This window comes from Setaria italica, chromosome III, assembly GCF_000263155.2.
Source record: "Setaria italica strain Yugu1 chromosome III, Setaria_italica_v2.0, whole genome shotgun sequence".
NCBI classification, from domain to species: domain Eukaryota; kingdom Viridiplantae; phylum Streptophyta; class Magnoliopsida; order Poales; family Poaceae; genus Setaria; species Setaria italica.
Window position 1 is genome coordinate 23,379,859 of NC_028452.1, and position 69,915 is coordinate 23,449,773.

Genomic DNA, 69,915 nt, shown 5'->3' on the forward strand with positions numbered 1-69,915 from the left:
CAGGTTATGATGAAGGTGTTTCGTCGCCACTTTGGTGTCCGTTGGGGAGGACGGCGGATGCCACCGTCCTGATGATGGCTTCTGGAGAGAGGGCGTCACATCCCCGCTGCCGGGCGCGCAGGACCCGAGGGCGCGCGGGGCCCGAGGATGGGCGAGTCTTCCCTCTGCTCCGGTCGGCGCAGGCCATGAGTACCCTACGGCGAATGGAAGGGAGCCGCCAGCACTGTAGCTTGTACAGTGTGGTCGTGCATGGGTACTTGCAGCGGGTTGCGTGAGGAGCGCGGTCATCCTTCTTCCTGCCAGGCCTGCGGCGCATTTATGATGAGGCCGACAAGGGGGACCCACGGGATCGCTACCTTGTCCATCCGGTCCGCACCCGAGGGGGACGTCCGTCCGGGGGGCCCCAGCGAGTCCGACCCCTGTGTTCGGGGTCGGACGAGGTGGAATCTTGTGGCGAGGGGTTGGGCGCCCCCGACCCCGGGGTCGCGGTCGGACGAGGCGAAGCCTTGCGGCGGGGGGTCGGACGCTCCCGACCTCGGGACCGCGGTTGGGCGAGGCGGAGCCTAGTGGCGGGAGGTCGGACGCTCCCGACCCCGGGACCGCGGTCGGGCGAGGCGGGGTTTTGATTATGCTGGGTGGAACTGGGCCTTCGTGTTTGTTCTTTTAAGCGGTATTTAGGAGATCGTTAATATTTCCCCCCAACAGTAGCCCCGGAGCCTGTGGTGGAGCAGGAGTGCTCATCCAGAGGCTTCTTTCGTTGTTTCGCCGCAGATCTTGTTAGGGTGCGTTTGTTTTAGCCCAGCTTGGCCGGGGAACCTGCGAATCGCGACCACACGCGTGGTCTTTGGTTGCGATGCTAGCCCCCGAGCCCCCACGCGTTGCAGGAGACCGGTCGGGAGGCCAGGTCGACTTTTGATCATTGCCCCTCAAGCGTCCATTCGCTAGGACGAAGGGGTTGAGCCGTGCCACGTTATCCTCGTTGGACAAACTGTGGTGCTCGTTTGAGCTGCGAACGGGTAGGTTCGAGTGGAGCCCTGGTCCCCGTTCGGGGGGGTCCGGCTCGGGCCAAGCTGGTGGCGTACTCCAATCTCCCGCCAGCCAGTTCATATAGTTCCCGGGTCCGTTCGGCCGGATCCGGGGGCTCGTTGCCTTTCCCTGTGGAAAAACCATGAACTTTATGCCGGCCAGGACTCGAACGTGAGGTCGGGACGCCCTTGGCTTTCGCTCGCCTGGGTGTTGGCTGCTAGCGGACCCGTCCCTTCTCACCCCTCGCTCGGGGGGTGTCTTGAGGCAGCTGTCGAACCCGTGGCGGGCCAGCCTTCGAACCTCTGGACCGTAATTGGCTGTAGGGACATTTTTCAGCCCCGTATCCCTTTCTTACCTTTCGGTGGGCCTTGGGCTGCAACGGAGCGGTCGTTGCGTTTGGGCCGAACATGGGGGACGTCGTGGGCGTGCCTTTCGGGAGACGGAGTTATGGGGAGCGTCGTCCCGCGGATCAAGGAGGATTGGATGTTTTCGCGGCCGATCGCGTGCGCAGTTTCCGAAAAGGAAGTGGGCGTGGTGGGGGTGTACCTAGCGCCGCATTTATGGCGGCAGGGGCGTCGATTTGGCTTCCCCCACGCCTTTCCTATAAAAACGGAAGTCCGCCTCGCTGGTTCCGCCCGCCTTCTGCATTTGAGCCCTTTCGTCCTTCAGCCTCGCGCTTAGCTTACCTGCGTCCGCTTCGCCTTCCTCCGCTCCAAGCCGCGCCCTTTCTTCCCACCTCCGTCGAGCTTCCTCCTCCTCCGGCGATGGGTTCTTGGGGGATCTCCCATTTCAACTCCTCGCGCGCCGAGGGCCTAGTGCGGAAAGGCTCCTCTGTGAGAGGATGGCGGCAGGCGAGTGGGAACTACCGGTGACGGAGCAAGTGTCGACGCCTCCCCCCGGCTACGTCGTCTCCTTCGCTCACTTCCATGAGCGGGGGTTCGCTTCTCCCCCGAGCCGCTTCTTCCGGGGGCTCCTCCACTACTACGGGCTCGAGCTCCAGCACCTTAATCCCAATGGGATCCAGCATATTGCGGCGTTCGTCGCACTGTGCGAGGGGTTCCTGGGCATCGAGCTCAACTTCTCGCTGTGGAAGTACTTTTTCACAGTGAGTTTGTACCAGAAGACGGAGAAGAGGGGGAGCCAGCAGCGGTCGCCTCCGGTGCCGATTGGGTGCGCCGGGATCCACCTCTGCCATACTCGCTCCAAGGAGTATATGGCGATGAAGACCTCGGCGTCCCACAAGGGGTGGCACAACTAGTGGTTCTATGTGAAGAACTACTCGGACTCCCCCCTGCCGGGGTTCACCGGCCGCACCATCGACGTGGCGCCGGAGGTGTGGGCGTACGGGCCGGTGGATAAGGAGAAGAAATGGATCTCCGACCTACTGCAGGCCATCGAGCGGCTGAAGAGGAGCAGGCTTAGCGGCGCCAGGGTCATTGGAGCGTACCATGCCCGGTGAGTGGCGCCGCTGATGCTCCGGGTCCGCCCGCTTGCCGCCATGACTCCCGACGCGCCGACCGAGGGCACCGCCTTGGCGGCGGGTGTGCTTGACGCTTCCGAGATCCGGCAATGGATTCGGGAGGCGCTGGAGGACAAGGACGCCGAGTACCCGATTCCCGGGCACCCGCCGATGCGCCCGGACGCGGGCTTCATAGACCTGGTAAGGGGTTGGGGTGAAAACCTTCTTTCTTTGCGTCTTGCGATTGTCATTCTGACGTGGGGCCATTTTGCGTTCGTAGGGCGTGCTGACCCGGGTCGTGGACTCACTCCCGCCGGTGCTGGAGGACGCTGAACGGCGGACGCGCAATCGTCTCCTTGCCGAGGCGCACAAGCGCCGTAAGGACAAGGAGACGGCGAAGAAGAGGAAGAAGGCCGCCAAGGAGTTCCAACGGCGGCGGAGGGGGCCGGTCATGTCAGACGACGATGACGACGACGACGATGATGATGAAGAGGATGAAGATGAGGAAGATGATGAAGAGGAGGAGCTAATTTCCTCCCTTCGATCGGGCGCACTTGTAATCCGGGAGGTGCGCTCGCGGACGGCCGCGGGGGGTGAAGCGGAGGAGGCGTCCGCCCGGGCCTTGGCTACGCAAGGCCCTGGGGCTGCGCCCCAGGGGTCGACACGGAGCACCCCCCAGGAGTTGATGCGGGACGCCCACCAGGGGCCGGTGCGGGGCGTCTCCCAGGAGCCAGCGCGGGACGCTCCCCAGGGGTCGGCGAGGGGTGCCCCCCAGGGGTCGACACGGGGCTCCTTCCTGGAGCCGGCGCGGAGCGCCCCTCGGGGGTCTTCGGAGCCTGCCCCCGCCGCTGCTCTGGAGCCGGCACGGGGCACCCCCCAGGAGTCCACCCAGGGCGTTCCCCGGGGGTCCGCGGAGACCGCCTCCACCGTCGCGCCCGAGACTGGAGGGCAGCGAAGCGGCGACAAGCAGCCGCTGCCGGATGCCCCGGGGTTGGCGTCGGGCTCCGAGGCGAAGCGCGCGCGCCGTCCTTGCGCTTCAGGAACGTAAGTTGGCCTTCCTTGCGTCTTGTTCCTCTCCCCTTCTCGCGTTCGTTCCTGCTGACATTTGCTCGTTGATGTGCAGCGCCGCTCCTCGTGGCCTCGTCCTGCAGCTGGCGCCTAAGAAGGCATTGCGAGCATCATCCTCCTCCGGGGGGTGGACCGTGGTCCCACCCACGGCGAGCGGTGGGGTCCTTGGTGAGGCCGCAGACCCCTCCGCGGGGGTGGTCCCGGTGATGGCGGCTAGCGGAGCGGCGGCGGCGCTGGCCGCGGGAGGGGGAGCGGACCCTATTCCATCTTCGGTTCCCCCGGTCGCCCCTACGGCGCAGGGCATCATCCCCCCGGGTCCTCAGACCGGGGAGGTGATTGATCTTGACGCCGACGAGGCGAAGGGGACGACGGCGATGGGAGGTGGGACGGATGCCCCCGCAGCCGTGGCGGGATCGGCGGCGGAAGGGCCGCCTGCCCCTGAGACTGCGGCGGAGGAGGCAACAGCGACGGTGGCGGGGACCTCCGCCCCGATCATCCCCGTGGAAGTGGCTCCGGCGGCAGAGGCAGAGGGGCCCGCTGGGGGGACTCCGGCAGGAGTGGAGGAGCCTCCCCTGGTGGTTGCGGCGGAGGGCGAGGTAGCCGCGGGGATACCTATCTTGCCGCTTGCGTCGGAGGCAGCGCCGCCATTGGGCGACCCTGCGGCGGCCTCGGTGGCGACGAGTGTGCAGGTGCCGGGGCCGTCGGTGAACCCGGCGGCTTCCGGTGTGATGGTGCCGACCTCGACGGTAGCGTCAGGATCGGCTCCCACCTCGGCCTCGGCTCCCCCCATTCCCAGGGCGTGGAGAGGGTCCGTCCTTCGCTGGGCATCCCGTGAGGACCCGCCTAGACACCTCTTCACCATGGACGACGCCGCGGAGTGGCACAAGTGGCAGGCGGTGCAGGGTGGCCTCGCCCACGCCCACGCGGCTCTGTCCTCGGTGTTGGGGGTTCTGGACAACACCGTTCTCCCCGGTAACCAGGTATGTTGCTTTTCCTATTGGTGATTATCATCTCCCATTGCTTTATCCCTGATGGCACATTGCTTTGCAGGCCCTCCAAGAGTGCAGTCGGGGGAAATCTGATTTCCTCCGACTGGAGCGGGGGCTCTGGGAGCGCTTCAACACGGAGAGGGAGCGCACCAGGGAGCTGTCTATGCAGGTCGCTGCTGCCCAGGGGGTCATCGGCGACCTGCAAAGGCGTGAGGGGGCGGCGCTGGAGGAGGCGCGGCGATCGGAGGCCAAGCTCCAAGCCATCATCGACAAGGCCCGTCTTGACCACGAGGAGTTCCAGGCTGCCGCTGAGAGGGCCCGCCGTGACGCTGAGGAGCTTGCACGGCTGAGGGGGGAGCCTGAAGCCCTCCAGAAGACCGTCGAGCGCATCCGGCGCGAGCGGCACCAGGCTTTGCAGGACCGGGACGCCGAGAAGGCCAAGAAGGAGGAGGCCGAGAAGGTAGCGGCTGACCTTGGCGCGGAGGCCGGTCACCTCCGCTCGCAAGTGCAGGGACTCCAGACCGCCGTGTCTCAAGGAGCCGACCGGGAGCGCGAGCTGAAGGCCTGGGCTGACGGTGAGACTCCTTTCCGTTCCCGCGTTCCCGTGGTGTTGTGGTTTGTTCTTGACTTGGTGGGATTTTCTGGATGATTCCTGCAGGCGAACTCGCCAAGCTGAAGAGCTTGCTCGACGCGAAGCGCAGTGAGCACGGCGCCCTGCGGGATGCGGTCCGCGTCGTCTGCGACGGCTTTGGCGTGGTTCCGGAGGAGGGGTCAAGCTCTCTGCCGGCTCATGTCCTCGGGGTGCACCGCCGGGGTAGCGAGATCGCTGTGGATGCGCTTCACACCGGCGTGCGGTGAGCCTTCGGGGTCTTCGGCTCCCACTATTCTGGCATCAACTTTGCTAGGATGAGCGGAGGGTACGCCGCCGGTTACTCCGAGGCCGAGCTGGACGAGATCGACGCGGCGGTGTTCACCCTGGCTGAGGCCCTCGCGAAGCTCCTGGAGGATGAGGCCTTCCCTCCTGCAGACCCCCCCGACAAGTTAGCTGTACTGGGCTTGCGCCCAAATTGTAACTATGTCATTTTTGAACTTGTTTCGTGATGGCCATACGGGCCTTTTTATAACTTTGCCGTGCGACAGTTTCCGATCCCCTTTACTGTTCCTTTGGGCTTGAAAGTTTAGAATACGTTGTCGGGTGTGTCAGTAAGCTTTGATGAGCGAAGGTGCCGTAGCCGCTGGGGCGTAGGTTTTTTCGCAGTCCGATCAATCTTGCCTGAGCACCGTTCGCGCATTCTTCTATTTTTGTGTCCAAAAGTCGAGAAAGGGAGGCTCGGTTTGAAAGAAAAAACATTTCTTTTAGATGGTGCCAAGTGGCTGGGGACGGAGCCCCTGATAGCCCCCGAGGGGTATGCGGCCCTGGAACGAGGCCAGGGTCGGATACCCCTGAGCTTGACGGAAAAAGCCTGAACCGAGACGGCTTGGGGTTTCTTTTTCCGCAAAAGAAAAAATTATCGAAATTGCAGACAAGTTTGTGCAGAACTTGGAAATAAGAGCTATGGGTAAAAGCGCCTTAGCTGTTCTATGTTCCAGGCGTTGTTGAAGATCTGCCCGTCGGGAGTCACCAGCTTGTAGGTGCCTGGCCGTAGTACTTGCGCGACGATGAAAGGGCCTTCCCACGGGGGAGTTAACTTGTGCCGACCTCTGTTGTCCTGGACGAGGCGGAGCACCAAGTCGCCGATGTTGAAGGCTCGGCCTTGCACCTTACGGCTGTGGTAACGCCGTAGGGCCTACTGATACTTAGCCGAGTGCAGTAGGGCTACGTCTCGTGCCTCATCGAGTTGATCTTGTGCGTCCTCGAGTGATGCCTGGTTTCCTTGTTCGTCGTATGCCTTGACCCTCGGTGATCCGTACTCTAGATCGGTGGGCAAAATGGCCTCGGACCCGTAAATCATGAAGAACGGGGTGAAGTGCGTCGCCCGGCTGGGGGTCGTCCTTAGGCTCCAAAGGACTGCGGGGAGCTCAGCAACCCACCGTCCGCCAAACTTTTTAAGGCGGTCAAAGATCTATGGCTTGAGCCCCTGGAGTATCATGCCGTTGGCTCGCTCGACTTGCCCGTCCGTGCAGGGGTGTGCCACGGCAGCCCAGTCCAATCGGATGTGGTGGTCGTCGCAGAACTGGAGGAATCTCTTCCCGGTGAACTGCGTGCCGTTGTCGGTGATGATGGAATTTGGGATCTCGAAGCGGTGGATGATGTCGGTGAAGAACTGTACCGCCTGCTCGGACCTGATTTGCGCCACCGGTTTTGCCTCGATCCATTTGGAGAACTTGTCGACGGCGACAAGTAGGTGGGTGAAGCCCCCGGGCGCCTTCTTGAAGGGTCCGACGAGATCCAGCCCCCAGACCGCGAACGGCCACGTGATGGGGATGGTCTGTAGCGCCTGCGCGGGCAGGTGAGTTTGGCGCGCAAAGAACTGGCAATCCTCACAGGTGCGGACTACCTGGGTAGCGTCAGCGACCGCGGTCGGCCAGTAGAAACCTTGTCGGAAGGCGTTGCCAACGAGGGTCCTTGGCGCGGCGTGGTGACCGCAGGCTCCGGCGTGGATATCCTGGATCAGCGTCTTTCCCTGTTCGATCGGGATGCAGCGCTGGAGGATCCCAGCGTGGCTTCTCTTGTAGAGCTCCTGGTCGATGATGACGAAGGATTTGGTGCGGTGCGCGATCCTACGGGCCTCCGTCTTGTCTGCCGGGAGCGTGTCGCGGATGAGGTAGTTGAGGTATGGTGCTCTCCAGTCGGTCGGGGAGTCAGCCCCCACCATGGGGTCTGCCGTGATTTCCATGACCATGGGGTCGGACGGGTCGGCTCCCGAGGCCGAGTTGGGCAAAGCGGTGTCGATCCCCTCGGGACTAGCGCTCGGGCCTGGGATAGGTGGCGTGCTGCCGACCCCCCCCCCTGAGTCGGGGCCCGACCCCAGGGCCGGGGGTGCTTCGCTGACCCTTGCCAGTTCTGGGTAACGGATTGAAGGCTTCAACTGGTCGCTAACGAAGACGCCGTCGGGGACGGGCATTCGGCCGGATGCCGCCTTTGCCAGCTCGTCGGCGGCTTCGTTGAAGCACCTTGCGACGTGGTTGAGCTCTAGCCCATCGAACTTGTCTTCGAGCTTACGGACCTTGTTGCAGTAGGCTGCCATCTTGGGGTCATGGCAGCTCCACTCCTTCATGACTTGTTCGACGACTAGCTAGGAGTCGCCCCGGATGTCCAGCCGACGGATGCCCAGCTCGATGGCGATGCGGAGCCCGTTGAGGAGGGCTTCGTACTCGGCGACATTATTGGATGCAGGAAAGTGGAGGCGGATCATGTACCTGATGCGCACGCCCAGAGGCGAGACGAAGACGAGACCCGCTCCGGCGCGAGCCCTCATCAGTGACCCGTCGAAGTACATTGTCCAGTACTCCTGCTTCTCCGACGCCGATGGCGTTTGAATCTCCGTCCACTCTGCCACGAAGTCGGCGAGTACCTGGGACTTGATGGCGGTGCGGGGGGCGTAGGTGATACCCTGGTCCATGAGCTCAAGCGCCCAATTCGCGATCCTCCCCGTGGTGTTCTGGTTCCGGATTACTTCGCCTAGTGGGAATGACGAAACAACCGTTACCGGGTGGGAGGTGAAGTAGTGGCGCAGCTTCCTCTTCGTGATAAGGATGGCGTAGATGAGCTTCTGGATCTATGGGTAACGTGTCTTGGACTCGGACAAGACCTCGCTGATGAAATACACCAGGCGTTGTACGTTGAGAGCGTGTCCCTCCTCTTCTCGCTCCGCCACCAGGGCCGCGCTAACCACCTGGGTGGTCGCCGCGATGTAGAGCAGGAGGGGCTCGCCATCGGTAGGTGGGACTAGGACCGGGGCCTTCGTCAGGAGGTCCTTGAGTCGGTCAAGTGCCTCCTGGGCCTCGCTGGTCCATTCGAAGCGGTCAGTCTTTTTCAGGAGTCGATAGAGAGGAAGCCCTCGCTCACCGAGACGCGAGATGAAGTGGCTTAGAGCCGCCAAGCATCCCGTGATGCGCTGGACTCCCTTTATATTCCGGATTGGCCCCATGTCGCTGATGGCCGCTATCTTCTCCGGGTTCGCTTCGATGCCGCGTACGGAGACGATGAAGCTTAATAGCATGCCCCTTGGGACTCCGAACACACATTTTTCGGGATTGAGCTTAATACACTTATCCCTCAGCCTTTCGAAGGCTAGTTCAAGGTCGAGGACGAGCTGATCGCCCCTCTTGGATTTGACTACGATGTCATCAACGTAAGCCTCAACGGTCCGCCCGATGAGGTCCCCGAAGCACTTTAGCATGCATCGCTGGAAAGTAGCCCCCGCGTTTTTGAGGCCGAAAGGCATCTTGACGTAGCAGTAGGGGCCAAAGAGGGTGATGAAGGAGGTGGCGAGTTGGTCGGTCTCTTTCATCGCGATCTGATGGTAGCCGGAATATGCGTCGAGGAAGCTGAGGGTTTCGCACCCGGCGGTTGAGTCGACTATTTGATCTATGCGTGGCAAAGGGAACAGGTCCTTTGGACATGCTTTGTTGAGACCGGTATAATCGACACACATCCTCCATTTCCCGTTCTTTTTTGGTACAAGGACAGGATTAGCCAGCCACTCGGGGTGGTGCACTTCCTTGATGAACCCGGCCGTCAGAAGCTTCTGGAGCTCTTCGCCGATGGCCTTGCGCCTTTCCTCGTCGAAACGGCGCAATCCTTGCTTCACTGGCTTGGAGCCGGCCTTGATGTTCAAGGAGTGCTCGGCGACTTCTCTCGGAATGCCAGGCATGTCCGAGGGCTTCCACGCGAAGACGTCGCTGTTCGCGCGGAGGAAGTCGATGAGCGCGCTTTCCTATTTGGGGGACAAGGCCGCGCTGATCCGCACGACTCCTCCGTTGGAATAGCTGGGATCGAGGGGGACCTCCTTGATGCCTTCGGTGGGCTCGAAGGAGGTGTTCGGCTGCTTGGAGTCGGGCCGGCCTTCGGTGGCCTCCGCGAGCTGGACCGCCAAGTCGCTCGTGACGGTGATGGCCGCGGCGTACTCGCAGCACTCTACGTCGCACTCATACGCCTTCTGAAAGGTTGTACCGACGGTGATGACCCCGTTGGGCCCCGGCAGCTTGAGCTTGAGGTAGGTGTAGTTGGGGATAGCCATGAACTTTGCATAGCATGGCCGTCCCAAGATGGCGTGGTAGGTTCCGCGGAACCCTACCACCTCGAAGGTGAGGACCTCCTTCCTGTAGTTGGAAGGGGTCCTGAAAGTAACGGGCAAGTCGATTTCCCCGAGAGGCATTGCCTGCTTCCCTGGCACGACGCCATGGAAAGGCGCCTTGCTGGGACAGATGCGGGAATGGTCGATCCCCATAGCGTCGAGGGTCTCGGCGTAGAGGATGTTGAGGCCGCTGCCCCCATCCATGAGCACCTTGGTGAGGCGCGTCGTACCGACGATGGGGTCGACGACGAGAGGGTAGCGTCCCGGATGCCGGACGCATCCAGGGTGGTCGGACCGGTCGAAGGTGATGGCCGGTCCCGACCAGTCCAGGAAGGCCGGAGTCGCTAGCTCGGCCGCGTAGACCTCCCGGCGCTCCAGCTTCTGCTGGCGCTTGGTGTCGTACGCCGCGGAGCCGCCAAAGATCATGAAGCAGTCGTCCACCTTGGGAAAGCCGTCTTCCTTCTCTTCGTCGTCCTTCTTTTCCTCATCGGGCCTCCGCTTCCGGTTGTCTTTCACCGGATTGCCCACGAAGTACCTCTTCATGAGGTTGCAATCTTTGTAGGCATGCTTCGCGGGGAACTCGTGGTTCGGGCACGGTCCCTCGAGCAGTTTGTCGAAGAAGCCGGGAGTGCCCTCGGGGGGCTGCTGCCCTCGCTTGCGCTCGACGGCGGCCACGAGGGGGGCCTCGCGTCGCTGTTTGCCCTTCTTCTTCTGCTGGCGGTTGGAGGTGCCTTCGTCAGCATCCTCCTCCCGCTTCACCTTGCCCTTGGAGCGGTCGAAGATCGCTCCAACAGCCTCTTCGCCCGAGGCGTAGCTGGTGGCGATGTTGAGGAGCTCCTCCGTGGTTCGCGGGCCTCGGCACTCCAGCTCTTGGACGAGGGGCCGGCAGGAGGTTCCCGCTAGGAAGGCCCCTATGACGTCGGTGTCCGCGATGTTGGAGAGCTCGGTGCGCTTCCTGGAGAAGCGCCGGATATAATCCCGGAGGGACTCGTCCGCCCCCTGGCGACAACTCTGAAGGTCCCAGGAATTGCCGGGGCGCGTGTACGTGCCTTGGAAGTTCCCTATGAAAACCTCCTTCAGGTCGTTCCAGCTGCGAACTCGTCCCGAAGGGATATGTTCCAGCCAAGCTCGCGTTGAGTCGGCTAGCAAGAGGGGTAGGTTGCGGATGATAAACAGGTCATCATCCGCCCCGCCGGTTTGACATGCAAGCCGGTAATCGTTGAGCCATACCCCAGGATTTGTCTCCCATGAGTATTTGGCTATATTTGTGGGTTGCCTGAAGCGCGGCAGAAAAGGCGCGTTCAGGATGCGCGCAGAGAAGGCCCGGGGCCCAGCCGGGACGGGGCTCGGGTTGCGGTCTTCCCCGCTGTCGTAGCACCCGCCACGGTGGACGTGGTAGCCTCGATCTACCCCGTCCTCCCTGTCCACGCGGGAGCGCCTCCGCACGTTCAGGGTGTCGCGGGCGTCGCGGATGGGGCCGACGCGCTGGTGGACGGATCGAGCCTCGCCTCCCGCGGGTGGTGGCGTCCGTCGGGCGGACGCGGCCTGATTTGCCCTAGGAGGGGGTTGATGGATAGACTCCCCCCGCCTTTCCGGGGGCGCGTCGAGCGTCGCCCTGCTGGCGTTCTGCCCACGTCGCCGGGATGCGGAACTTTCCGCCTGCTGGACGGCGGTGCATTCGAGCAGGTTGCGCATCTCTTGGCGTGCCGGTCGCTCCTCGGGCGTCGCCAGTTCGGGGAGTTGCCGGAGCAAAACCGCCACGGCTGCGACGTTTTGGCTGGCGCGGGCGAAGAGCTGTGGACGCTCTTCGTCCGCGCAAATGCACTGCTGGACGTCGCGCGCCCGTTGTCGTGCTCCGCCCTCGTGGTGGGGATGCTCGACTTCTTGGCGGGCGTCTGCGCGCGCCTCCGGCTGCTGAGAGCATGACCGGTGCCCTTGGTAAGGCTCCGGTCATGGCCGCGGCGCGCGAGGGGGAGTTCTTTGTCTCCCCTCGGTGCCGTTGCTGTTGGACCCCTCGAAGTGCGCGTCGGCCATGAGACACTCACGCGAGGGGTGGGGGCTCCCGCTGCTGGAGCCAGTGTCGGAGATCGTCCTCACCGCGCCTGCGAGCTCGTTGCTCGCGGGTGACGCGGTCATGGACCGCGCTAGGAGGTGTCCATAAGCCCCCGTGGCATTGCGTAGCCCAAAGGGCCGTCCTCGTGGTGAGGGCCTTCTGGTATGCGACCGGCCGCTCGCCGCTGTCCTGGCGGCGGGGCCGAGGGCAGCAGGACGAGCGGGCAAGACGAGGATAGGGATCAGCTCGATCCCTTCCCCGGTGGCGAGGAAGTCTAGGCTCCCGAAACGGATCAGGGAGCCCGGAGCGAAGCTGCTATCGTAATTGGCCATCTGAGGCTGGAAATGTACGCGCAAAGGTCCCCTACCTGGCGCGCCAACTGTCGTTGTCAAGACTGGCGGATCAAGACTTAGACTAGTAAATTTCTTTTATGCGCGTAAGGCTTCAGATGGTGATGTGGAAGACACGGGTTTAGACTGGTTCGGGCAAGGGAAGCCCTACATCCAGTATCAAGGATGCTCGTATTGCCCACGCGGGGTTCTGTAGTAGGGGTTACAGATCGACGAGAGAGGGACTGGTCCCAAGTCTCTCTGTGCTTGTGCTCTCTGGGAGCGTAGTAGTGTGCTGTGGCTTGTGGGAGAAGAAGCCGATCCCTTTCTCTGGCCCTTGGTGCCCCCTTTTATATCGTAAGGGGGGCGGCCGGAGTTACAGCTAGGACCGGGCAAGGAGGACAGTAAGAGTGTAAACGTAGTACGGTAAGAATACGGCAAGAAGGGAGGAACAAGTTCCTAGATGCCCGGCGCCTTTGCCGGCCCCTGACGAGCGCCGGCGTGCATGCTGGAGGAGGGGGGCGGCCGTGTGCCAACTGTCGTCGCGCCCTACAGATAGCCCCTTCGGTGTTCGTAGGCGTCGGGTTATGATGAAGGCGTTTCGTCGCCACTTTGGTGTCCGTTGGGGAGGACGGCGGATGCCACCGTCCTGATGATGGCTTCTGGAGAGAGGGCGTCACATCCCCGCTGCTGGGCGCGCAGGACCCGAGGGCGCGCGGGGCCCGAGGATGGGCGAGTCTCCCTCTTCTCCGGTCGGCGCAGGCCATGAGTACCTGCGGTGAATGGAAGGGAGCCGCCAGCACTGTAGCTTGTACAGTGTGGTCGTGCATGGGTACTTGCACCGGCTTGCGTGAGGAGCGCGGTCATCTTTCTTCCTGCCAGGCTGCGGCGCATTTATGATGAGGCCGACAAGGGGGACCCACGGGATCGCTACCTTGTCCATCCGGTCCGCACCCGAGGGGGACGTCCGTCCGGGGGGGCCCAGCGAGTCCGACCCCTGTGCTCGGGGTCGGACGAGGCGGAATCTTGTAGCGAGGGGTCGGGCGCCCCCGACCCTGGGGTCGCGGTCGGACGAGGCGGAGCCTCGCGGCGGGGGGTCGGACGCTCCCGACCCCGGGACCGCGATCGGGCGAGGCGGAGCCTAGTGGCGGGAGGTCGGATGCTCCCGACCCCGGGACCGCGGTCGGGCGAGGCGGGGTTTTGATTATGCTGGGTGGACCTGGGCCTTTGTGTTTGTTCTTTTAAGCGGTATTTAGGAGATCGTTAATATTTCCCCCCAACACCTGTAAACCAAACTTCCGTAAAAAGGAGCGCTCCGTTGCAAAATTCAAGTCATAACTACAAGCGAAACAATGATCAGTGCTTCTGAAGTCTGAACCCTGTAGATATTTTGCAAATCCGGACTAACAAGCCTAATGGTTTTTCTAACTGAACTCTAATTAGAAATTCCCTAAGGTCCCGTTTGGATCATTGGAATTGAATTCCATTCTAATAATCATAATTTAGACACAAATTAATTAAGCTAATATAATTGTATGTGGAATATAGTTGTATATTATAGTTGGTGATATGGGAGAGATACTTATATGCTACACTTCTACTATAGATAAGCGAGTCCAAGAGCGTGCTATAAGAATTGAATTCCATTCTAATAACTATAATCTATAGAATCAATTTCCATCTCCCACCTCATGAATTTAAGATAGGCTTATATCTAAACTTTGGAAAGTTGTGGAATGCCACATTCCAATATAAATTAGCCTACTTCATTAAGTAGATTCCAATTCCATCAAAATGAAGGGATCCAAACGGGGCCTAATGTTGCCTATCAAGAAATGGTGTCATCTCAAGTGACCTTATGCAATCAACCACCTAGGATAACTGCAATGATAACCACCCAAGTAAAATCCATAAAGGGAGTTAACCGAAGAAGCATCATGACATGCACAAAAGGTACCAGGAACTTGCTGATCGATCAACATAAGTGAAATTCTCAAATCTTGAAAGAATGATTATACTAATTTAAGTCCTAACAGAAAAGCAGACCTATACCTCCACTGTAGGTTATCCTGTTTGGCAAGAATGATTATCCAATCCTTTTGGTTTGATATAAAATAAAAAATGACAAAATTACGTCACAAAGAACATCACCTGTGCTCATATATTGTTTCTAGATCACCCTAAGCCATGCGCATCTAAAATAAAGTAACAAAGACGAAATTAGCTTTCAGAACTATTCTACCTCACTGCCAGGATGGTTCTCTTAAAAAGAAACAGTCTAAAATCCTCCTAAATCAATCCATTATTGTGTAATATTGATTATAGAAGAACAACATTGAGGAACTGGTATGTCAATCGATAATTTTCTTCCACACATAATCTTTTCAAGAAACTATTCTATCTCAATGCAGAAGAATTTCTGGCCAAATCAACAAAGATAGTGTAAAGTGATAAAAGAAAAAACAATTAGTTATAGCTACTTAAAAAATTAGTTACCTGAAGCTGGTGGTAGTTAAGAAAGAACAAACACAATGTCTAAAGCCTGTAGTCTATATCCTGTTGGAATATTTGGGCTAGGCCCAATTAATTCAACAATCTCAAGGTGCTAGGTGGTTAAAATGGTTAATCCCAAATGGGTAGTTAAGGAGTATCTTAACCAACTTAAATTGGTGGACCCTGCGAAGAGAGAGGGTGCCACATGCGCGTGCTCGCTTGCTCACCGAGCCGTGCCGCAGTGATGGGTTTTGCCGTTTTTAATCACGAGTTGATGACTAGTAACTAACATGGATTAAATGCTGACAACAATGACTATGGAGATTACTGGTAACTTATACTATTAATGGCTATCAATTACCTGACCCGGAACATGGTCCAGATTCGTTGAACCTCCTCTCTCCCGCGCCTATAAGAAAGGTGCTTGTCCTCTGCTTAATACTGCTACACAAAACCAATTCCTCTTCCTTTTGTTACTGCTAGCTGCTACCTTCACATAGCTTGCCGCAGTGATGGGTTTTGCCGTTTTTAATCACGAGTTGATGACTAGTAACTAACATGGATTAAATGCTGACAACAATGACTATGGAGATTACTGGTAACTTATACTATTAATGGCTATCAATTACCTGACCCGGAACATGGTCCAGATTCGTTGAACCTCCTCTCTCCCGCGCCTATAAGAAAGGTGCTTGTCCTCTGCTTAATACTGCTACACAAAACCAATTCCTCTTCCTTTTGTTACTGCTAGCTGCTACCTTCACATAGCTTGCGAGAGCAGGCCTCCGAAACTTCGTCCTGCCGCGACACTTGCACGAGTAGGCGAGCGATCAAGTTTTTGGGGAGCGCACCTTCTGCGCGACTGCTCGCTGCGTCCTACTACTTCCTGAAGGCCGTTCTGCGTCCTACTTCCTGAAGGTCATTCAAGGGACCGCTCTGCATCAACTCGTCATGGCATCAACTCTGATCGACTACATCGAACAGCCTGAACCGACGTGTCAGGCACAATGTCTGATATGTCCAATTCTAGGAATGACGCGCCCATTGCCGCCGGCAATGGTTCCGCCCTTGGGTACTTTCTGAACCTTCTACTTTCTGAACCTTCTCTGGTTCTTCTTTTCATTTCTGTTTATGTTCAAGCGTGCTTTAAACAGAAACACTTGCACATGCCATGTGTCACTCACAATGATCATGATTTACTTAATAATATTCGGAATTAAAATATACCATAAAATGCCTAAATTTGTAACAATCCAAAAACTTTGATATTTGTGTTAGGCTTACGGTCACTGGTTTTGCTGCTGCTGTTAAACCAAATGTTTTTGATGGCTCAAATTACAAACGTTGGCGTGATAGGATGATCCTTTGGTTAACTGCTATGAACATTATTCATGTCAAAGGGGAAGCCACAATAATTTACTCCAGAGGATGAGCAAGTTTTCTTGGCAGCCAATAACCTTTTTCGAGATGCGTGATTAGTGTTCTTGCGGAAAACTTAGTGGATGTCTATCTCCTGTTGCGTTTGCAAAGGAACTGTGGGATGCACTTGAGATAAAGTTTGGGGTCTCTAACGGGAGTGAGCTGTATATTATGGAACAGTTTGTGGTAGGGGGCATTATTGCTAAACTGCCACCCTCTTGGATGGATTTCGTTACTTCTTTGAAACATAAGAGATAATAGTTCAGCGTTGTTGATTTGATTGGATCTTTGGATGTTGAAGAGAAGGCGAGGGCGAAAGACACTCGCGGGAAAGGGGTTGTTGGGTCTTTTAGTGCCAATCTGGTGCAAAAGAATAATCCCAATGGCTTCCACAATAATAATAATAATAATAATAATAATAAGAACAAGCAAGATAACAATGCAAATACTAAGCAGACAACCACTTTTAAGAAGAAGAAGGACAAGGATAATTGCTACGTTTGCGATGAACCTTATCATTTTGCCAGTGAGTGTGAGAACCGCAAGTGGAAAGGCAACAACAAGTTAGCAAACATGGTTATTGGCGAAACTGCAGGAACGCCGAGTATGGTAATTCATTACCTACAGTTCTTTCAGTTTGTCATTCACCGGAGTGGTGGATTGATACTGGGGCTAATATTCATGTGTGTGCTGATATTTCCTTGTTTTTATCTTATCAGGTCAGGGGGACTTGCTCCTTGTTGATGGGGAACAGATCATATGCGCGTGTTCTTGGTGTTGGTACGGTCGATCTGAATCTTACTTCGGGAAATACCTTGCGATTGAAGAACGTGCAGCATGTCCCCACCATCAAGGAGAACCTTGTCACCAGCTTTCTACTGTGTAGATATGGTTTTAAATTAGTTTTTGAATCTAATAAATGTGTACTATCTAAGTATGGGACATTTGTTGGTAAATGTTATGAATGCAGAGGCTTGTTCCATTTATCTTTGTCAGATGAATGTAATAGAGTTGTGAACAATGTGGTTAATGTTGATGAGTCTAATATTTGGCATTCATGACTCTGTCATATTAATTTTCTTTGTATGGCACGGCTAGCAAATTTGAATATAATTTCGAAATTCACCTTAGTCAAAGGTTCTAAGTGTCATGTATGTGTGGAATCAAAACAACCTCGCAAGCCTCATAAAGCTGCCGAGGCAAGGGATTTAACATCACTTGAACTAATTCATTCTGATTTATGTGAGATGAATGGCGAGTTGACAAAAGGTGGTAAAAAGTATTTCATGACCTTAATATATGATTATACTAGATATTGCTGTATTTATCTGTTGAAGTCAAAGGATGAAGCTTTACACTATTTTATGATCTATAAAGCTGAAGTAGAAAACCAACTTGAAAGGAAAATCAAACGTGTAAGGTCTGATCGTGGTGGAGAATATTTTTCAAATATGTTCACCTTGTTCTGCGAGGAACATGGCATAATTCATGAGAGGACGCCTCCCTATTCACCTCAATCAAATGGGATTGCTGAAAGAAAGAATCGCACTCTAACTGATTTGGTTAATGCCATGTTAGATACAGCGGGACTTTCCAAGGAATGGTGGGGTGAGGCTATATTGACAGCGTGTCATGTCCTAAATCGTGTTCCTATAAAGAATAAAGAGATCACTCCTTCGAGGAATGGGAGAAGAAAAGATTAAATCTTTCATATTTGCTTACTTGGGGGGTGTTTGGCCAAAGTAAATGTGCCAATCCCTAAAAAACGCAAGCTTGGACCTAAAACAGTTGATTGTGTATTTCTTGGTTATGCTATTCACAGTATTGGTTATAGATTTTTAATAGTAAAATATGGAGTGGCTGACAGTATGTTGGCACAATTATGGAGTCCAGAGATGATACATTCTTTGAAAATATTTTTCCTATGCGAGAGGACTATAGCAATACTAGTCAAGAATTTATTACAAATGATGATCCAACTGATGTGATCGAACACAATGAACAAAATCTTGTGAGTAATCCAAAGGAGGATGACAATGAAGTTCCTAAAAGGAGCAAGAGATGAAGGACTGCAAAGTCTTTTGGTGATGATTTTATTGATTACCTTGTGGATGATACTCCTAGAACCATTGAAGAGGCATATTCCTCTCCTGACGCTGACTATTGGAAGGAAGCTATCAGGAGTGAGATGGATTCTATTATGTCTAATGGAACTTGGGAGGTTATTGATCGTCCTTATGGGTGTAAACCTGTAGGATGCAAGTGGGTGTTTAAGAAAAACCTTAGGCCTGATGGTACTATTGAAAAGTACAAGGCAAAGCTTGTGGCTAAGGGCTATATTCAGAAAGAAGGAGAAGACTTCTTTGACACTTATTCACCTGTTGCTCGATTGACCACAATTCGAGTGTTACTTTCCCTAGCAACCTCTTATGGTCTTCTTATTCATCAAATGGATGTTAAGATAGCTTTCCTAAATGGAGAGTTGGAAGAGGAGATCTATATGGATCAGCCAGATGGGTTTGTAGCGAAAAGTCAAGAAGGAATGGTGTGTAAGTTGTTAAAATTTTTGTATGGCCTCAAGCAAGCACCTAAGCATTAGCATGAAAAGTTTAGTAAAACTCTTATGTTCGCTGGCTTTGTTGTGAACGAAGCTGACAAGTGTGTGTATTATTGTTTTGGTGGAGGTGAAGGAGTGATATTGTGCTTGTATGTTGATGACATACTGATTTTTGGGATAATCCTTAATGTGATTAAGGAAGTCAAGGAATTTTTGTCTCAAAACTTTGAGATGAAAGATTTGGGAGAGGCTGATGTTATCCTTAATATAAAACTAGTAAGAGAAGGTGATGGTGGGGTTACACTTTTGCAATCCCACTATGTGGAAAAGGTTTTAAGTCGCTTTGGTTATAGTGACAGTAAACCTATTTCAACACCTTTTGATGCTAGTGTGATTTTAAGGAAAAACAAAAGGATAATGAGAGATCAGCTGAGATACTCTCAAATTATTGGTTCGCTTATGTACTTGGCTAGCGCTGCGAGGCCTGACATCTTGTTTGTTGTGACCAAACTAAGCCAGTTTGTTTCAAATCCAGGAGATGATCACTGGCGTGCTCTAGAGAGAGTGATGCGCTATGTAAAAGGCACTGCGGACTTCGGGATTCACTATACTAGTCACCCAAGGGTACTAGAGGGTTATAGTGATTCAAATTGGACTTCTGATGCTGATGAGATAAAAGCCACGAGCGGATGTGTTCACGATTAGAGGTGGAGCTGTTTCTTGGAAGTGTTACAAGCAGACCATGTTAACAGGTCAACTATGGAAGCAAAACTTACAGCATTAGAAACTGCCACTGCAGAGGCTGAGTGGCTTCGTGAACTCCTAATGGATTGACCGGTGGTTGAAAAACCAATACCGGGTATCCTAATGAACTGTGATAATCAGACGGTGATTGTCAAAGTGAACAGTTCAAAGGACAACATGAAGTCATCTAGCCATGTAAAGAGGCATTTTAAATCTGTCAGGAAATTGAGAAGCTCCAGAGTGATAGCTTTGGATTATATCCAAACCGCTAAAAATCTGGCAGATCAATTCACAAAGGGTCTTTCACAAAATGTGATAGACAATGCATCTAGGGAATTGGGCTTGAGACCCAGTATGTGAGTCATGCTCTAGTGGTAACCTTTCCTATGTGGTCAGAGATCCCGTGAATTAGGATGGTGAAACAAGCCATTGTTTGACTGAGAGAAGAGAACCTTTGAATAAGGCTCATTACGGTGTAAGTGCATTTCTCTTCAAACTGTAAGGCAGGTTGGCTATTGCCTTAATGTGATCTGAGTGACTTATTTAAGCAAAGTTGTTGTTAATGGCTCTAGCTCGACCTCCTAGAGCATAGAGCCAACTCAGAGAGGTTGATGCACTTAGCGATGGTGTTGCTGATGCGATCTAGCCCCGCGATTAGATCAGAGGGTGCCGGTGGGCGGGTTGTCGCGAGGATGTGTGGGACCCTCTCCGTGAGAGAAAGGTCACCGACCTGCTGGACGATCGGTGCGATGATCCTTGGGTGGAGACCTTGTGTTGCTGATGCGGATTCGACGGAGGCCGAGCTGGCGACGGATGTCGAGTCAGCGATGGAGTCGGAGTCCAACAGCATGCTCTTGAAGCGGAGCTGGATCGGATTTGCAAGGAAGTCCTTCATGCTCCCAAGGAAGATGACTTCGGGGCGGGATGCCATCAAGCTCGTTGGGAAGGATCTCACGATCACCCCTACCTGGCACGCCAACTATCGGATTTAGTGACCGGCAGTCCACCACGGGGTTACCCAAGTGGTAGATTTGTAGATTAGTGATCGGCAGACCAAGAACTTGAATGGTAATATAGGGACGCAAGGTTTAGACAGGTTCAAGTCTCCGGGAAGTAATACCCTATGTCCTATGTTCTGATGGATTGTATTGCTAATTGCAGGTGCGAAGGGTTAACATGCCCTCGAGGGCCGCCCCTGGTCGCCTTATATAGGTTGACGACTTAGGGTTACAGTCAGGTAGTATATAATCCTAGTCGGTTATTACAAGAAAATCAATCTGAGTCGGTTTACAACAAGTATCTCGTGATATCTGGGCTGGATTGGTTCGCTCGACCTCCAAGCTTGTGCTCCACGCGTCTTTATGCCTTTCCCCGCACACTATGGTCAGGCGGGGCCTGCTTGTCAACCCGGCCAGTATCCTGGTCCATGGGGACCTGTGTGTACCCTATCCCTCAGTAAGTTCATTATCAAGTTCATCATCTTGTGATACCTTTGTGTCATCTATTGCCAAAAGACAAAAGGGCGTAGAGAAGAGTGATGGAGCTTTCTTGATGCGATGCCGGCAATTCCTTTTGAAGGCTTCTCATCATCATCATCATCATCCGAGTCGGAGCTTGCATCGGAATCCCATTCAACATAGTAGGCTTGACCATTTCTCTTCTTGTAAAACTTCCTCTTTTTCTGGTCATCACCTTTCATGTTTTTCTTCTTGTTTGGACAATTCATGGCAATGTGACCAATTTCATCACATTCAAAGCACGTCTTATCTTCAAATGGATTCTTCTTTGATGATTGGCCTTTCTTATCATAATTCTTATTCTTCATGATTCTTTTGAGCCTTCTAACAAAAAGAGCCATTTCTTCATCGGAATCATCATCATTGCCATTTTCATCATTGTTGTTCTCTTTTGATGATTGAGCCTTGAATGCAATACTTTTATTTCCATCATCATTTGCTAGGCCATGAGCTTCCCTTTGTGATTGCTTGAAAATGTCATGAGTGAACACTTCACCTAGCACTTGTGTAGGTGTCATTGTCTTCAAGTTTGATCTCACAAGCAAGGTAACAATTGTTTCATATTTCTCCGAGAGGCACCTAAGAAACTTGTGAGAAAAATCTTCATCCGGAACATTGAAATCAAGACCCTTTAGCTCATTCACAATATCATTCAACCGGTTGAACATAACAAACACACCTTCATCTTTCTTTACAGCAAATTCACTAAACTTTCCCTTGTATACACATAATTTTGCTTCTTTCACAGTGGATGTTCCCTCATAAATTTCCATAAGCTTTTTCAAAATTCCATTAGCAGTTGTGAGATTCTTCACCCAGTTGAATTCACTAATATCAAGAGCACCATAAAGCACATTCATGTCTTGATCATTGAGTAACTCATTTTCATCATTGGTTTCGGTTTTATTCTTCTCATCTAGAATAACATATCCATCATTCATAATTCTCCAAATCTTTTTGCCCATAGCCTTAAGATGAACCATCATTCTACTTTTCCAATAATTATAATTGTTCCAATCAAAGAACAGTGGCTTCTTCACATGAACATTGTTGTCACTAGCCATTTATCCTACTCTGGGATAGTAAATCCTTAAAATACGAAGACTACAGCTCTGATACCACTTGTAGGATCTAGGATACCGACTAGAGGAGGGTGAATAGACGGTTTCAACTAAAATCACAAGACAATAAATTTAATTAGTAACATAAGAGAAATTTTATTTATATTCGTTCTATAACTAGGTGAGGGTTTGCAACCTAGGGTGGCAAGATACAATTCAATATCTGGTAATGTAATTGCTCAAAGTAAATTGCAATAAATGAAATTGAGCAAAGAAATAACTGAAAAGAAGAGACGAATTTTTTCGGTGGTGTCGATGACTTGCCGGTCACCCCTAATCCATGTGAGGTGGATTCAATGTTCCAACCACTCCTCTATCAACCGCTTGATTTTGAGCCGGCTTGAATCAAAGAACCTCTTCAAACCTCGATTCCACTAGAGTTGCTCTTCACCGCTCTAGCGAGGTGAGCATAAGAACCTCTCACAAGAATAGCCGAGGCTCCTTCACAATCTTCTTGAAGGGCTCAATGACTCCACAGCCTCCAAGCCATCTAGGAGGCGGCAACCTCCAAGAGTAACAAGCCAATAATGCTTGCTTGAAGACTCCCTAGTGCCACAAAGCTCAAACTCTTGATGCAATGCACTAGGATGCTCTCAATCTCATAAGAATGCAACCTCTAAGAAAAGTGAGTGAGAGAGAGGAGGAAGAAGGCCCAAGTATGTCAAGAAAGTTTTCCAAAGTGCTAAGAGAACTCTCCCACACCTGAGCATGAGATATTTATAGAGCCTTCCCCCAAAGCTAGCCGTTATGTTCAAAACACGTAGAAACGGGGGGATTCAAGGACCGTCCGCCTTTATAAGCATGGACCGTCCGCCATTGATCACAACAGCTAGAACAACAATAAATGCGTGTCAGAAATGACCGTTGCATCACAGGTAGACCGTCCGCCCTTATAGGCGCGGACCGTCCGCGGTTCAAAAACTCAAACACGCAGGGAGCTATTAGACACGTCTAGGACATGTCAACTTTTAAAGTTAGTGAGGCGGACTGTCCGTCCAAAACTAGCGGACCATCTACACTAGCGGACCATCTACCGTTCATTTTCCCCCGATCAACTAGAACCAAACTGGTTCTGTCGAAAACTTAGAACATGTGGCCGACCGTCCGCCCTTAAGATTTTGCGCACCACCAGAACGAAACTTGTTTTGTCTAACTTTTCGAATTAGCTGGCAGACCGTCCATCCCTAGGGGCCAGACCATCCGCAGTTCATGCTAAAGCTCCACTCAGAACCAGGAATGGTTCTGTCCAAAAATTAGATCATGTGGTGGACCGTCCGCCAACTAGGGCTGGACTGTCTACCTCTATATCTTTGTGCCCCACTAGAGCAGGAACTAGATCTGTCTAAAAACCAAACCAAGTGGCGGACTGTCCACCTCTCAGTGTCGGACCGTCCGCCGTTTTATTTTTCAGCGCAACAGAACATCTTCGAAGAAATGGCTAAGTCAAATAACAGTCCGCCTTCACAAGGGAGACCGTCCGCCATTCACACCAAGTTAGCCATTTTCGAAACATATTTTTACCATCGTTTTTCCCACTTTTCAAACAAGATAGACTTATATGCATGTGATGCAATTATTTGAGCAAAGTAGCACTATTGAACCGTCAAGCAAATGAAATTGACCCCTCTTGATAGTACGGCGATCTAGCCTATTAATCCGGTCAATTATCATCCACTAAGCACCTCTTGATCGGTAAAATAGAAAAGCCCTATCATATACCTTTGCCGTGAGCTTTCCAAAGTGAATTCACCCAAGCTATCACCATAGCATCCTTTGAAGCTGAATTCATCTCTAGGACTAACCTATACTCATAACTTCAATGAAATTGTTAGTCCTCAAAGGTTGTCATTAATTAACAAAACACAAATTAGGGGCCTAGGTGCTTTCAAACTCTAGTGGAATCGAGGTTTAGAGAGGTTCTTTGATTCAAGCCGGCTCAAGATCAAGCGGAGTCTTGATAGGGGAGTAGTTGAAACATTGAATCCACCTCAACGTGGATTAGGGTTGACCGGCAAGTCATGGACACCACGGGATAAAATTCGTCTTTTGTCTTCGGTTATTTCTTTGCTCAATTTCCATATTGCAATTGACTTTGAGTAATTACATTCATAGAGATTGAATTATATCTTGTCACCCTAGGTTGCTGTTGACGGCTCTTAAGTACCATATCTAGGCCGTCAACTCCTGCATAAACACATAAAAGAGGAGCATCAATAGTAGTGGTAGGAGTTATTACTAATGAATTCCACAAGTGTTGTTGAATATTTGTATGCAGGTCCATTAAAGGAGAAAAGACACCTCAAGAGCAAGGAAATACACTCTCAACCAATCAGGAGCAATCACATGGATTGAAGGGCCCACAAATGGGAGTAAATCGACAAGGTTCACCGTAAAACACCTCGTACCCACATGGGGACCCACATGGCAGTCACCCAGCCAAAGGCGGTTCCCCAGGGTCGGCCAAACCCCTAGTGGCCCCATTCGCCTCTAGCCGCCACATGTCGCCAGTTACCGACCTTGCAATGGCGGTTAAGGAAGATTCCCCAGATATTCCCCTCGGGAACCGACCCCAAGTGCCTATAAATAGCAAGGGAGAGGTCTCATTTCAAGACACACCCAGCACCAACACCAACACCTTCCTCACCTCCACTTGGAGGAGTGCCTCCACTTCTATCTAGAGAAGAGCTCTATGGCAAAACCTTGCTTAGGCTAGTGCTTAGGATAGGGAGAGAGAGAGGGAGTAGCTCGGAGGAGTGCTGAGGAACTCAGCACTCTACTCCGACCATGTACCTCTACGGATGTTGTCTTCCTTTTGAGTTAAGTGAGTATTCGTGATTCCTTATCCGGTTTAGTGCTTATTTATAAGTGAGATTAGTTCTCTTACTCGCGGGTTAGTTGCTCCGTATTTATACAAGTGTTGTATATCTGCTACGGGTCGACAGACGTAGTTAGATTGTAGTAGTAATCAGTGGTGTAGACGTGGTGTCTAGGCTAAGGGTTATCCTTCGTTTGCCTTATATCCCACGGGTTGCTAGAGGTAAGTGGCAAGTGGTGACAGCCATGTCCATCCTTCGTAATCCTCCACGTTCGGATATAGCATAGAGTCGTTGGCCAAAGGCACCTGACTAATTCAGGTAAGCCGGTACCCGAAGTGAGTTTCCTTAACCCAAGAGATCGACCTTTTAACTTATCTAGTGCTATCCATAGGAATGCTCTCTACCCTTCGCCTATTATTGGTTGGTTGTCCTTGATACTAGAGTCGTAGATATACACACACATTCCTCTGGATTCGATATCCTTGGAATACTCTGAGGTGAAAGCTACAACAATATCCGTACGCTTGTGGATTCATTCGCATTCGTTAATTATACCAACAGAGCTTTAGAAAGAGTAGAAATAGAATTTCTCTTGTGTTACTAATTAAATTTATTTAGTGCTGTGATTTTAGTTAAAACCACCTACTCACCCCCTTATTCGGTATTTTAGATCCTACACCTCCGTTCTTCAATATATGACATCATTGACTTTTTTTCTCAAACTTTTATCAATAATATCTATTTAATGGATTAGTCAAAAAAAGTAAAAATAAGTACTATTGCATCGATTATCTAAAGTACTTGAGATTTATTATTTCCATAAATATCTGTAAAACTGAATGGTCAAATTAATAAAAAAAACTCAATGGTGTCATACTCCCTCCACACCCCTTTGATATAGTTTAACGAAAAAGAAATCTACGTATGATCGGCGCATGGGAGTAAATTGTTCCTCGGTCTTGGTGAAAAAACTCATGTGTCCATCAAAAGGGGATGCAGGGAGTATTTAAGAGGAGCTAGTAGTTTATTTAATCAAAATTATTAACTTGACTAAATGTTTGTCAAACTTAGCCAAGATTTCCCTCAGAATTCATAGTTCATACCAGCCATGCATACATCATCAATTTCTATAATACGGTACTCTAGCAATTCTCCACTTCCTCCCAATATAAATAATGTAAAATTCCTATTCATGTAGTTGCAAGCAAGTATTAAACACATTGGTTTTTTTTTAAGAAAAATAATGGCTTCTTAGTCGCAAAAACTTGCATAAATTTTTAATGGTTTTAGAAACACATGTAGAAGTTCTATAGATATCATACTAACTCTTCCCACATATTGGGTCCTACAAAATTCGAAAACCTCGCAAAGTGCACGAGCCCGCTAGCTGGAGTCCTGGACAACATGAAACAATCACCCTTCAGTATTTTAAAACTCGTACGAACCAAAATGAGCACTAAAATTCGTACGTAATCGTCCCACAAATGCCAACAATAATTGACCATATACGTTACTGACAAATCAGATGACAATGCTACCACAGATTGAGTGAACATTCTCTGCTTGCCGAACCAGCAAATGCTCATCGAAACAGTTAAGACTACAATGACAACTAACGAACTATGGCAGAATTTATGAAAGCGGGACCATCAGATATGCATGGTGTTGACTTTTGAACCTCCGAAGCCAATTCAATCAGCAGATGAAACAAAACTTAATGACACCCAGGCACTTGCATTGAACAATCGCAGGAGCACATCAATCTCAGGTAATTTAAGTTTTGCCAAATCCAAATATAAAAACTGTATGTAAACATCAAACAGACCGAGGACACATTGCCAGCTGAGATTAATAGTTCACGAGATAACAGCAATGGCCATAGACAAAACTTAAGTGATATTATAGCATCTAGGCATGCCAAAAGCAGAAGTGGAATCAACCACCAGACACATCATTTCTTCTTGGCTGCAGCCTTAGTCACCTTGGCGCCCGTTGGGTCCTTCTTCTCCACGCTCTTGATGACTCCAACAGCAACCGTTTGCCTCATGTCACGGACAGCAAAACGACCAAGAGGAGGGTACTCAGAGAAGGTCTCCACCACCATGGGCTTGGTGGGAATCATCTTCACCATACCAGCATCACCATTCTTCAGGAACTTGGGCTCCTTCTCAAGCTCCTTACCGGATCGTCTGTCGATCTTGGTAATGAGCTCAGCAAACTTGACAGCAATGTGGGAGGTGTGGCAGTCCAGCACTGGGGCGTAGCCATTGCCGATCTGCCCAGGGTGGTTCATGATGATGACCTGGGAGGTGAAGCTGGCAGCCTCCTTGGCAGGGTCATCCTTGGAGTTGGAGGCCACAAACCCACGCTTGAGATCCTTCACAGCAACGTTCTTCACGTTGAACCCAACGTTGTCACCAGGAAGGGCCTCCTGGAGAGCCTCGTGGTGCATCTCAACTGACTTCACCTCAGTAGTCAGGCCAGTGGGACCAAAGGTGACAAGCATACCAGGCTTGATGATACCGGTCTCAACACGGCCAACAGGGACGGTTCCAATACCACCAATCTTGTACACATCCTGAAGGGGAAGACGGAGGGGCTTGTCCGAAGGCCTCTTGGGCTCGTTGATCTGGTCAAGAGCCTCAAGCAGGGTTGGGCCCTTGTACCAGTCAAGGTTGGTGGACCTCTCAATCATGTTGTCACCCTCAAAACCAGAGATTGGGACGAAGGCAATCTTGTCAGGGTTGTAACCCACCTTCTTCAGGTAGGAGGAGACTTCCTTAACAATCTCATCATAGCGGGCCTTGGAGTACTTGGGAGTGGTGGCATCCATCTACGAACAGAAAAGCAACATAAGATCATTATTAGCTCATAATGGAATAGATGCATGAACAGGAAGCATACACCATATAGGCAAGATCTGAATCAAAATTAACTACTACACTGCACTTCTTTAGGGAACAAACTTGTCAAAAGTGGCATCACAACAGGAACAAGCAAATATAGATAGCTAGATCATCATCATTATTAGCTAGTGCAGGCTATAAACAATAGCCAAACAACATCATTATTAGTTTATCTTCAGATGGCACATGCATATCCATCTGTAGGGAATATCAAAAGAACATTGTTATTTGCTTAACTGAAGACATCCCATGAACAGCAGACAAACTGTACATACAAGAGAACAGTACTTCAATCAAATATTAAATGGTACACACTTCTTTAGGGAATAAAGTTGTTTATGGTATTGCTATGCATCTTATTACTAAATTTTCACAAAGCACTGTGAACAATACCAATCATAGGAAGAAAGTTAAATAAGACAAACACTAGTGTTTGCAATCTGCATGCATTATATGTATTCCAATAACTTCCGAACATTACTCCAACAGTTGAACGAGAAACTGAACAGAGAAAAATATTCCCACACATATATCAGAAAATGCAATTCAATGAAGCTGAACAGCTACTATCAAACATAAATATGTAGGAAACAGATCATTCAGGAAGGCACTTAATGCACTGCCAAATTCAGTGCCGAGCGTACATAAAACATTAGTAGCGATGTTATGGAATGAGAGGAATACGACCAAGTGCAAACGAATAAAGATGGACTACTGACAAGTGTATTTCTTAAGGGCATTTCAGATCATGAACCAGAATGAGTTAGGGATTTCTGGAATTATACCTTGTTGCAGCAGCAGATCATCTGCTTCACTCCAAGCGTGAAAGCAAGGAGAGCATGCTCACGGGTCTGGCCATCCTTGGAGATACCAGCCTCAAAACCACCAGTAGTGGAGTCAATGATAAGGACAGCACAGTCTGCCTGGGAGGTACCAGTAATCATGTTCTTGATGAAGTCACGGTGTCCAGGGGCATCAATGACTGTGCAGTAGTACTTGGTGGTCTCGAACTTCCACAGGGCAATATCAATGGTGATACCCCTCTCACGCTCAGCCTTGAGCTTGTCAAGCACCCACGCGTACTTGAAGGACCGCTTGTTCATCTCAGCGGCCTCTTTCTCGAACCTCTCGATCACACGCTTGTCGATACCTCCAAGCTTGTAGATCAGGTGACCGGTGGTGGTCGACTTGCCAGAGTCGACATGGCCAATGACCACGATGTTGATGTGGGACTTCTCCTTACCCATGGTTGCAGGTGAAGCTTAAACCGCTGCATCAGATGAGTCAATTGTTAGAAACACAAAACAGAGCAACCAAGCAAGTATCAGCACTGAAATCGGAAGCCAGTATTATAAAAACTTTTACAAGGCAGTAACAAAACAATTTACAGACCAGATCAGGAACTAGATCAAACAAGGATGTTGCAACTATATAAACATAAACTATACAACCGGATACACAGAAGCAGCCTCTAAAAGAAAATAAATGAATCAATTGTGACAAACACTAAACAGAGCAAACGAGCAAATATCTAAGCAGAATTTAAAATCCAGAAGTACATAAACACTTAGAAAGGCAGGAACAAAACAATTTTACAGTTCAGATCGGAAGCTAGATCAAACAATACTATTACTATATGCATCGACTATAAAGCAGCAGCCACCTCTAAGCATTCGATCTACAAGGACAATGAACAAATCAACCTACAGAATCTAAGAAATTATCCGGATCTAGATGAGACCATGCATGAGACTCGAATCCTCGAAGCAAGCTAGCACGCAAAACCCAAAAATCCTACGGAATCGGAGATGCGAGTATCAACAAACAAATCAAACTACCAGAAAGGTCAAATTGCTACTAGCACGAGGAGGCACAAACCCGCGGAAGCGAAGGAGGCGGCGTGGGGGGAGGAAGCGGCTACTAGTCGGGGTGGCTGCCTCTGGTGGTGAGGGCGCTCGCCGCTAGGGTTCGGGGCTTTATATATCAAGTGCGGCGGCGAGGAGTGGAGTCGGTGCGTGGCAGGCCGGGCCAGGCCAAGGAATGGACTGCCGGAACGTGGCTGAGGGCCCATACATGAAACAAGGCCCATAGAGAAGTCGACCATCACTGTTGCCGGTGCTGAGCGAGTGGAGTCTCAGCTGAACCCCTCGCCGCCGTCCACCCACGGCCGACCTCCTCGCCACCGCGGCCTCGGCCGCCACCCCTCGTCGTCGACCCACACCCTACGTCTGTGTGCCCTCCATTTCTGCTACTTCTTCGTTCAGCTGCCTCTGGTTCGCTGGTAAATTCATGAATATTTTTTTTGCTTCGGAGACCTTCATTTCGTGCCTAGATGTACTTGCTGGAGCAGAAGTCCAGTCCTCTCGTTTCTTCTTGAAATGACTCCAAAGTTTGCAGTTCAGACTCAAAACAGTTTTTGCAGTTCAAGTTCGTTTCCATTCACCCAGTCCTGCAGTCCACCCAACCAGCCAGCTTGTACTCGGTTGTTTGCAATTGGGTGTTGACAGTATCTGAAAAGGTCCAATTTGTGTGCTCCATTCATGTTGAATCTTGTCACTGTGCACCTTTGACGAGTTGTCAGAACTCAACATGATGGTGTAGTACACAGCTGCATTTAGCTTGTGCTGACTATTGACACTTGACAGTGCATTACTTGTTCCTGCAACCATGGAATGGTGTTTGGTATAAGCTGTTTTCCCCCTCACAATTAATTTTTTGCAGCTCGCTAATGTGGTGAGAACGTGCAGATGATCCTTGACATTATCGGTATCAGAACAACAGCAATCTGGGTGAACGGGGACAATGATCTATTTTTTGAGGAAATGCACAATGATCTATAAGAATGGCAATGAGTTTCAGTAGTTGATATGGGATGGAAATGCTGATTTTAACTTGATATCCTGGCGATTATGGTCTGTTAGCAATCAGTAGTTGCATTGTAATAGTAATAGGTCATGCCTTCATTCATTTCTACGGTCACTTGTATTAGAGGGAAATGTTAGGACATTGCTGATGTAATATATGTCAGTTGATGTTGTGATAATGTTGAGACTTGAGAGCATTCTCCATTCTTAGGCATAGATCTTTTCAAATACAATGAGCATTTAACTGTTTTAGATCTTCAGTTTTGTACTAATGGACTCCGGAGCATATGGTGTAAATTAAACTTCATTTTTTTTCTTGAACAATGTTAAAATATGCCCTCTTTCTTTTCTGTTTTACCATGTCTCGAACAACCTGATTTTTAATATGTGTTGTATATACTTTTGTGGTGCAATAGGTCCATAATTCGTACAATCCAATTGATTAGTATAGTCGATATGTGGAGAGCCACTTCTCAATGTACTAATCCCTAAATTTAAACCTTTTTTTAGTATCAGTTTTTAGTTATTTGTTATGATAGTTTAATTGTGGTAAAATCCAGTAGCCCAAACTGAAGTACAATTAGTCTGCATTTGTCCATTAGTTAAAATTGATTCCTTATTTTACAGGGAAGTGTGGAATGGGAGCACAAGAGCAAAGTTACTGGAAAGATGCATGGATGTGGCCATTATGCAAATTTTGCTATGTTGTTAGGATCTGCCAAGATTCTTCAGGAGCATCATGATGAGTTGAAGGTTGGCTAAAATATTTTTCTAGTTATAAAGCAATGAGAATTTCTTATTGTGTAATGAAAAGTTCTGAAATAGTTGATGTTTTCCCATCAAACTTTGAGTAAGGTATCTGAATTTTGAAATTGCAGATGGATAAACAGTAAATGGTTTAGCAACAGTTGGATATTCAATCCTTGGTTCCAGTGAACATGGATGATTTGATACATTTAGCAACAGTGTATTATACTGTTATCTACTAGTGGTTTTCTTATATTTTTTTTTGAACCAATTAGAAAAGGGTGCTATATTTTGGAAGAGGTAGCTTCTTAAGTCCAAGAAAGTCATTCGCCTTTTTTTAACACTCAGGGGAAATGCACAACATTGCTTCTCTCTTGTCTATTTTTCGTTTCTTTGTTTTTTATCTTGGCAACAGATTAGCATTTGCGTCAACTTCTTATGTTTCTCTTTGTAGGGAAAGCGTGCGTGACTGTTTAGTCTGTCAAAATTTGATTTAAGTAATTATCCTTAGATAACACACAACTAATCCTGTTAATGTACATCGTCCATTCTCCTGGTTAACAGGCTAAGTCATTTATTTCAGTTGTTTCCATCTCAGTTGTAAGAACTGTCTTGTAATCTTTGAATTTTAATCACCTAGGAATTTTATATTGTTATGAATATCTTGTCGGTTACTGTAGGGTACAGTAGTCCTGGTCTTCCAACCAGCCAAGGAAGGCGGCGGCAGGGCCTATTAAATGATAGAAGCTGGAGCTGTGGAAAACATACGTGCCATTTTTGGGGTTCAGCTAACTCTGTTCCTATAGATGTTCTGGATTCCTTGCCAGGGCCTATTATGGCCAGAGGTGGAGTCTTTGAGGCCATAATAAGTGGAAAAGAAGGGCATGCTGCACTCCCTTATCACACTTTAGATTGATTGGCTGCCTCTACTGTTATTGTGAGCCTTCAGCAACTTGTTTCGGGGGAAGCTATTCCCTTGGACTCACAGGTACCATCCCATCTTTTGACAACTTGATTTCTTGTCGTATGCCATAATTTCCTAGCAAGGAAGAATGTTCTTCGTTGACCTTTTCTATTTCTACTGATTATGATTTACATAGCTCCCTTCCATAGAAGTTCCGAGTTGTACTGTTCTGTTGGTCAAAATTACAAAATAAGAAAATCAGGTTTTATAGAATGATTTTGTGGTGTCCAGAGAATCTATTTAAAATTTGTCAAGAACTTGTGGAACTTTTTATCCTTCTACTGACTTGGCAACTAGTAGGCTACCCAGGAGGGGAGCCTTAATTTGCCTGGACGTGTAATAAGTAGGCAGCACAGATTGTTCTGTATCCATTACTACATAATATTCAAAACTTCAGTTTTACATTCATAGGCATTTGTATTTTGTACTTTCATATACAAAAATGATTTTGCACCGCAAGAATTATGCAAATTGTTTCGATTTATTACTCCCAGGTCCCCATCAGTTTGTACAGTGCACTGCTATGGCGTTGCCGATATGTTCAAACTTTGGGAATTTATTCTTATTTACTTTCCAGCATATAATTGTTTACCTCAGGTCCCTTCTTCGTTCTGCAGGCTATAACAGTTGGGAAATTCAAGGAAGTGGGGCCTTCAATGTGATTCCTGATTCAGTACCTTACGAACCTTTTTGAAAGAGAGTATTAATCAATTGAAGCAGCAAATTGAAGAGGTATTGGCATTTTGGATTGGATACATTGTGTTACTATTTAAGTAGTCAATTTCTTAATTATTTTCCGGAATTAGTTTCTCTTAGAAATAAACAAGTTAAAAAGCTACCTTAAATAAATAGCTACTTGAACTTGCTGTTAAGATGACTAGTCACTATACCTAACTAGAATAGTTAATTATCAAATAGATCAATTTGCACATCTTATTGATAACTTTAAGAAGTGGGTACTTGTAAGTGGCACCTCAAGCTCTGGGCTGTCACCTAATTTAAGTATATACTACAACCAAGGATATGGTAAACAAATAAGCTGGTGCACATCTAAATTTTTTTTGCATTCACTTATTCTCGATCTTTGTTAGACACTGCTGGCAATTTTAGCACAAGACCAGTCCCTAGAAACATTTTTTTGGGGAAAGTAACAATGCTGCCAATACTGAAACACGCGTTACATGGATACAGGCTCATTGTAATTTGTTGTTTGAGTACTCGTAATAGAAATTTATCTTACACGTTTTAACTTAAATGAATCTGTACGTTTGTATCTTTCACCATAGTAATAGTTTTACAGCACTAAGAAAACAAGTTTTCATAGTTTTAACGGGTTGGTAGGTTATTAGATGGAAGTGTCTGGATCCCAATGGTCAGAATTCAGGCATTCGTCTGTGCGTTCTCAGCTATTTTCTCTTCAACAATTTACTTCAAGAAAATTTCACTGTGGATTGTCCTGCATAGGATCCTCAGCTACTCTCTGTTTTTGTTCACAACTCTTAACGGTTTGGGACCATCTCGGTTGATCATTTGAAACATTACTTTGCTTATCTGGATGCAGAATATGCCAGAGATCAAACTCCGTATCCCTAGCACAAAAGATGGATGATGGATTGCTTCATTGACATTGCGGATTCTCCGTGTCTTCTCTTGTTTCTTGCCATCAAGAGAGTCCACATGCCACAAAGAATGTTAGTTCCTTGGTCTGAATCTATGTGGCACTCGTGTAAAATTTGGCGTGCAGGTAAAAATCCATGATTGACTCAGCCACCAGAAGACCTTTACCTTTGGAGGTCATCCTCTTCATGCTATTGGTGTTCAGAGTCCAGTAACCGGTGTGCTGATTGCACGAGTAGTTGCAATGGCTTTCCATCGACTACGCCCAAAAATCATTCTCTGCACTCCCCAAAGAACACACGATTGCATCAGCATCCATATGTGAAAATACATCACGGATTACTCTTCATTCCGCTGGCCGCTGGCAGTAATAATATCAGAAAGCAAGCGAACTGGTTGATCATCGGGTAAGGTGATATGTCTACCAGCGTTTTGAACCGGTATGTTGAGTGAGAATGATTCTCCACAGGCTCTGAGAGAGAACACAGTACTCTTGAAAACGGCAGCTTCAACTTGCTTTTTAGTTGGTGGCCATGGACATGAGATGCTTAGAATAACTTCAAAAGTTTTAGGATGTCGGCCATCTTAACAGCCGTAAGCCATTCAACTTTACGCACTGTCGATTCAAATTTCAGTAATTCGTAATTCCTAAGCACTGCGATCCGAATTTCAGTGATCCGTAATTCTCCAGTCCTACCAGCATAACTACAATAAAAAAAATCTTAATTTCTGCAACTGCAACGATCCGAATCTGAAATAGCGTTTCCTAGGGTAACCACACTTCTTCCACGCCTTCTGCAACATTGTAGTATAGGGGACAAACATTTCACCCGTCCAACCAAAAAACAGAGAATCGAATCGACGACCAGCTAAAAGCAAAGCACAAGCCTACCAGCCACATCCTGAAAGATCAACTTTGCACTCAAAAGACAACGAAAATGAACAAGCCTGTACACACTGAACCCTTCTGAGACAACGATCATAAGTTTAAAATGTCAGGTAGGATGCGTATCAAAATACACAAGTACAGGTAGACGCTACAAAACGACACTCGAAGTAAACCAAAAACTATTTAGTGTTCATGGATGTAGCATAAGGCTTCATGTCCAAAATGCAAAAGGAAGCCAACGCTAACAACATAATAACCAGAGCAAACAGAACTAGAAGAAAACAAAGCTTTACTGGTAGCTATATAAAGACTCGGATTGAACATGGACGATAACAGCACAAATAAGTCCAAGCATTCCAGTTTTGCCTAGGCTGAAATAACAAAACAGTACTAGTACAATTGACCAAGGCGCACTTTGCCTGCAAAGAGTTCAAACGATAACAGAAATGGCCATGGACAAAAAATAAGACATGATATAGAGCATCTAAGTCTCCCAAAAGTAGACACATAATCAACCACCAGACACATCATTTCTTCTTGGCTGCAGCCTTGGTCACCTTGGCGCCTGTTGGGTCCTTCTTCTCCACACTCTTGATGACTCCAACAGCAACCGTTTGCCTCATGTCACGGACAGCAAAACGACCAAGAGGAGGGTACTCAGAGAAGGTCTCCACCACCATGGGCTTGGTGGGAATCATCTTCACCATACCAGCATCACCATTCTTCAGGAACTTGGGCTCCTTCTCAAGCTCCTTACCGGATCGTCTGTCGATCTTGGTAATGAGCTCAGCAAACTTGACAGCAATGTGGGAGGTGTGGCAGTCCAGCACTGGGGCGTAGCCATTGCCGATCTGCCCAGGGTGGTTCATGATGATGACCTGGGAGGTGAAGCTGGCAGCCTCCTTGGCAGGGTCATCCTTGGAGTTGGAGGCCACAAACCCACGCTTGAGATCCTTCACAGCAACGTTCTTCACGTTGAACCCAACGTTGTCACCAGGAAGGGCCTCCTGGAGAGCCTCGTGGTGCATCTCAACTGACTTCACCTCAGTAGTCAGGCCAGTGGGACCAAAGGTGACAAGCATACCAGGCTTGATGATACCGGTCTCAACACGGCCAACAGGGACGGTTCCAATACCACCAATCTTGTACACATCCTGAAGGGGAAGACGGAGGGGCTTGTCCGAAGGCCTCTTGGGCTCGTTGATCTGGTCAAGAGCCTCAAGCAGGGTTGGGCCCTTGTACCAGTCAAGGTTGGTGGACCTCTCAATCATGTTGTCACCCTCAAAACCAGAGATTGGGACGAAGGCAATCTTGTCAGGGTTGTAACCCACCTTCTTCAGGTAGGAGGAGACTTCCTTAACAATCTCATCATAGCGGGCCTTGGAGTACTTGGGAGTGGTGGCATCCATCTACGAACAGAAAAGCAGCAGAACATAACTATTAGTTGATGAGGCAAGTGACCTCTACACTAAGCATACACAGTTTACATGAGAATAGAGAACACATCAAAAAATTCACTGGCCAACCAAAAACTCTTTCAGGGCATTAGCTTTTTTAAATGGCATCTCAACAGCAATAAGCAAATGCATACAGGTAGGTAAGCTTGGAGAAGCACATCCTAGTAGCAAATATAGAGCAAGTATTTGTACATACATAATGAGTTATATGACCACATGTGAGTAATAGTAACACAGCAAACAAACAGATGTCACGGCGTATGACAACAAAATCAAGGAACACAGCATATGAACAGAAAGCATTTTATAAGCAAGCTAGCTAACTGACAAACAGCTTGTGCTCAGATTCCCATATGACAACTTAAGCATCCACTAAGATCAGAACATTAATCAAATAGGCGAGCATTTATAACTAAATTACTGAAAACATTCATAGAAAATCATTCAAGGCTAAACTAAAATCATGCATAAATGTACTCGGAAAAGGTGGTTCATAATGCAGTCATTATGCATGCATTTAAACCATCTATCAAACTCACATTTTCCTTGAACCATGAAACCTCAAGGAACAGCCATTGATAAAGTTTGGAATTATACAAATGCTGGACTCTCAAGAACTAAGAATCTGACATGCATATTGACCGTATCCCATAAACATAGCTGACACAGGAATATCTGGAATAATACCTTGTTGCAGCAGCAGATCATCTGCTTCACTCCAAGGGTGAAAGCAAGGAGAGCATGCTCACGGGTCTGGCCATCCTTGGAGATACCAGCCTCAAAACCACCAGTGGTGGAGTCAATGATAAGGACAGCACAGTCAGCCTGGGAGGTACCAGTGATCATGTTCTTGATGAAATCACGGTGTCCAGGGGCATCAATGACTGTGCAGTAGTACTTGGTGGTCTCGAACTTCCACAGGGCGATATCAATGGTGATACCCCTCTCACGCTCAGCCTTGAGCTTGTCAAGCACCCACGCGTACTTGAAGGACCGCTTGTTCATCTCAGCGGCCTCCTTCTCGAACCTCTCGATCACACGCTTGTCGATACCTCCAAGCTTGTAGATCAGGTGGCCGGTGGTGGTCGACTTGCCGGAGTCGACGTGGCCAATGACCACGATGTTGATGTGGGACTTCTCCTTACCCATGGTCGCAGGTGAAGCTTAAACCGCTGCATCAGATGTCAGATGAGTCAATCGTTAGAAACACTAAGTATGGAAAAAGAGCACGCATCTGCACAGAATTTGAAATCCAGTAATACATAAACAATTGGAAAGGCAGTAGCAAACCAATTTTACAGATCAGATCGGAAACTAGGTCAAATAAAAATATTACTGTATAGCAGCCGAACTCAAAAAGCAAAGGAATTACAACAGCCCCAACATCTAAACATTCGATCCACAAGCACAATTAACAAATCAACCTATAGAATCTAAATAATTATCTGAATGCCGATGAAACCATCCATAAGAATCACATCCTCGAAGCAAGCGAGTATGAACAACCAAACCACTAGCACGAGGAGGAGACAAACCTGAGGAAGCGAAGGATGGCGTGGGGAGGAGGCGGAGGCGACGGCGCGTCGGGAGGCTGCCTTGGTGATGTGGGCGCTGGCCTCTAGGGTTCGGGGCTTTATATATCAATGCGGTGGCGAGGAGTGGAGTCGGTGCGTGGCAGGCCGGGCCGAACCAGCCCAAGGAATGGACACTGCCGAATTGAAGCGACGGCCCATATGTGAAACCCATGGAGGCCCAATGCAAAAGCGGCCTTCGGCGCGGCCGACCTCCTCGCCACCGAGGCCTCCGCCGCCCACGCCTCGTCGACGTCGTCGAGCTTGGCAGCTTGCGTTGACCCGCACGCGAAGTCTGTGACTTCTGCTACTGCATCTTGTTAAGCTGCCATTGGTTCCCTGGTAAATTCATGATTATTTGTTTCTTCCGAGACTTTCATTTCATGCCTAGTTGCGAGTCAAGATGGCCTTACTGGAGCTGAGTAGATCTGCTGGATTTCGCATTGGAGTGGTCCCTATACATGGCTCAAGTTCAGCCCCTTCGTTTCTTCTTGAAATGACTCCAAAGTTTGCCATCTCTTGTGCGACGTTAAAATGACTGTCCTCTTTCTTTTCTGTTTTGCCATCTCTCGGACAACCTGATTTTAACATGTGCTGTATATATCTTTGTGGTGCAATAGGTCCATAATTCGTTCAATCCAATTGATTAGTACAGTCAATATAAGGAGAGCTGCTTCTCAATGTACTAATCCCTAAATTTAAACCTTTTTTTAGTATCAGTTTTCAGCTATTCATTATTGATAGTTTAATTGTGGTAAACTCCAGTAGCCCAAACTGAAGTATGATTAGTCTGTATTTGTCCATTGGTTAAAATTGATGCCTTGTTACAGCAAAGTGTGGAATGGAAGCACAAGAGCAAAGTTCCTGGGAAGATCCATGGACAGGACATGATGCAAATGCTGCTATGCTGTTGGGATCTGCCAAGATTCTTCAGGAGCATCATAATGAGTTGACGGTTGGCTAAAATATTTTTCTTTAGTTATAAAGCAAATTGTATGATGGAAAGTTCTGAAATAATTGATATTTTCCCTTTAAACTTTGAGTGAGGCATCTGAACTTGAAATCAAATATGGATAAACAATAAATGGTTTAGCAACAGTTGGATATCCGATTCTCCGTTGCAGTGGACATGGATGATTCGATGCATGTTCTGTATGTCCGGCAATGGTAAGGGAGATTTGTTTAAATAAATAATGAGAGAATAGCCTTCAAACCTATAGAAGATTTTAAAACTTGCATACGGCAATCATTCCCTTACTTTCTTTGCATTAATCAAACATCCTCAGTCCTTTGGATTTGGGCACGCGAAAAGGAAGCAGGCTCTGTTTTTTATCTTTTTCTGGAAAAAAAATATTGTAATGATATTCATTCTTCTAATTCACAATCCCCTACAACTACAGAGTGTATTATAATGTTCTCTACTGGTGTTTTCCTTATATTTTATTTTGGACAACTTAAAAATGGGTGCTATATTTTGTAAGAGGTAGCTTCTTTTAGTCCAAGAAAGTCATTCACTTTTTGTCCTCAGGGGTAGACCTATTAAATGCGATATATCGCTTCTCTCTGCCTCTCTATTGGTCTATTTTATTTCTTTGTTTTTAATCTTAGATTAGCACTTGTGTCAATTGCTTATGTTTCTCTTTGTAGGGAAAGCGTGTATGGCAGCTGCGCTACCAGGCAAACAATGGTTAGGAGATATTGTTGGGCCTTTGACTGCAAATGCCATTGCTGAATATCTGGAGCTTTGGCACATCATGGAAGCTGTGCAACTTCGAGCAGGGGTGGAAGACATCGTGACGTGGAGATGATCGCCGACCGGTACTTATTCTGCCTGCTCAGCTTACAGGATGTTCTTTCAAGGAGCAACAAGGTTTGCGGGCGCAAAGATCATATGGAAATCTTGGGCCCCTATAAAAGTGAAGTTTTTCATGTGGCTGGCTGCTCGTCACCGGCTGTGGACGGCGGACAGAAGACACAGAAGGGGCCTTCAAGACAACATCGCCTGTAAGCTGTGTGACCAAGAAACAGAAACTGCATGCCGTCTTTTTTGCCACTGCTCTTTCACACAGCAGGTGTGGCACGCCATCAGCTCGGCCATCGGGCTAGTTAGTCAAGCTCCAGCCCCAGAAATGCAGGTCCTTGACTGGTGGAACAGCAAGAGAGGAGGGCTGAACAAGTTGCAGCAGAAAGGTTTGGATTCTGCTTTCATGCTAATATCATGGAGGTTGTGGAAGGAAAGAAACGGAAGAGTCATCAGCAGTCAACCGGAGAACTCTGCAGCCCAAGTTGCAGCTCTCGTCATGGAGGAAGGCCACCTGTGGATCCAAGCTGGAGCAAAGTTTCTGGCAGCTCTATCCTGCTACATCGTCAGGCACATAGACTGCTAGGCTAGTCTGTTTTCATGTTGTCAATTTGTTGTGTAATCGATTCAGTTGATGTGCCACCGTGTGCGTGCGCCTGGTATATGACCCGCGTTGTAAAATGTTGACAATTTCTTCTTACGCAATACTCCTGCGTATTCTTTACGCAACACTCCGGCGTATTCTTGAAAAAAAAAAGAAAAAATGTGTGTGACTGTTTAGTCATTCAAAATTTGATTTAAGTAATTGTGCACATCGACCATTCTCCTGGTGAGGTCACTTAGTTCAGTTGCTTCCATATCAGTTATATGATTTTTCTTGTAGTCTTTGAATTTTAGTCACCTAGGAATTTATATGGTTATGAATACAGGGTTGATTACTGTAGAGTACAGTAGTCCTGGTCTTCGAACCAGCCGAGGAATGAGGTGGTGGGGCCCAGAAAACGATAGAAGCTGGAGCTCTGGAAATGCTATTTTTGGGGTTCGCATAGCTAACGATGTTCCTATAGATGTGCTGGAATCCAGGGAAGGGCCTATGATGGCCGAGGGTAGTATCTTTGAGGCTGTAAGTGGAAAGGGAGGGTTGCTGCACTTCCTCATCGCACTACAGATCCGATACTGGCTGCCTCAAATGTTATTGTGAGCCTTCAGCAACTTGTTTCTGGGGAAGCTGATCCGTTGGACTTAGGAGGTGTTTGTTTCCTACGGGCTAAACTTTAGCTCCCATCACATCGGATATTTGATACTAATTAGGAGTATTAAATATAGACTAATTATAAAACTAATTGCACAGATGGCGAGACAAATCTAGTAAACCTAATTAATCCATGATTTGACAATGTGGTACAGTAACCATTTGCTAATGATGGATTAATTAGGCTTAATAGATTCATCTAGCCTAGGGCTTCTGCAATTAGTTTTATAATTAGCTCATATTTAGGGCCTGTTTGACTCACCAGTGTTAAAGTTTAACACCTGTCACATCGGATGTTTGAATGCTAATTAGGAGTATTAAATATAGGCTAATTACAAAACTAATTGCACAGATGGAGTGTAATTCGCGAGACGAATCTATTAAGCCTAATTAGTCCATTATTTGACAATGTGGTGCTACAGTAACCATTTGCTAATGATGGATTAATTAGGCTTAATAGATTCGTCTCGCGAATTAGCATAGGGTTCTGCAATTAGTTTTATAATTAGCTCATATTTAGTTCTCCTAATTAGTATTCGAACGTTCGATGTGACACTGTCAAAGTTTAACACCTCGTATCAAACACCCCCTTAGCCCTCTTAATTAGCATCCGAACATTGACAAGGGCTAAACTTTAGACAAGGATCCAAACACGCCCTTACACCTACTGTCCCATCTTTTGCGACTTAATTTGGTGTTGTATGCCACAAATTTCCAAGCAAGGAAGCATATTCTTGGTTAACTTCGTTTTCTACTTATATGATTTACATAGCTCCCTTCCGTAGAAGTTCCGTGTTATACTATTCTGTTGGTCTAAATTACAGAACAATAATAACAAATTTTATAGAATGATTTTGTGGTGTGCTGGGAAATCTATTTAAAATTTGTCAAGATTGTGTTGAACTTTTTATCCTGCGAGTAACATGGGAACTAGTACACTATCCAGGAGGCGAGCCCTAATTTGCCTGGACGTGTAATAGCTAGACAGCACAGATTGTTCTGTTTCCTTGCTATTTAATATTCAAAACTTAAGTTTTACACTCATAAGTTGTTCAGTGTAGGCATTTGTACTTCATATACAAAAATGATTCTGCACCACAAGAATTATACAAATTATTTATTCGATTTATTACTCCCAGGTCCCCATCTGTTTGTTCAGTGCACTGACTAAAAAGCACTGCCGTTATGTTGGAACTTTCGGAATTTATTCTTACTAGCAAAAATGCCCGTGCGTTGCTACGGGTCATTACTTGCTCACGTGTTGGCGTTGATGGAGGTGATCTATACGCGTGTTGCTGAGCAGTTTCTCGATGGTGAGGAGGTCCTGGGCTCCTGGCCACAACCCCGCAGCTATTTATACAGGCAAGAACGCAACCTCGATTTCTATCCGAGTCGGCCTCGATTCCGATCCGGTTCGGCAGCGAACTCTCTTGGCAGTCTGGCCCCGAGTCAGCTTCGATTCCGATCCAATTCGGAAGCGAGCTCTCCTGGCAGTCTAGCCTCCACTCCAATCACTGCCCGCTTCGCTGCCGCCTCGAGGATGCGGTGGCCATTACCTGGTCGACACGGCTGGCGTCGTGCGGGTCCCTGAAGTGGCGTAAGAATCGGAGGATGATGGCGTCGACGTCGGAGGACGGCGGGATGTCGTCGGTGGACATGAGGACCTCCTGGAGGTGACGGCCGCGCCGTCGTGGCTGTGGCCATTCTCGACGGGCGGGAGCCTCCTCCTGGAAGTGGAGGAGGAGGAGACGTTCAAAGTCAACCAGTTCGAGTTCGACTACGCGTCAGATTTGACTTCGCCTCGGACTACTCCAACGTTCCGCTCAGGGGTCGGACACTCCCGACCCCAGGACTCAGGGTCGGGCGAGGCGGAGCTTCACTCGGGGTCGGGCGAGGCGGAGTCCCACCCTCAAGGGGTCGGGCGCATTCGACCCCGGGAAAAAGGGTCGGGCGTATACTCAAAATTGGATTGTGGGTTGATATCACGAAATATCAGGGTTTTTTTTTGAAAAATAGCCTCGGACTACTCCAACGTTCCGCTCAGGGGTCGGACACTCCCGACCCCAGGACTCAGGGTCGGGCGAGGCGGAGCTTCACTCGGGGTCGGGCGAGTCGGAGTTCCACCCTCAAGTGTCGGGCGCATCCGACCCCGGGACCAAGGGTCGGGCGAGGCGGAGTTCCACCCTCAAGGGGTCGGGCGCATCCGACCCCGGGACTGCGGGTTGATATCATGAAATGTCAGAAGTTTTTTTGAAAAATAGCCCGACGGACGAAAAATCCAGGCAGAAACGTTACTTGCTTTAATAATAGGTAAAGATTTACTTTCCAGCGTATAATTCTTTCCTTTGGGTCCATGCTTTGTTCTGCAGGTTATAACAGTCCGAAAACTTCAAGGATGTGGAGCCTTCAGTATGATCCCTGATTCAGTAACAATAGGGGGCACCTTCCGAGCCTTTTTAAAAGAGTAAGTATTAATCAATTGAAGCAGTGAATTGAAGATGTAATTGCATTTTGGCTTGGATACGTTGTATTACTATTTAAGTAGTCAAATTCTTAATTATTTCTGGGAATTAGGTTCTCTTAGAAATAAACAGGACTAAAAGGTTGCCTTAAATAAATAGCTACTTGAACTTGATGTTAATATGACTAGTCACTAAACCTAACTAGAATAGTTAATTGTCAATAGACCAATTTGCATATCTCATCGATAGCTTTAAGAAGTGGGTACTTGCAAGTGGCACCTCATGCTCTGCGTTGTCACATAATTTAAATATATACTACAGCCAAGGAGTAAACAAATAAGCTGGTGCACATCTAAAATTTGTTGCATTCCCTTATTCCCCATCTTTGTTAGATTTTACTGCTGGAAATATAAGCACAAGACCAATCCCTGATGCTTATTCTCTCATGTAGAAACGTTAAGTTTTGGGAAACTAGCACATGCTGCCAGTACTGGAACACGCGTTATATGGATATAGGCTCACGTGTAATACTTGTTTGAGTACTCATAATAGAAATTTTTCTTACACATTTTAATTTAAATGAAAATTATAGCTGTAGTTTTGTAGCTTTGACCCTGGTTTTACCGCACTTAGAAAACACGTTTGTTTTTACAGGTTGGTAGGTTAGTAGATGGAAGTGTCTGGGTCACAATGGTCAGAACTCTGACATCATCTGTGCTGAGTTCTCAGCTATTTCCCTTTTTCTTCAACATTTTACTTCAAGAAAATTTCACTGCGGATTGTCCTGCGTAGGATATCAGCTGCTCTCTGCTTTTCATGTCCCAGGTGATCATGTCTCAATGTCTCAAGCATCCGTGCGGCGATGCCGTGCTACTGTAGACTTCCTCACTGAAAGAATGGGCTGTGGCATGTGGCATGTAGCATGTAGCATGGGAACAGTAGATTGATTAGAAGAGATACAAGATATATAGGTTAGTTATCTCCGTTTAATTTCCTTGACGCGCTGACGTGTGGGACGTAGGGTGGGAGTTAGTGTATTTGCTTTACAAAATGTATCTGGATGCATTTTAGTCTCGTCATATATATATTTTTACCATGATATGTTGCTATTTTTTCCTAGAAACTAATGTGTTTTAACGTAACGCTTGATTGTCACTACATGAATCGGAATTTCACTTTTATGATATTGGGAAGGGATGCATCGCTGGTATCAAGAGACTGGTATTTAAATGATTGAAATAGTGTAACATAAAACAACAGATGAGAGTTCGAACATTGAATAATCAATTAACCTATTTATTGTTGTGTTGGCCTTCATTATTTAAGTTTTTATAGGATACATAACAATTTTGTAGTTTTTGAATGGCTTCTTGCAGTTGTAGATATCTGGGATAATGAATGTTTGGCCTAAAAAACAATTATGATTTTGAAAAGAACAGTTTTGTATTTCGGAAAAAAGAAAACAAAAGTTTTATAAATATTAGACTAACTCATCCTTCAGTACAAATCCGTCATGGACTTGGAAGTTGGAACCTAGCATTTCAATCAAAAAGAAGAACGAAAAACAGTTTAATTTCCATTGAATACAAAATGTGCCATGCCTCCTAAACGAGCCATAAACAAATTAGTACACGATCTACCAACATCTGCTTGCATGTTAGGGCATCTACACCAGTAGCCACCCCGGCAGCATAGGACAACGCTGGGTGAAACGCATGTGCATATTTTGAAATATGTACGAATCAAAATGAGTATTCGAATTCGTACTAAATGTTGGACAAATTAGTGCCAATACTAATTAGCAGTGTCAGACATATTTTATCCGGAGAATTACACCCAAGTTCAGATCTTATCAGATGAAAGAATTTGTCCCACAGACACGGAAGCAATTTGCTTGGCTACATATCCGAATGTATAATTTCCAAAACATATGTTGGACAAGCGTGTATACATTGAGTGCATCGTATACATGTATCATAAATTTTTACAGAATGTTCCATCATATCACCAAATTTTCATAAAACTAATTTTAATCTGGTAAAGCTAAAATCTCCGGCAGATTTTGTCCGCTAATAATCTGCTAGAGCAACGCAAATGCTTTCTGACGATAGGCGATAGCACAAAATTCAAAGGACGTTCAAGACTGAAAGTGAACCTTGTGAATTAAGACGACAACACAAACACAATGAACAAATTAGGAACAGAAATCTCGAAACATCATCAGGTTAACAACGATTTGAACCTCAGAACATACCAGAAACGAAATTTAATCAACGGAACAACGATAGGAAGAACCCAAGTACTTGCATTTAACAAGCACCGACAGGGGCACAAATCAGTCTCAGGTAATTTAAGTTTTGCCGAATCCAAAATATTAAAACTGTGTTGAACTGACAAACAGAATGATGACACACATGACAACAGCAATGGCCATAGACAAAACTTCAGCGATATTGAAGCATCTAGGTATAACAAAAGCAGAAGCGGAATCAACCACCAGACACATCATTTCTTCTTGGCTGCAGCCTTGGTAACCTTGGCGCCGGTAGGGTCCTTCTTCTCCACACTCTTGATGACTCCAACAGCTACCGTCTGCCTCATGTCACGGACAGCAAAGCGACCCAGAGGAGGGTACTCGGAGAAGGTCTCCACCACCATGGGCTTAGTGGGAATCATCTTCACCATACCAGCATCACCATTCTTCAGGAACTTGGGCTCCTTCTCAAGCTCCTTACCGGATCGTCTGTCGATCTTGGTAATGAGCTCAGCAAACTTGACAGCGATGTGGGAGGTGTGGCAGTCCAGCACTGGGGCGTAGCCGTTGCCGATCTGCCCAGGGTGGTTCATGATGATGACCTGGGAGGTGAAGCTGGCAGCCTCCTTGGCAGGGTCATCCTTGGAGTTGGAGGCCACGAACCCACGCTTGAGATCCTTCACAGCAACGTTCTTCACGTTGAACCCAACGTTGTCACCAGGAAGGGCCTCCTGGAGAGCCTCGTGGTGCATCTCAACTGACTTCACCTCAGTAGTCAGGCCAGTGGGACCAAAGGTGACAAGCATACCAGGCTTGATGATACCGGTCTCAACACGGCCAACAGGGACGGTTCCAATACCACCAATCTTGTACACATCCTGAAGGGGAAGACGGAGGGGCTTGTCCGAAGGCCTCTTGGGCTCGTTGATCTGGTCAAGAGCCTCAAGCAGGGTTGGGCCCTTGTACCAGTCAAGGTTGGTGGACCTCTCAATCATGTTGTCACCCTCAAAACCAGAGATTGGGACGAAGGCAATCTTGTCAGGGTTGTATCCCACCTTCTTCAGGTAGGAGGAGACTTCCTTCACAATCTCATCATAACGGGCCTTGGAGTACTTGGGAGTGGTGGCATCCATCTACAAACAGAATAGAAACATAAGATCATCATTAGCTTATGGAAGAGATCATAGCAAACACTAAGCACGGAAGAACATTACATCAATCAAAAACTGCTACACTGCACTTCTTTAGGGAATAAACTTGTTTAAAGTGGCATCTCAAAGTAAACAAATATAAATAGGTAGATCATCAAATATCACATGCATATCCAAGTTAGCTAGTGCAAGCTATAAGAACTATAAAGCAAGTACATATACAGTCCTCATAAGGTATGTCAACACATCCTATTACTAAATTGTAGCACAGCACATTAAGTAACAATACCAATCATATGAAGACATTTAAATGAGGCAACAAGTGCTTGCATTCTGTATGCAATACAAGTATATATGCGAGAACAGATTTCATTATAATTAAATGATGCAACTATTATTAGTCTCAACTTGTCTCAAACGTATCCAAGTTAGCTAGTGCAGGGTGTAACACAAAATTGCAAGTCCAAAATACAGATTTCACAAGGTCTATGTCAATGCATCCTATCCTATCATGAAATTGTAACACAGTACATTAAGTTAAAAAACAATAACAATCATGTGAATAAATTTAATGATGCAACACTTGTGCTTCCAATAACTCCAAAAATTGCTCAAAACAGTTTTAACAACAAACTCATAACAAAATTATAGAAAATATTCTATAACTCAATGCAATTTAATGAATGGGAACTATTACGATCTAGGATAAATATGTAGGAAAAAGATGGTTATTTAATTGAAGCAATAGCAGCTTATTGCACTTTGAAAAGTTCAGTACATAAAATTGTAATCAAAATGTAGAGTATCAAACTTACAAAGAAACAGACAGTACCATTGAGTGCAAACGAATATAGCTGGACTACTGACATGCGTATCTAAGAGCATCTCAGATCATGAACAAAAGTGAGATAGGATTCTGAAATTATACCTTGTTGCAGCAGCAAATCATCTGTTTCACTCCAAGAGTGAAAGCAAGGAGAGCATGCTCACGTGTCTGGCCATCCTTGGAGATACCAGCCTCAAAACCACCAGTGGTGGAGTCAATGATGAGGACAGCACAGTCAGCCTGGGAGGTACCAGTGATCATGTTCTTGATGAAGTCACGGTGTCCAGGGGCATCAATGACTGTGCAGTAGTACTTGGTGGTCTCGAACTTCCACAGGGCAATATCAATGGTGATACCCCTCTCACGCTCAGCCTTGAGCTTGTCAAGCACCCACGCATACTTGAAGGACCTCTTGTTCATCTCAGCAGCCTCCTTCTCGAACCTCTCGATCACACGCTTGTCAATACCTCCAAGCTTGTAGATCAGGTGGCCGGTGGTGGTCGACTTGCCAGAGTCGACGTGGCCAATGACCACGATGTTGATGTGGGACTTCTCCTTACCCATGGCTGCAGGTGAGGCTTAAACTGCTGCATCAGATGAATAAGTTAGGAACACTAAACAGAGCAAACGGGCAAGTATCTGTGCAGTACTTGAAGGCCAGTAATAATATAAAAATGAAAGGCAGTAACAGAACAATTCTACAGATCATATCAGAAAATAGATCAAACAAGAACGCTGCAAACTATTAGCATATGCATCAACTAAACAGCAAAAGCCTCTCAAAGATAAAGGAATTACAACAGCAGTAACCTCTAAACATCGATCCACTAGTACAATTAACAAATCAACCTACAGTATCAATTGAATTATCCGGATCCAGATGAATACATCCATAATTAGTTAAATCCTAGAATCAAGCGAGCACGCAGAACCCACAAACCCTTCGGAAACGGAGATGCGAGTATCAACAACGCAATCACTACCAGAGGGCCAGATCCCTACTAGCACGAGGAGGAGACAGAGTACAAAATCGATCCAGTCGCGACAGCACCAAGTACCATAGATCAAGCGAGGAGCATCGGAGAAGAAACCGTACCTGAGGAAGCGAAGGAGAGGGGGCGCGGGGCGGAGGCGGCGCGGGTGACGGCAAGGAGGGGAGGCTACCTGGTGGCGAGAGCGCTGGCAGCTAGGGTTTGGGGCTTTTTATATAGGCCGGCGGCGAGGAATTGAGTCGGTGCGTAGGGCAGGCCGGGCGAGCCCAAGGAATGGCCGGCCTGCCGCAGAATTGTGGCCAAGGGCCCATTCATGAAACCCAGGGAGGCCCATATAGGACATGCAAGTGGCCTGTCGCCTGTTGGAAGTAACGTTTTCGACGGGACCTACCAACTCTACTCAATTGCTCGGAGCAAACGGCCCGACCATCACAAGATTCACGACCTCGCTGCAACTTGAACGCACGGACACTTGTCCGTTTGGCACCTCGACGGAGGTTGGTTGCATATTTGCTAGCTTGGGTGAAGTTAGGTTTGAAATAACCCTCGTTTCACCATCTTGATCAGCACCCTAGAAAAAATCTAGCGCAATTTACATGATAAAATTGAGTAAACTAGTAGTAAATTTTTGCTTCACCCTAGTGCATGTGCACCATGGTAGCTCAACGTAGCTTCGCCCTTGCTGATCGGCCTCCCGTGTCAGGCCTGCGCGGTGCAAAAGAGGCCTTCCAGCCTGCACCGTGTGGAACATCAAAATCGATCATTCCACGCCGTGCAGGCTGGACGCGGTCAATCTGTAGAGAAGTAGATGGGCAAACACCACACATCTTAATGAGGGGTGATCTCTATATATATGGCCAATATGGCTTGGAGTATAAGGAATATATCAAGTGTACAAGGAAAGAATAAATACATCCTAAAATACACATATACTTCCTAATACGTTCGTCTCACCCTCGGTTCATTTTTCCTCATGCGCACTCTGCTTGCTCGCAGAGGGGAGCAGCGACGTGCGGTGAGCGGCGCAGAGACGTGGCGATGTGTGAAGGGCTGGTGCTGGGAGAAGGCAAGGTGGGAGGAGGCCGTGGCGTGGGCGGTGGAAGCGTCGTCGCCGTCGATGATAACATCGAGCTTAGCCTCAGTCTGTCCCTCGGTGGCTACTTTGGCGCCGACCTAGCACAGGAGACGGAGAAGACACGCCATCAGCGGTCCACCTCATCCCTCGATCTGCTCGCTACCTGGGGGCTTCACCTTCAGTGTGGAACCCGCTGCCGTCATGGAGGATGCGATGGGGCGGGATGGGGCCACGGTGGAGGGAGCGGAAGTGTCATACCTTGTTTTAAAACAAAACCAAATACTACCTATATGTATGCTATGATCTAGTTTCATACATATAGTGACATTATTAATAAATAACAGTAACAATATCACGTGAAAAAATGTAGAGTGTATTAGAGATTTACAGCTTAATCCTGGAAACAAAGGTTTCAAACTTCACAGGCAATCGACCGAAGATTGCGTACGCCTAGAACTCAGCACCGTCTTCACAACAATTTCATAGAAACTTCTTTTTCTGAGCAACGTTGGTTATAGCAAGAGTGGGCATAGGTCATACTCATCAAGTGTGGGGAAAATATGAATGCAAGGCTTAAACAAGGAAATGCTTATTGGTTTACAACGATAAGCAATTTTAGTTGGTCCTCATTACTAAGGTATAACCAACCCACAATTAACATAAACATAGGCCATAAGCATATGACAGAAACATAACCACAACCATAATTACAATTTAAGTCCATTTTCATGTTTATTAATCATGTGAGGGTCCAAACCGCTCTTGACCATGAGCACGGCTCATCGATCAGTTTTAGACACTCTGCAGAGGTTGTACATCTTTACCCACAAGTCGCGTAAAAGCTCAAGAGAACTTTAAACCCAACCATAATGTGCTGATTAGGCACTCATCACACTACTGAGGTGTGACTGCATAGGGACGCTACGAGGCCTTTACAAAGATTCCCTAATAAGTGGTAACCTGCTAAGGCTTCAGGTCAAAGCAGAGCATAAACCTCTCTCAAGACTGCGAAACTACCATAGAGCAGATCAGCCTAAAGGCCGGGCTATACCCTATCAACACCTCTCCTCTTGCCCTTTCGGTTAGATTACCCCAAACTAAAGTCTCTAATTAATTAGACAAGACCAGAGCCATATAGTTCTTGTAGTCGTACTGTTTTCCTAGGTGGTCACTCCATGTTCCAATTAAGTACGGTAATCTTGTATTAATGGAAGGTATAGTATAAATAAAACAAGTTTAATCATTGAGTTCATTTATACCACCGTAACCCCAAATATAGCAGCTAAGTATAGCTACCCAACAGAAATATAAAACCTAGGTTGATAAGGAATGATCGTAAAAACTAGGCAAACCTTAATAGAACCCATTAATATTAAATGTGAAAGTACATTTGGTCCTCTAAGTGGGTTTTGGTGTTGATTATATGCATAATTAAGGGACTAACGATTTTATCGAGAAATTGATAGGTTCAAATCTATAGAAGTGCAAATGTGTAAGAAAGAACCCTAAGTACTTGTGGAAAGGTGTTCAAGCATAAAGGAAAATCAATTTATTACTTTCTATTTTTGAACTTAAGTATAGGAACACCGTACTATGAAGGGGGACGCGGCTAGTTGGCTTGAAGATGTCAAAGTGCTTACTTGAGATGCTAACGACCCATGAGAGACACCTTTAATCACACACTTGCATATTTTATTTCTCATAATTTCTATGAGTGTCAGAAGTTTCCGACACTGTTGGATGTTTTCAGAAACTTCTGACAGGGGGTGCTCAGCGAATTTATTTGATCAGGGTCGGAAGTTCCGACAGTCACTTAACAACACAACAATGGCTAGTTTTTGGGGCTTGGGTATTTATACCTCCTCAGCCCCCTCTTCATTTGCTACTGACCTAACCCGAGATAAACACCTCCAAGAGCATTCAATACTCTTCCCCCACTCCCTCCTTGAGCTAAATCTTTGAGAGTTTTGAGTTAGGGTCTGGGTGAGAGAAGGATTTGAGGTGTGTGACTCTAGCTTTGAGTGCGAGGTCAACCATGTTCATCTCAAGAGCACTTGAAACACATTTAGCATTTGATTCGCGCTTGTTACTCTTGAAGCTTGCTTCTAGATGGTTTGGCATCGCTCGTTTGATCACCCTCTTGTTGTGGTGTGCCCGGAAAGTTTGTATTGCCCATCCTCTTGGAGGGTTCACAGTAAGTGACTCAATCCTCCTTTGTGGTTGATTGAGAGAGGTAAAAGGTTAGTGAGGATCCGGCTCTTTGTGAGCTCCTCAATGGAGACGTATCTTCCTTTGTGGGAGTGAACTTCGGTAAACAAATCCTTTGTCTCGTGTGCTTATTGTGTTCTTCAAGTTCTTGCTGACCTAGAGCTTGATTTGTGCCGATCTATGTTCTTGTGAAGTTTCTCTCATAAAGATCAGCTGTAGTAGTCTCTATACATCTTTTCTGAACTTTTGATTCAAATAGATTCAACTGAAATATGTTTAAATTTGAATTTAGTAGAGTACTTTTTACTCTATTGGAAGTTCCATCCCTGTACTGGAAGTTCCGACCCTGTCAGAAGTTTTGGCATAGTGTCGGAAGTTTTGACGTATTTAATTCCACTGTGAAAAATTTTCAGGTGTTCAGATCGAGCCTATTCACCCCCTCTAAGCATCACACGATCCTTTCAATTGGTATCAGAGCCTAATCTCTTGATTAAGGCTTAACCGCTAAGGGATTCAAGATGTCTCTAGTTGGGGATGGTGCCGCCACCGTCGAAGAAGCCGCTGCTCGAGTTGCTTGCTGCTATAGTTGCTGCTAATGCAGGTCTTGGAGGAGGTCCCGTGGATCCTCAAGGCTAGCTACCAAGGATTCGCCCACCCTCTATTCATGAAGCAAGCTCTGATGATGATTCTAGTTCCAGTGATGAACTTGAGTGTGAGGACTTGGAAGCAAAGAGAAGAAGAAAAGAGAGGATGAAAGCCAAGATTGAGAAGAAGACGGAGAAGTTGATGAAGAAAAGGATCAAGGAAGAAAGAGACAAGCTTCCTTTCTACGAGTTACATTAAGTTCCTCGTAATTATGCATATGCATCATCTCAATATCCTCCTTCACAATTTCAATTGGTCCACTTGGAAAAACCTCCTTACTTTGATGGGATGGATTATCCCAAGTGGTCATATTGTGACGACCGGCCCCAAATCTTTCCAGTTAATCTTAATCCGAGCCCCTGACCACCTGTCGAGTCTTTCCACGCCTAAGTGTTCAATCTTCCGACCGGTCCCGACCCCTGAGACCCGACCCCTCCCCGCCTTGCTTCGGTTCTGACCCTGCCAAAACCAGCCCACCGTCGGATCCTTCTAAGTCTTTCTCAAACGTCCGTTCTATCTGACCAGTGGACCCGCGAGATCTTTTTCCCCCAGATCTTCCACGGCAGGCGCACTCGAGTTGCATGCCCGCTTCAGAGTCTCCCCGCCGCGTGGCTCATCTTCTCCGACGCCCGCCGCTCAGCCTCGTCTCTGACCCGCGACCGAATGGATTCTCGCGCCCCCTTCCCCAATGGCAGCGGAAGCCCCTCTGCAACCTTTCTGCAGCGCCTCGCCTCCCGCGCCCATCATCACACCGCCAGATCCCGGCCGCAGAGCCCGATGTCGCCCATCTTTTCCATCACTTCGAGCACAGTCGCGCCGCCTGGTCGTCACTACCCGACGATTCCTCCTTCGCCAACCCTGACCACGGCAGCGACAGCTCCTTTCCCCGCCCTGTCAGAAGCCGCCCGACAATCTGTTGCTCTGCGCTCGCCCGCGACTGCCTGTCTTCTCACCTGTGCGCCCTCGATTCTAGCGTCGTTAACCTGGTCGCGTCCATCAAGTCTACCGCACGACGACGCCCGCCTCCGCCAAATCTCAACCACCGGCATACCCGCTCCTGCGCCGCCGTGATGCCAGAACCCAATGACCGCTGGCGTCACCCCCGAAGTCTTGCACCACCGCCCTCGTCGCTCAATCGCCGCCCCGGCAGAGCACTCCATTGCTTCTCCCCGGCCTTCGCGCCGCTCCCTTTCTCGCTCCTGCGCCGCTTCCCTTTCCCCCGTCCCAGCCGCTATAAAAGGGAATGCGCGAGCCCACCGGAGTTCCCTCTGTCATTGCTGCCTTCCGCTATTTCTCTTGCTCCCTACTCAAGCTCCTAGCGCCGCACCTAAGTTCCTGAGGAACTCTCCTCTCAGCTCCCCTCTATTTTTCCCAGAGCCACCCAGCCGCTTGCTCCTCTGTGCTGCGTAAAAGCTCACTTGTGATCCACAAGAAGCACCGCCGCCGCCGGAGCACTGCCGGACTTATCCGTTGTTCAAAGCCTTAGTCCCTCCGCCCAAGTCTGCTTTCTCCCGACCCCAAGCTTCCCTGGTAGGAAGAAGGTAAGCTGCCGACCCCAGTCCGCTTCGCCCGACCCCTCTTATCCGCCCGACCCCGGTTCCGTTTCGTCCGACCCTATCTGTTCTGCCGACCCTTATCCGCCTCGCCCGAGGGCTCGGCTGTGATCTTTTTCTTCAACCCGAGGGTGTATGGGTAAAACTTAGGAACCCTTTAGCGCTTGCGTCTGAGGATCCCTAGTATACCACATCCTCTAGTTCAAGAATTAGATCATAAGTTCCTTTGCAACCCTTACCTTTTGATCTCCACCAAGCTCCTTGGAACCTCCCCACCCTCCTGCTTTTTGTCGCGAGTTTCTGGGCTCAGGCGTGCAAGTGTTGCTGTTGAAATAACCGTCTATGCTAACTCTTGCATTGCATTCGTGTAGAGCTGCGCCTCGCCGACGGCTTCTACGAGCTACACCCGGCACCAGAAGTCGAAGCTGTAGCTGAGCTCCTGCCCCCAGAAGCCGAAGCCGCCCCCGAAGTCGAGCAGTTCTCTTCCTCTTTGCTCGAAGGCAAGCCCCGGTTGCATGAAAACCCTGTGTTGTTTTCCAAACTTGCGCATGTCTTCTTTAAAACATGCTTGTGCATTTACGTATAGGAGTTGTTTGAAACCCTAGATGCATGACCTAGTTTCCTATGATCTGAACACTAGTTGTTGGACCGAGTAGTTGACTTGCTTAACTAGGAGACGGTAAAAGTCGAGTGATTCCCTGTCACTCGCGAGTTGTAGGAGTTGGATGTCTACCCTTCTGTTACAACTATAAGGACGATGGACGGGGCAAGGGTTTGGGTAACTCTTTGGTGGTCGGATGGTTGCTCCGTCTGTCTATGAAAACTTGTTAAGGCCCGACAATGGTGGTGTTCGTGATCAAGTGTTTGAAAGTACTAACCTCATACTTAGTATGGGATGAGGAAGCCTAGTACCGGATTGAACCTAGACGTGAGCAGTCGCCCCATTGTTCTTGGAACAGAGTTTCCCCTGCTGGTTGTCGCACGTGGTGGCAAGCGTGGTCACAGAACGGCAGAGGCCGGGTCTGTGGAACCTTGCACCAAAGGAAATGGGCCCGACACAGGTTAGGGGATTGATGGGGAAGGCCGACACAGGAAGCGACCTCCGGGTGCGCGGATGTCGTGAGGTTAGGTTCACCATGCATGGTTAAAGAACTCGAATCGATTCGTCTGCCTCTCACAGTTTGAGATTACTTGATCGCTATGTCACCCTGAGTAAATGAGGAATCTGATGGTGACATGTTTGTTGATATATCTACATATCTTGTTTGGTTCTATGATTGCTTAGAATAGGTTGGAAAACCTAGACCGGTTAATGAACCTAGAACCGGAGCTAAAACTTGAAAATAGTGTTTTACTTAGCGCTTTTGGCAAACAAACCCTCAGCCAAGAGGCCCTGCATGTCTAGAAGTGTGGAGTAGTTTCTCCTGTCGGTTAAGTCTTGTTGAGCTTAGTAGCTCAGCCTTGTTGTGGCTCCTGTTTTTCAGGTGAAGTGGCTGCTCCCGACCCTTCTCCTGCTGGCACTTGGCCGCCCTAGCTCCTTCTGGGTTGGACGGTCGAGTGGGATCCCTCCTCGGACGGCGAGGAGAGGGATCAGTGATGTCCCGGCTGGCCTCACCAGGACATCCGACCCCCGACGATTGTTTCCGCTAGTGTTTTACCTTCTGTTGTTTTCTGGAAATCCTGTAAAACTCTGATGTTCTTTTCGTAACTAAACTAAGTGGTTAATTTGTTAACTCGGTGGAGTTGTTGTACTCTCTGGAACCGCTCACCTTCGTGTGAGTCTGCTAAAATGGTCCTGTTCAAGTGGTTAAATCGGAGGAAAATCCGACGGCACTTCGTATTTACTCGGCTTAGGCATGAGCGTCGCGTATCAGGCGGCTAAATCATGTTTAACCAAGTAGATCCGAAGTGGATCCGCCACACATATGATATGAAAATGCATCTCTACGGGCTTCACCCTTCTATTTGGGAAGTTGTGGTTGTAGGTGTAACTCCATCCAAGAATCGTATACCAACGGCCGAGCAAGCTCAAGATTACTTCCGTAATGCACAAGCTGTAAGGGTCATCACAAGCTCTCTATGTGCTCAAGAGTTCAACAAGGTCCGCTCCATTGAGATTGCCAAGGTGATTTGAGATACACTAAAGGAGGCATGTGAGGGGGACCGATCAAGTTAGAGAAGGCAAGATGGATTTGATTCATGGAGAGCTAGAGCACTTTGTCATGCTTGATGAAGAAACTGTGAGGCAAATGTTTGACAGACTAATGCTCCTTGTGTCAGACATTAGATCTCTTGGAAGCATGGATTGGGATGATCATAAGGTCACAAAGAAGATGCTTAAGGCTTTCACACCAAGGAACCCTACTCTTGCCACTATAATTAGAAGGGATCCAAACTTCAAAACAAAGATACCTAATCATTTTCTTGGTGAAATCTTACATCAAAAGTTGGTTGAAAGAGACGTGGCCAAGTCACTTCGTCTAAAGATGAATAAGAGTGTTGCTCTCAACACTAGCTCAAGTATCATGGTTGAGTCAAACCCTAAAGCTCTCAAGTCAAAGAAAGAAGAATCAAGTGATGAGGGAAGCACTGATGAATAAACTGTTTTGGTCTAGAGAAATTTCAAGAAGTTCATTAAGAAGAAGAGTTTCAAGAAAAGTGATGATGAGAGGAAGAAGACATCACAAAGAAGATGCTATGAGTATAAGGAATTGGGTCATTACATTGCCGATTGTCCATACAAGAAAAACAAGGATATGGAAGAGAAGAGGTACAAGGAGAAAAGCAAGGACTACAAGAATAAATATCAAGGTTAAGCTCATGTTGGTCAAGAATGGGATTCTAGTGATGAAGACTCTAACAAGAAATGCATGGCAGCTCTAACCATACTCAAGTCTCCTGCACCAACAAGACTCTTCAACAACACTTCCAATAATGATGATGACACTTATTTTTATCTCATGGCAAGAGGAACCAAGGTAGAAGAAACAACAACTTAATCTTCTCTCTCTTCCTTCATATCTAGTAATATGCAAAATGATTTGGTAGATGAAGAAGAAAAATATAAATCTAACATGATAAAAGAATTTGGAAAGAAATGTTACAAAGAGATTAAAAAGCTTATGGAGAAATTGGAGAAAAAGAATGAGTCTCTCGATAGGCAAGAATATTTGTTCATCCTTGAAAAGGAGAGAATCTTGCTTTAGAGAAGGCCCTTACCGAAGAAAAGGTGAAGGTTGAAAAATTAGCTATTGACTTGTCTCTAGCTAATGATTCAAATGAGAGGATGTCAGAAGAGCACAATTTGACAAATGAATCTCTAGCTTCTCTAAACGTCACTCATAGTGAACTTCAAGAAAGCTTCTCATACTTAACGGTCAAATACAAGAAACTTGAAGTGAACTATAGCGTTCTTTGGGAAAGCACAAAACCAATTCCAAGGCAACTCTTGACTCCAATGTCTCCACAAGTGAAGGGTTACTCAAGATGTTATAAAATTGATGGAAATGCTTGTGTTGCTAACATTGCTAAGCTAAAAGAGTAAATTCAAGAAAGGGATGTTCAAATGAAAAGATTGAACATGCTAGTGGTATAAGGTTATGAAGGTAGAGCCAAGCCCGAGCCCAAGATCAAGTGCAAGGTCGAGAGGCATCCTAGCCATATAGATGGGCTTGGACATTACAAGGGTATCAAGGTGAATGACCGCAAGGTGGTAAATGGTAAGGAGGTCCTCATGTTCAACAAGGGTTCAAACCTTGCTGACTTGATTGTCGTACATACATGTATGGGCCCAACAGAAGGTTTGGACTGTCTTAGATATAGGGTTGGACACCGAGACGTGTTAGACATGGAGGCTACAGTGCAAGACGGTGTAGTCTACGTGGCAGGATAGGAACTAGTCGAGGATTAGAAAACTACTCGTAGCAATTAGAGTAGGACTCATCTAGTCGAATCCGACTAATATTCTTGTAAACAATAGGCCTGTAACCCTGCACCCCGGCAATATAGGGCGAGGCAGGACCCCCTCCAAAGCAATTTAATACAACCAACACACAGGATGTAGGGTATTACGCAATCTAGCAGTCCGAACCTGTCTAAATCGTGTGTTCGAGTTCACCTTCAAGTTCCTGATCTTGGTGAGCCCCACGCACAAAGCACTACCTTGGGCACCCCCCTGGTAGGTTGCCGATTTTAAACATCGACAGCTGCCACGCCAGGTAGGGGCTCTTGCTGAGAATCCAATGGTGAACTCGATGGCCCAAGTCATTATCAAGCCAATCATCGCATTCGAAGCGGGCGCGATGTTCATCTTCGGCTCTTAGGTTTGCGTCGCAGATAGCATTGGAAAGTTTCATCGCCACATTGCGCAGGCCCTGGTGTCGGGGGGAAATATCAACGGCCCCCTAATACACAGCTTGAAGAAGTAAACATGAAGGCCCAGGCCCACCAAAGTGTGATCAAGTCTCCGCCTCGACCGACCCCAGCGTCAGGACCGGGAGCACCCGACCTCCCTCCGCAGGGTCTCCGCCTCGACCGACCGCGCCCCCAGGGTCGGGAGCCCCCGACCCTGTACCACAAAGGTTCCGCCTCGCCCGACCCCGAGCGAAGGAGTCGGGCACGCTGAGGCCCACGGGTCAGAATCCTCCTCGGATACGCTCCGCGTAGACAAGACAAATCCGGTGGGCCCCCCCGTCGGCCTTACCATAAATGCGCCGCAGAGAAGGCAGAGCGCAGGGCGACCGCGCCCCCCACGCGACCCGGCGCAAGTACCCGCGCACAACCATCCTGTACGAGCTACAGTATTGGCGGCCAGCTCCCATTCGTCACGAAGTACTCATGATCTGCGGCGACCGGAGCAGAGTAAGGGGCGGCCCCGTCCTCGGGCCCCGCACGCCCTCGGGCCTCGCACAAACGGCAGTACAGGCGTGGAGCTCCCCCTCTACAAGCCATCGTCAGAGCGGCGGTATCCACCGTCCTCCCTAACGGACGGCAAGGTGACGACGAAACCCCCTCATCATGATCTATCCCGATACCTACGAACGTCGAAGTAGCTACCTGCGAGGAGCTGCAACACTTGGCATCCGGCGGCGACCCCTTCGAGCATGCACGACGGCACGCGTTCAGGGTCGGTAGGACATCGGGCGCCATGGGCCCCTGCCCTCCTTCCCGCCAGACCTTTTTTACCCTCTCACTCTTTACCTTTTACCCGGTTCCCAATTGTAACTCCGGCCGGCCCCTTGCGATATAAAAGGCGGAACCTAGAGCCGGGGGAAGGGGATGGGCATCTCGAAAGATCAACACTCCTCCTAGAACACAAGAGACCTGGGACCAGTCCCTCTCTCGCCCGTCTGTAACCCCCTACTATAGAATCCCCGCACGGGCAACACGAGCATCCTCGATACTGGACGTAGGGCTCCCTTTGCCCGAACCAGTCTAATCCGTGTCTCCCGTGCAACCATCTGAGGCTCACGCGCATAAAAGAAATTCACTAGTCTAAGTCCTGATCCGCTGATCTTGACAACGACAGTTGGCGCGCCAGGTAGGGGACCTTTGCGCGTACATCACCAAGTCTCAGATGGCCAATCGCGATCGCAGCTTCGCTCCGGGCTCCCTGATCCGCTTCGGGAGCCTGGACTTTCTGGCCACCGGGAACGGGATCGAGCTGATCCCTGTTCACGTCCTGCCCGCTCGTCCTGCTGCCCTCGGCACCACCGCCAGGACGACGATGACGAGCGGCCGGACACCAACCGGAAGGGCCTCACCAGAAGGATGGCTCTTCGGGCTACGCAACGGCGCGGGGGCTCATGGCCGCCTCCTAACGCGGTCCCTCGCCACGTCGCCCGCAAGCAACGAGCTCGTAGGCGTGGCAAGGGCAGCCTCCGACACTAGCTCTAGTAACGAGAATCCTGACCCCTCGCGCGAGTGCTTCATGGCTGACGCGCACTCCGAGGGGTCCAACGGCGATGGTGCCGAGGGGAGGCAACGACCTCCCCCCTCGCGCGCCACAGCTACGACTGGGGCCCTACCCAGGGCGCCAGAGGGCTCTCTGCTGCCGGAAGTGCACATGGGCGCACGTCAAGAAATAGAGCACCCCCACCACGAGGGGGGAGCACGACAACGAGCGCGCGACGTCCAGGAACGCATCTGCGCGAATGGAGAACGTCCGCCGCTCTTTGCCCGCGCCAGCCAGAACGTCGCCGCTGCGGCGGTGCTGCTCTGACAGCTCCCCGAGCCGGCAACGCCTGAGGAGCGACGGGCGCGACAAGAGATGCGTAACCTACTCGAGTGCGCCGCCGTCCAGCAGGCGGAAAGTTCAGCGTCTCGACGACGCGGCCAGAACGCCAGCAGGGCAACGCAGGGCGCCCCCCCGGAGCGGCGGGGGGAATCTGTCCATCAACCCCCTCCGGAGGCGAATCCAGCTGCGACCGCCCAGCGAGCACCGCCACTCGCGATAGGCGAGGCCCGATCCATCCACCAGCGCGTCGGTCCCATTCGCGACGCCCGCGACACACTGAACGCGCGGAGACGTTCCCGCGCGGACAGGGCGGACGGGGCGGACTGTGGCTACCACGTCCACCGTGGCGGACACTACGACAACGGGGAGGATCGCAGTCCGAGCCCTGGAGCAGCTGGACCTCGGGCCTTCTCTGCGCGCATCCTGAATGCGCCCTTCCCGCCGCGCTTCCGGCAACCTACGAGCGTGGCCAAATACTCGGGGGAGACCAACCCTGGAGTATGGCTCAGCGATTACCGGCTCGCATGTCAGGCCGGCGGGGCGGACGATGACCTGTTCATCATCCGCAACTTGCCTCTGTTTCTGGCCGACGCCACGAGAGCCTGGCTAGAGCACATCCCTTCAGGACGCATTCGTAACTGGAACGACCTGAAGGAGGTTTTCGTAGGAAACTTCCAAGGGACATACACTCGCCCTGGCAACTCCTGGGACCTCCGGAGCTGCCGCCAGGGGGCGGAAGAGTCCCTCCGGGATTACATCCGGCGCTTCTCCAGAAAGCGCACCGAGCTCTCCAACGTCGCCGACGCCGACGTCATAGGAGCTTTCCTAGCAGGGACCTCATGCTGGCCCCTCGTCCATGAACTAGGGCGCCGAGGTCCACGAACCACGGAGGAGCTCCTCAACATCGCCACCAGCTATGCCTCCGGTGAAGAGGCTGTCGGAGCGATCTTTGATCGCTCCAAAGGCAAGGCAAAGCGGGAGGAGGACGCCGGCGAAGGCACCTCCAACCGCCAGCAACAGAAGAAGAAGAGCAAGCAGCGGCGCGAGGCCCCCCTCGTGGCCGCAGTCGAACGAAAGCGAGGGCAGCCGCCCCCCGAGGGCACACCCGGCTTCTTCGACAAGCTGCTCGAGGGACCGTGCCCGAACCACGAGTTCCCCGTCAAACACGCCTACAAAGACTGCAACCTCATGAAGAGGTTCTTCGTGGGCAACCCGGTGAAGGGCGATCGGAAACGGAAGCCCGATGAGGAAAAGAAGGGCGACGAGGAGAAGGAAGACGGCTTTCCTAAAGTGGACGGCTGCTTCATGATCTTCGGGGGACCCGCTGCGTACGACACCAGGCGCCAACACAAGCTAGAGCGTCGGGAGGTTTACGCCGCCGAGCCTGCAACCCCGACTTTCCTCGATTGGTCCACGCCGGCCATCACCTTCGACAGATCCGACCACCCTGGGCGCGTCCGGCACCCAGGGCGCTATCCTCTCGTCGTCGACCCCATCATTGGCACAACGCGTCTTACCAAGGTACTCATGGATGGGGGAAGCGGCCTCAACCTCCTCTACGCTGAGACCCTCGACGCCATGGGGATCGACCGTTCCCGTCTCCGTCCTAGCAAGGCCCCCTTCCATGGCGTTGTGCCAGGAAAGCAGGCGACGCCCCTCGGGCAGATCGACCTGCCCGTCACGTTTGGGACCCCTTCCAACTACAGAAAGGAGGTCCTCACCTTCGAAGTGGTGGGCTTTCGCGGAACCTACCACGCCATCTTGGGCCGCCCATGCTACGCGAAGTTCATGGCAATCCCCAACTACACCTACCTCAAGCTCAAGCTGCCGGGACCCAACGGAGTCATCACCGTCGGCACGACCTTCCAGAAGGCATACGAGTGCGACGTCGAGTGCTGCGAGTACGCCGCGGCTATCACCGTCTCGGGCAACATGATGGCCCAGCTTGAGGAAACCGCTGAGGACCGATCCGACGCCAAGCAGTCAGGAACCCCCTTTGAGCCCACCGAAGGTATCAAAGAAGTCCCCCTCAATCCCGGTTGTTCCAGCGGAGGGGTGGTGCGCATCAGCGCAGCCCTATCCCCCAAATAGGAAAGCGCGCTCGTCGGCTTCCTCCGCGCAAACAGCGATATTTTTGCGTGGAAACCCTCGGACATGCCAGGCATCCCGAGGGAAGTCGCCGAGCATTCCCTGAACATCAGGGCCGGCTCTAAACCGGTGAAGCAGGGCTTGCGCCGTTTCGACGAAGAAAGGCGCAGGGCCATTGGCGAAGAACTCGAATAGCTCCTGGCGGCCGGCTTCATCAAGGAAGTACGCCACCCCGAGTGGTTGGCCAATCCTGTTCTTGTACCGAAAAAGAATGGGAAATGGAGAATGTGTGTCGATTATACCGGTCTCAACAAAGCGTGTCCAAAGGATCCATTTCCTTTGCCGCGTATAGACCAAATAGTCGACTCGACAGCCGGGTGCGAAACACTCAGCTTCCTCGATGCGTACTCCGGCTACCACCAGATCGCGATGAAAGAGGCCGACCAGCTCGCCACCTCCTTCATCACCCCCTTTGGCCCCTACTGTTACGTTAAGATGCCATTCGGCCTCAAAAACGCGGGGGCTACCTTGCAGCGATGTATGCTTAAGTGCTTTGGAGATCTCATCGGGCGAACCGTTGAGGCTTATGTTGACGACATCATGGTCAAATCCAGGAAGAGCGATCAGCTTGTTCCCGACCTGGAGTTAGCCTTCGAAAGGCTAAGGGATAAGCATATCAAGCTTAACCCAGAGAAATGCGTGTTCGGTGTCCCAAGGGGCATGCTGCTAGGCTTCATCGTCTCCGTACGCGGCATCGAGGCGAACCCGGAGAAGATAGCGGCCATCAGCGGCATGGGGCCGATCCGGAACATGAAGGGAGTGCAGCGCGTCATGGGATGCTTAGCATCCCTAAGTCGCTTCATCTCGCGCCTCGGCGAGCGAGGACTCCCCCTCTATAGGCTCCTGAAGAAATCCGACCGCTTCGAGTGGACCAGCGAGGCGCAGGAGGCGCTTGACCGGCTCAAGGACCTCCTGACAAAGGCCCCGATCCTGGTTCCGCCGGCCGACGGTGAGACCCTCTTACTCTACGTCGCGGCAACCACCCAGGTGGTCAGCGCGGCCCTAGTGGTGGAGCGAGAGGAGGAGGGGCACACTCTTAAGGTGCAACGCCCGGTGTACTTCATCAGTGAGGTGTTGTCCGAGTCCAAGTCACGATACCCGCAGATCCAAAAGCTGGTCTACGCCATCCTCATCACGAAGAGGAAGCTGCGTCACTACTTCACCTCCCACCCGGTAACGGTTGTTTCCTCATTCCCGCTTGGTGAAGTAATCCGGAACCCGAATGCGACAGGAAGGATAGCGAAGTGGGCGCTCGAGCTATTGGATCAGGGTATTACCTACGTCCCCCGCACCGCCATTAAGTCCCAGGTACTTGCCGATTTCGTGGCCGAGTGGACAGAGGTACAAGCCCCAACGGCAATAGAGGAGTAGGAGGACTGGACGATGTACTTCGACGGGTCGCTAATGAGGGCCCGCGCCGGAGCAGGCCTCGTCTTCGTCTCCCCACTGGGCGTGCGCATCAGGTACATGATTCGCCTCCATTTTCCTGCATCCAACAATGTCGCTTAGTGTGAAGCCCTTCTCAACGGGCTTCGCATCGCCATCGAGCTGGGCATCCGTCGACTGGACGTCCGAGGCGATTCCCAGCTGGTCGTCGAACAAGTCATGAAAGAATGGAGCTGCCATGACCCAAAAATGGCCGCCTACTGCAACGAGGTACGTAAGCTCGAGGACAAGTTCGACGGATTGGAGCTCAACCACGTCGCAAGGCGCTTCAACAAAGCCGCCGACGAGCTCGCAAAGGCGGCGTCTGGCCGGACACCCATCCCCGACGGCGTCTTCGTTAGCGACCAGCTGAAGCCTTCGATCCTCTACCCGGAGCCAGCAGGGGTCGGCGAGGCATGCCCAGCCTTGGGGTCGAGATCTGAGCCCGGAAAGGTCGGCAATACACCATCTATCCTGGACCCGAACACCCACCCCGAGGGAAACGACGCCGCCCCGCCCGACCCGGCCGCGGAAGCCAAGCCCTCCGACCCCGCGGTTAAGGAAATCGAGGCGGGTCCCGCGGCGGGGGCCGACCCCCCGACCGATTGGAGAGCCCCGTACCTCGAGTACCTTATCCATGACATGCTCCCAACTGACAAGACCGAAGCCCGCAGGATCACGCGCCGAGCGACATCCTTCGCCATCATCAATCATGAGCTTTACAAGCGAAGCCATACGGGGATCCTCCAGCGCTGCATCCCGATCGAGCAGGGAAGGGCGCTGATCCAGGACATCCACGCCGGGGCCTGCGGTCACCACGCTGCGCCAAGGACGCTGGTGGGCAATGCCTTCCGGCAAGGTTTCTACTGGCCAACCGCGGTCGCGGATGCTACCCAGGTAGTCCGCACGTGCGAAGGATGCCAATTCTTTGCCCGCCAAACCCATCTGCCCGCACAGGCGTTGCAAACCATCCCCATCACGTGGCCGTTCGCGGTCTGGGGGTTGGATCTTGTTGGACCCTTCAAAAGGGCGCCCGGGGGCTTCACCCACCTACTCGTCGCTGTCGACAAGTTTTCCAAATGGATCGAAGCAAGGCCTGTGGCGCAGATCAAGTCCGAGCAGGCGGTACAATTCTTCACCGACATCATCCACCGCTTCGGGATCCCGAACTCCATCATAACCGACAACGGTACGCAGTTCACCGAAAAGAGATTCCTCCAGTTCTGCGACGACCACCACATTCGAGTGGATTGGGCGGCAGTTGCGCACCCCCGCACGAACGGGCAAGTCGAATGAGCCAATGGCATGATACTCCAGGGTCTCAAGCCACGGATCTTCGATCGCCTTAAAAAGTTCGGCGGACGATGGGTTGCGGAACTCCCAGCAGTCCTCTGGAGCCTGAGGACGACCCCCAGCCGGGCAACGGGATTCACCCCGTTCTTCATGGTTTACGAGTCCGAGGCCATCCTACCCACCGACTTGGAGTACGGATCACCAAGGGTCAAAGCATACGACGAACAGGGAAACCAGGCGTCGCTCGAGGACGCACAAGACCAACTCGACGAAGCGCGAGACGTAGCCCTCCTGCATTCGGCTAAGTACCAGCAGGCCCTACGGCGTTACCACAGCCGCAGGATACAAGGCCGCGCCTTCAACGTTGGAGATCTAGTGCTCCGCCTCGTCCAAGACAACAGGGGTCGGCACAAGTTGACTCCCCCTTGGGAAGGCCCGTTCATCATCGCACAGGTGCTACGGCCAGGCACCTACAAGCTGGCAACTCCCGACGGGCAAATCTTCAGCAACGCCTGGAACATAGAACAGCAAAGGCGCTTCTATCCATAGCTCTTGTTCATAATTTATACATAGCTTTGCCCCCGTTCTCATTTAAGCTCAGGGATATCCGACCCTGGCCTCGTTCCAAGGTCGCATACCCCTCGGGGGCTACCAGTTTTGTTCTTCTGCTAAAAAGAAACCCTGAGCCACCTTGGCTCAGGCCTTTTCATTTAAGCTCAGGGGTATCCGACCCTGGCCTCGCTCCAAGGTCGCATACCCCTCGGGGGCTACCAGTTTTGACCTTCACGAAACAAGAAGGCTTTTTCTTTTAAGCTCAGGGGTATCCGACCCTGGCCTGGCCCCAGGATCAAACACCCCTCGGGGGCTATCGGGGGCTCCGACCCCAGCCGCTGGGCACCGCCAAAAAGAAAACGTTTTTTCTTCTTTCAGAAAACCGGCCACTCCCTTTCGAAAAACCTTTGGATACAGAAAGATAAGGATGCGTGAACGGTACTCAGCCAAGTTGCGATCGGACTGCGAAAAAGCCTACGCCCCAGCGGCTACGGTACCTTCGCTCATCAAAAACTTACTGACGCACCCGGCAACGCATCCAAACGCTTTCAAAAACCAAAGGAATAACAAAGGGAAACGGTTTCCTTAGCAAAATGAAAAGTCATAAGAACAAGCCCGTATGGCCAGCGCAAACAAGTTCGAAATGACTGACTTAATACAAACGTCTTTTGGGCACATGCCCGGTGCAGTTAATTAACAGGAGGGTCGGCCGGAGCGGTACTCCCAGGGTCGGCTGGAGCAACGGCTTCAGGCTCGGCGACGGCGGTGGCTTCAGGGTCGGCAGCGGCAGGGGCCTCGGGGCCGGCAGGATTGGCTTCAGGGTCGGCTGGGCCTGGAATTCCTCAAGGTCGAGGCGGGCCTTCTCCGCGACAGCCTGGAGCTTGGCCTCGGCACGCCGCGCCCCCTCTAGCGCCGCCTGCTCGTGCCCCTCCAGGTCGCGAACGGCCCCCTGGGCAGCACCGAGCTGCAGGGCCAGACCCCTGGAACGCTCCCTCTCGGCGATGTAGTGCTCCCAGAGTTTCCGCTGCCGCCGGAGGAAGTTGGATTTCTCCAGACTGGCCTCCTGAAGAGCCTGCAAAGTAGCATGATGGTAAGACAAGAAAGTAAAAAGAAAAGAGCTTATCACCAAGCGGCGGAAACGAACATACCTGGTTGCCAGGGACTACGGTGTCGGCCAAGGCCCCTAACGCCGAGGTTAGCGCCGCCTGAGCCCGGGCGACGCCGCCGTGCACCACCTGCCACTTATGCCACTCAGCAGCATCGTCCAGTGCATAAAGGCGCCGCGGCGGATCGTCGCGGGACGACCAGCGGAGGATGTGCCCTCTCCACGCCTCAGGGACGGAGGAAGCCGAGGGCGGAACGGGGCCCGACTCTGACGTCGTCGCCGCCGACGACATCACGACGCCAGAGATCCCCGGGTCTACCGACGACTCCGGCGCCTGCACGCCCGTCGCCACCGCGGCCGCCGACGGCACCTCTGTAGGCACATCCACCTCGGCCGCCGGAAGCACCCCCGTGGGAGCAGCCGGGGCGGAGACCTCGCCCTCCGGCACCGGTACCTCCACCGCCGCCGCGCCCTCGGGGGCCAGCGCCCCCTCTGCCTCCGACCTCGCCACGTCAGCAGGGGCATCCGCCCCGCCCACCGCCGTCTCCGCATCCTCCGCCTCGTCGGCGTCGAGGTCAATCACCTCCCCGGCTTGTGGGCCCGGTGGAATCGCGGCCCGGGTTGGAAGAACGACCGGTGGGGCCGTGGGCGGAGTGGGGTCCGCTCCCCCTCCGGCAGCTGACCCCGCCGCCGTCCCGACGACCGGCCCCTCAGCGGCCACCTCCGCCGGGAGACCTGCGGCCACGCCAGGAACCCCGCCAGTCGCCACTGGCGGGGTGGCGGCCCGTCCCCCGGAGGAGGACGACGACCGCAGCATCTTCTTGGGCACCAGCCGCAGGCTGACGCCACGAGGAGAAGCGCTGCAACGTCGACGGATAGGTGTCAAACAGAAACATATGAAAGCAGAAAGGAAAAGATGACGTGTGGAGGGAGTCAACTTACGCCCTCGAAGCGCAGGGGCGGCGTGCGCGCTTCGACTCGGAGCCAGACGCCGACCCCGGGGCGTCCGGCAGCGGCCGCTTGTCGCCGCCCCGTTGCCCCCCGCCAGCAGGCACGGCGGCGGGGGCAGCAGCCGTGGATCCCCGAGGAGCCCCCCGAGCGGACTCCTGGGGGGCACCCCGCACCGGACCCGAGACTGCGGTAGGGGCGGGCCCTGAAGGCCCCTGAGGGACGCTCCGGCTCGGCGCCGGGGCGGCATCCCTCGCCGGCTCCAAAGGAGCACCCCGCGCCTGCTCCTGGGGGGGTGCCCTGGGACGACCCTGAAGGGGCGTCCCGAGTCCCTCGCTGGGGAGGATCCTGTGCCGACCCCCGGGGGACGCCCAGCGTCGCCCCCTGAGGAGCGGTCCGCGCCGGCCCCTGGGGCACGCGCTGCGCCGGCCCCTGAGGCACGGCCCCAGGACCGGGGGGAGCCGGACCCCGCACGGGCGCTCCCGCCGCCGCACCCCCTGCCGCCGTCTGCGGGGGTGCATCGCAAACAATTCCCATTCTTCCTCCTCCTCCTCCTCCTCCTCCTCCTCCTCTTCTTCTTCTTCTTCTTCTTCTTCATCGTCGTCGTCGTCGTCAGACACGACCGCCCCTTTCCACCGCCGTCGGAGCTCCTTGGCGGCCCTCTGCCGCCGCTTCTCCGTCTCCTTGTCCTTGCGGCGCTTGTCCTTCTCCGCCTGGATGCGGTTGAGGGCCCTCCGTGCGGCATCCTCCGGCACCGGCGGGAGAGAGTCCTTAACCCGGGTCAGCGAGCCCTGTGAGGCGAAAAAGAGGATCAACATCGGAACGACAAGATGGCAGAACATCAGGGGGAAGAGGTAGTGACCCAGACGCCTTACCAGGTCCACGAAGCCCGGCTCCGGGCGCATCGGCGGGTGCCCGGGGACTGGGTACTCGACGTCCTTGTCCTCCAGCGCCTCCCGGAGCCGTTGCTGGATCTCGGAGTCGGCGAGCGCGCCTATCGCCAGGACGGTGCCCTCGGGCAGCGTGTCGGGGGTCATGATGCCAAGGGGCCGGATCCGGAGCATCAGCGGCGCCACCTGCCGGGCGTGGTAGGCGTCGATGACACCGGCACCAGTGAATCCCTCCCGCTTCAGTTGCCCGATGGCCTGCAGGAGGTCGAAGATCTTCTTCTTCTCCTTCTCCACCGGCCCGTACGCCCACACGTCGGGCGCCGCGTCGATGGTGCGGCCGGTGAACGGCGGCAGGGGGGAGTTCGGGTAGTTCTTCACATAGAACCACTGGTTTTGCCACCCCTTATGGGACACGGAGGTCTTCACCGTCATATACTCCTTCGAGCGAGTATGACGGAGATGGATGCCGGCGCACCCAATCGGCACCGGGGGCGACTGTTGCTGGCTTCCGGCCCTCCCGGTCTTCTGGTAGAGGCTCACCGTGAAGAAGTACTTCCACAGCTCGAAGTGGGGATCGATCCCCAGGAATCCCTCGCACAGCGCGACGAACGCCGCAATGTGCTGGATCCCGTTGGGGTTAAGGTGCTGGAGCTCGAGCCCGTAGTAGTGGAGCAGCCCGCGGAAGAAACGGCTTGGAGGGGAGGCGAATCCCCGCTCGTGGAAATGGGCGAAGGAGACGACGTAGCCGGCAGGCGGCAACGAAACCTGCTCCATCTCCGGCAGCCTCCACTCGTCCGCCGCCGTCCTCTCGCAGAGGAGCCCCTTCCGCACCAGACCCTCGACGCGCTTGGCGGTGAAGTGGGAGACTCCCCAGGAAGCCATCGCCAGAGAGGGAAGAAGACCAACGAAGACAAAGACGAAACGCACGGCGAGTGGCAACGGGAACAAGGAAAGCAAAGCGAGCGCCGGAGAGCTAGAAGGCAAGGAGGCTTGAGCGCGAAAGGAGAGGAACCAGAGTGGCGTGTTCCAGCTTTTATAGGAGGAGTACCGGGGAAGCCAAACCGACGCCCCGGCCGCCATAAATGCGGCGCCAGGTAAGCCCTTGCCACGCCCGTTTCCTTTCGAAAATCGCGCGCACGATCGGCCGCGAAAAAACATCCTATCTTCCTCGATCCGCGGGACGGCGTTTGCATAACTCCACTCCCCGGGCTTCGCGCCCATGACGCTCCGTACGATCGGCCCTGGCATACCAAC

The 69,915-nt window shown here is 50.3% G+C and overlaps 4 protein-coding genes, 1 long non-coding RNA gene and 1 pseudogene across 9 annotated transcripts; 3 read left to right on the plus strand and 3 right to left on the minus strand.

Annotated features, from left to right (window-relative positions):
• Positions 1-3,600: 3,600 nt before the first annotated feature.
• Positions 3,601-5,643, plus strand: LOC111256751 (fibrous sheath CABYR-binding protein-like). The gene is made up of 3 exons (XM_022825254.1): positions 3,601-4,276; positions 5,201-5,396; positions 5,448-5,643. The coding sequence occupies exons 1-3, from the start codon at positions 3,601-3,603 to the stop codon at positions 5,641-5,643; spliced, it is 1,068 nt and encodes a 355-aa protein (XP_022680989.1).
• Positions 5,644-26,545: 20,902 nt separating this feature from the next.
• On the minus strand, positions 26,546-29,717 carry LOC101782391 (elongation factor 1-alpha). The gene is made up of 3 exons (XM_004962211.3): positions 29,616-29,717; positions 28,523-29,007; positions 26,546-27,664 (listed from the first exon to the last, which is right to left on the minus strand). Exons 2-3 carry the CDS (start codon positions 28,982-28,984, stop codon positions 26,783-26,785), a joined length of 1,344 nt encoding a protein of 447 aa, XP_004962268.1. The 5' UTR covers positions 28,985-29,007; positions 29,616-29,717; the 3' UTR covers positions 26,546-26,782.
• A 138-nt stretch (positions 29,718-29,855) lies between these two features.
• Positions 29,856-34,536, plus strand: LOC101782798. Of its 3 annotated transcripts, none has more exons than XR_002676861.1 (5): positions 29,856-30,018; positions 30,459-31,354; positions 32,029-32,336; positions 32,930-33,044; positions 33,874-34,536. It is a non-coding gene; the product is annotated as an uncharacterized LOC101782798 (long non-coding RNA). The 3 variants fall into 3 exon arrangements; XR_002676862.1 differs by having other exon boundaries at positions 31,229-31,354; XR_214879.3 differs by having other exon boundaries at positions 29,856-31,354.
• Positions 34,537-35,090: 554 nt separating this feature from the next.
• On the minus strand, positions 35,091-37,949 carry LOC101783081 (elongation factor 1-alpha). Of its 2 annotated transcripts, none has more exons than XM_004962212.4 (3): positions 37,811-37,949; positions 36,963-37,447; positions 35,091-36,227 (listed from the first exon to the last, which is right to left on the minus strand). In XM_004962212.4, exons 2-3 carry the CDS (start codon positions 37,422-37,424, stop codon positions 35,346-35,348), a joined length of 1,344 nt encoding a protein of 447 aa, XP_004962269.1. In that variant the 5' UTR covers positions 37,425-37,447; positions 37,811-37,949; the 3' UTR covers positions 35,091-35,345. The 2 variants fall into 2 exon arrangements, with proteins under 2 accessions (XP_004962269.1, XP_022680730.1); XM_022824995.1 differs by having other exon boundaries at positions 36,963-37,444; positions 37,811-37,827.
• On the plus strand, positions 37,423-44,308 carry LOC101769728 (annotated as a pseudogene).
• Positions 44,309-45,612: 1,304 nt separating this feature from the next.
• LOC101783482 (elongation factor 1-alpha) lies at positions 45,613-48,840 on the minus strand. Of its 2 annotated transcripts, none has more exons than XM_014804928.2 (3): positions 48,689-48,840; positions 47,695-48,179; positions 45,613-46,748 (listed from the first exon to the last, which is right to left on the minus strand). In XM_014804928.2, the coding sequence occupies exons 2-3, from the start codon at positions 48,154-48,156 to the stop codon at positions 45,867-45,869; spliced, it is 1,344 nt and encodes a 447-aa protein (XP_014660414.1). In that variant the 5' UTR covers positions 48,157-48,179; positions 48,689-48,840; the 3' UTR covers positions 45,613-45,866. The 2 variants fall into 2 exon arrangements, with proteins under 2 accessions (XP_014660414.1, XP_004962271.1); XM_004962214.4 differs by having other exon boundaries at positions 47,695-48,176; positions 48,689-48,788.
• Between the last annotated feature and the right edge of the window lie 21,075 nt (positions 48,841-69,915).

Coding starts and splice junctions, on each gene's coding strand:
- LOC111256751 (XM_022825254.1), top strand. CDS start 3,601: ATGTGCAGCGCCGCTCCTCGTGGCCTCGTCCTGCAGCTGGCGCCTAAG. Junction 4,277..5,200: donor GGTGAACCCGGCGGCTTCCG/GTGTGATGGTGC, acceptor TGATTCCTGCAG/GCGAACTCGCCAAGCTGAAG. Junction 5,397..5,447: donor GCGCTTCACACCGGCGTGCG/GTGAGCCTTCGG, acceptor CAACTTTGCTAG/GATGAGCGGAGGGTACGCCG.
- LOC101782391 (XM_004962211.3), bottom strand. CDS start 28,984: ATGGGTAAGGAGAAGTCCCACATCAACATCGTGGTCATTGGCCATGTC. Junction 27,665..28,522: donor TGATCTGCTGCTGCAACAAG/GTATAATTCCAG, acceptor TTCTGTTCGTAG/ATGGATGCCACCACTCCCAA.
- LOC101783081 (XM_004962212.4), bottom strand. CDS start 37,424: ATGGGTAAGGAGAAGTCCCACATCAACATCGTGGTCATTGGCCACGTC. Junction 36,228..36,962: donor TGATCTGCTGCTGCAACAAG/GTATTATTCCAG, acceptor TTCTGTTCGTAG/ATGGATGCCACCACTCCCAA.
- LOC101783482 (XM_014804928.2), bottom strand. CDS start 48,156: ATGGGTAAGGAGAAGTCCCACATCAACATCGTGGTCATTGGCCACGTC. Junction 46,749..47,694: donor TGATTTGCTGCTGCAACAAG/GTATAATTTCAG, acceptor TTCTGTTTGTAG/ATGGATGCCACCACTCCCAA.